The following is a 66916-nucleotide window of genomic DNA, read 5'->3' on the forward strand; positions in this document are numbered from 1 at the left end:
GCCGGGCCGCCGTCGAGACCGACGGGGAGGCCCGCGGCCCCGAGCGGGTGGCCCAGCTGGATGACATCGTGGACGCGGCCAAGGAGATCAGCCCGAGGTGAGCTTGGGAGCGCCCGCCCCCTCCCCGGGCGGCCCGCCGTCCGGGTTTCGGCCGCCCCGGCCCCGTGTCCCCTCTGGCTGCGGGGCGGGGTCGCTTTCTGGGAAAGCGGCGGCCCCCCCCCCCCGCCCCCGCGCGGGGCCCGGGCCGGGCCGTGACGCTCTCGGTTTCCCGCCCTCAGTGTGGATGAACTGGTGCTGAGCATGTACCCGCCCGTGAACCGGCTGGCCGTGCGGCTCAACGTACGTATCCGCGGCCCGGGACCCGGCGGGCGGGGCCGGCGGGGACACTCCGCCCCGTCCCGGCCGGGCGGGGGGGGCGTCGAAGGGTGCCGCGGGCGACGGGCGGCGCTGGTTGAGGGGTTCTCCTCCAGCCCTCCGGGGCGCGGACCGCCGGGTTCCCCGGGAGACCCGCCGCTGGCTTTCGCCCTCCAGGCTGCCAGAGTCTCGTCCGCGTTGAAGAGAGTTCTCGAGATCACCGGGTGAGTGTGCCGTCGGCCCCCTCCGGCCTCCCCGGCAGCCCTTGAGGGTCAGGTGCCCTCCCTCCGTCCGCCTCCCCGCCCTCGGGGCTCGGGGGGGGAGGCGGGATCGCCGTCAGGGGAAGCCGCTCCGCTTCCGGTCCGGTCGGGGGCTGTTGACTGAGGAGGGGTGGCCCCCCCGAAGCCCCGGCGGGACTCAACTCTCCCCTCCCCTCGCGCTCTCCTCGTAGGGCGGGTCACGTCTGCCCCCGGCCGGAAGCCGACTGGATCCGGTTCCTCTCGAACGCGGTGGATCACAACATGAACAGAATCAAGGACTCCACCCACGGCGCCCTCTGAACCTCCCTCCCCTCGGGCCCGCGGCCCCCTCTCTGCCGTCCGCCGCGACCCGGAGGGGACGGAAGCCCCGGCCTTCCCGCGGCGGGACGGCGGGCTGACGGTCGCTCGCGCGCCGAGGGAGGGGAGGCCCGCTGCTCTCTCTGGGCGCGGAGCGAGGGCGATTCGGCGGCGGGCGGCTCGGGGAGACTCTCGGGGAGACCGCCTTCCGTCCCCCCGCGTTCGAAATAAAGCGCCCTCTCGCCCCGTGAAGACGTCGGGCTTCGGGAAGCGGCCGCGCGTTCCGGGTGCCGAGCCCCGGCCCGTCTCCTCGGCAGCCGGCGGAGGAGGAGCAGGAGGAGCCTCTGGCTTTCGTTACGGGGGGGACGGCGCGAGGCCGCTGAGGGAATGGCCCTGCCGGTGGTCTCCCGGGGCGGTGGCCGTCTTCCTCCCGAGACGGCCGCCCCGCGCCGGGACGCATCTCACCGTCCCGCGATGTCCGGTCCCGACGGCCGGTCGCGACCCCTCCCGCGGCCCTCGCGCCCCCCTCTCCGGTCCCGGCCTCCGGACCGTAGCGTTCCGCTTCACGCGTCTCTCCCCGTCCCCCGGCGTTCTCCTCCCGGCAGCCCGTCTGCTCGGACCGGCGCCGAGTGGGGGAGGGGGCTCGTCTTTCCCGGCCGCGGTTCCGAAGGAGCTTGGTAGGGAAGGGGCTGGGGCGGCGGGGAGGCCTCCGAACCCCGAGAGTCCTCCGCTTCCCCGCTCACCGGAATCGAGCGGGCCGACCGCCGGAGAGGGAGGAACGAGATGCGCCGATCCCCTTCCCCGTCCTCCCCGACGACGGGAGGTGAGAGGAAGTGACCGCCGACAGGACGGGAGAGCGGAGGAGGGCCGGGGCCCCTTCCTCGGGGCTTGGGGTGACTTTCTGCTCCCTAACGATCTCGATGCCGCGGCCCCCCGCCCCCCCCCCCCCCCCCGAAGAGAGACTCCGACTCGGGGCGGTTTCGGTCGACTTGAATTTTAATATCCCGGGCATCTCCCGGCGCCGGGCCCGCGCGGGGGCGGCCGCGGCCCCGGCGGCGCTAAGCCGGGGGTTCGGCCTTCGCCACGTTGACGCTCCGGAAGGCCACCAGGTTCCGGAACTGGCCGCAGCTGACCCTGGCCGTGAGCCTGAGGACCCCCGGGTGGGTCGGCGTGAGCCGGATCTGCTTCCGCAGGAGCCCCCGTGGCTGGACGGACCCCAGCCTGAAACAGAGAGGGCCGCCGGTGAGGCCGCGGCTCCTCGCCGCCCCGCTTCCCGGCCCGGCCCTCCTCGCCTCCCCGCCCGGCCCCCGGCGGGAAGGGCCCGACGGCGAGGCGGTCGAAAGGGGCCGCGGGACGGGCCCGGGACCCCGTCCTCGGGGCGGAGCCGGTGGCCGGAAGGAGGGGGACCCGACGGGCGGGACGGCGGAGCCGGCGGCCTGGGACCCGATTCCCCGCCGGCCCCCCCGGGGCGGTCGGGGGCGGCCGGCCGAGAGCGCCGGAGGCTCCGCTTCGTCCGACCCTCCCCGCTGCTTCGCGATCGCTACGGCGTCCGCCGAACGTCGCGGTGACGCCGAGGTCGTCGGGTCAGGCGCGGTCCCCGGGCCGGGCTCACGGTCTCGGGGGCAGAGCGTCTCTCCTCCGGGAAGCCGAAGCCCGGAGAGGTCGAACGGCTCGCCCGGGGTCGCGCGGCAGGCGGGTGGCCGCGTCGCTACACCCGGCGCCCCCCGCGCGGGTGGGACTCGACCGCCGCCGCTCGGGGATTCCGGGCCGGCCGGGTGGGGGATCGGACCCGAGGCCCGGGCCCGACCGCCGGCCGTCGACCACCGCGATACCCGTTCCGAGCGCCGGGGCGGATGCAAGCGAATCGGGACGGGCCCCGGCTTCGCTGAGGAGACCCTCCCCGCGCCTGTCGAAACCGCCCAGCGGCGAGGACTCCCCCGGGGGCCGTCACCGGGGGCAGGTGGGGAACCGGGGGGGGGGGGTGGTCCGTGGGCCGGGGAGCGTCCCGGACCGGCTACGGTTTGGAGCGCGCCGGCGTCCCGGACCCCCGTAGCCCCACCGGCCGAGGCCGGCGGCTCCATTGCCCGCCTGCTGGGTCGGGGCCGGGCGGACGGCCGGCGGGACCTCGGCCGCCCGGAGGGGCGCCCCGCGATCGGGGGGCCGCGGGAGCCTCTCCGGACGCCGGCGACCCCGGCCCCGCGCCTCGCCCGGCGGCCCGGTTCCCGGCGGCCGCCCCCCCCCCCCCCCGACCGGGCGCGGACGAGCCGCCCGGCCCCGGCTCCCTCCCGTCCTCGCTCCGCGCCGGGGACCGGGGCCTCCCGATGGGCGGCTCGAGGGTCCGAGACGGCTCCGGCCGGGTCCGCGGGGGGCCCGGCTCTCTCGGGCTCCTCCCCCGCCTTTACCTGTAGATCCTCTCTCTGTGCACGAGGCCTCTGCCGGCGATTGCCACCTCACAGTTATCCAGGGAGCTCGCCAGGTCGTTGTGGATGCCGATGACCGCCGTGATGGGTTGGAACTGTACCGCCGTGCGCGGGATCTGCGGGGAGGGACGAGCCCCGGCCCGTGACGGGCGGGGAGGCGGCCGAGGGGTGGCCCGGAGATCGGGCCGGGGAGAAGGGGAGGGAGGAGAGGCCGGAGGCGGCAGGTCCTCGGGCCCGGCGGGGGGGTTCGAGACCGACCTCCAGCGTGGCCCGGGCCTTATAGGCGGTGACGTCTTCCCGGGCGAAGCAGCAGGTCCCGGCGGAGCGATCCACCCCCACCGCCGTCAGTCTCAGCGAGGAGCTGTTCTCCAGGGCTCTCCCGGATTCGCGGAACTCCACGCCGGTGGTGAAGGTCCGGTCTGCAACGCGGGGTGCCCCGGAGGAGGGGGCGGGGTGGCTACGCGCCCGCCCGCCTGCCTGCCGAGTCCCGACCGCCGCCCCCCCGGCCTCCGCCCGAGCCCCCGGGAGGCCTGAGCGAGGCACCGCGGCTCGAGGGAGAAGCGGCGCGGCCCCGCGGGAAGGAACCGGAGTCGGGGGGCCCGGGTTCTAATCCGGCTGACGTCCGCCGGGCGACGTCAGGGGGTTCCCGACCTCCCCGTCTCCGGGAGACGGGGGTCGAGGACCACGTGGAACGGGCCGTCTCCACCCCGGCGCTTAGCGCGGCGGCCGGGACGTAGCGGGTGCTTAATAAACACCGTTCGAAACCAAGGCCCAAGAAGTAGTCAGTCAGTCGAAGGCGATCACTGAGCCCCGACCGGCGTGCGGCGTTTCAACCGAGCCGGGCCCGGACGGTACGGTTCGTGGACGCGGTCCGAGGGCCAGAGCACGGGCCCGGGAGTCGGAAGGGCCCGGGTTCTGATCTCGCCCCCGCCGCTTGTCCGCCGGGCGGCCTCGGCTAGGTCCCTTCCCTTTCCTCCGCCTCAGTTCCCTCATCTGCAAACCGGGGATTCGGACCGAGCCCCGCGCGGGACGGGGACCGGGTCCAACCCCGTCGCCTCGCATCTGCCCCGGCGCGTCGGAAGCGCCTACCGGTCGCCACGGGCGTTAGGGTCCAGCTGGGGAGACGGACGCTAAAATTAATCGCGGGGAAGGGCGACGAGCGAGGCGTAACACCCCCTCTCTCATCCGACCGACGTGGTCCGTCCGTCACCTCCGCGACGTGGCGAAGACCCGCCCTCTCCCCTCCGCCCGAACCGCTAGGCGCCGTGATACGATCGCCGGTCCCCTCCCGCCGGGATTGCCGCGTCGGCCTCCGCGCCGACCTCTCGACCTCCTGTCTCTCCCCACCCCGGTCCGCACTAGACCCTTGCCGCCCGGATCGTCTTCCCACGGGAACGTTGGGGACGCGTCGCCGCCCCCCACCTCGGAGATCTCCCGCGGTAGCCCGTCCGCCTCACCCCCCCCATCGACGTCCAAGCCCTCCTCCCTCACCTCGCTTCTCTCCGGGGACCCGGCCCGCCCATTTAGCTCCTCTTCCTCTGCGCTGACTTTCTCACGATCCCATCTTTCTCGCCGGCCCCCGGCCCGCCTCTGGGCCGCAACGCCCTCCCTCCTCGGATCCCTCGAGGCCTTACTGACGGCCCGTCTCCGTCGCGAGGCCTTCCCACGCCGAACCCCGCTTTTCCTCCCCTCCCGCTCCCTTCGGCGTCGCCCCGGCTTAGGAGGTGCGACTCGGCTGGGGCCCGCCTTGGATAAATGCGACCGAATGACTGGAGAGTGGGCGGAGGGCGCGGCTCTGGTGGGTGTTTAGGGGAGCGAGGGAGGGGAGAGCCGTACCTCGGTTCCCCTCGAGGGTCAGGTGCCTCTCCTCTCTCCAGAGCCGGGCCCCGAGGCGCCCGGTGGAGTAGAGCACCTGGGCCCCGAGCGTCAGCCGCACGGCCCTCTCCTCGTCGCTCCTGTTGGACACGGTCACCTTCAGCTGGGCCCCCCCGTCCAGAGGGAAGGAGCTTGGCGCGTGCAGGGAGACGAAGAGGTCGGCGCGGGGCTCGCTCCGGTCCCGCTCTTTCCAGACTCCGTCTAGGACCTCCGCTTCCCGAGGGGAGCCTGGAGCGTGAGAGACCGCCGTCCGGATCGGCCCTCCCCGCCGCTCCCGGGGCTCGGGAGCGGCGCGGCCTGGTGGCTAGAGCCCCGGCTAGGGAGGCCGCGGCTCCCGAGCCCGGCTCGGCCGCCTGCCGGCCGGGAGGCTCCGGGGCGCGTGGCTTCGCTGCTCCGGGCCTCGGCTCCCTGGGCGGGAGGACGGGGACGAAGACCGTGGGCCCCGCCCGGGACGATGACAGCGATGATGTCGGTATCCGTTCAGCGCCTACTACGTGCAGAGCGCCGTTCCAAGCGCCGGGGGAGAGACGGGGGCCTCGGGTCGTTCCCGCGGGAGGCCCGCCCGCGGTCTCCGTCCCCATTTCCCCGACGAAGGAGCCGAGGCCCGGAGAAGCGGAGCGACTCGCCCGAGGTCACCCGGCCGACGGGTGGCGGAGCCGGGATTCGAACCCACGACCCCCGACTCCCCAGCCCGGGCTCTTCCCGCCGAGCCCCGCTGCTCCTCGGTCCCTCCGATGGGGAGTGAGACCGGGAGCCCCGCGCGGGGCGGGGACGGTCCCCGACCCGATCGACCACCTCCCCCAGCGCTCAGAGCGGGGTCCGGCGCGTAGCGGGCGCGGCGCGGCGGGCTTCGGAGTCGGAGGGCACGGGTTCGAATACCCGGCTCTGCCACTCGCCGGCTGCGTGACCGCGGGCGAGTCACTCCTCCGGGCCTCAGTCACCTCGTCTGTGAAACGGGGATCGACCGCGAGCCTCACGCGGGACGACCCGATCCCCCTGCACCTCCCCCAGCTTCTGCGCGTAGTAGCAAGCGCCTAACAAATACCAACGTTGTCGTTACTGTCGTTATCGAACACCGCCAGAAAAACAAACCGAGCCCCTCCCGCCGCCCTCCGGGCCACCGTCCCGTTGGCCGCTGCCCGGCGGCTCCGGCCGGAGCCCGACTCCGCGTCTGCCGGTGGGCGGGCCCGGAGGGGCCGAGCCGGCTCCCGACGGGTCCCACGTCGCGATGATGATCGCGTCGAGCGCTCGCCGCGTGCCAGGCGCCGGACCGGGCGGCGGCGTGGACGCGGGTCAGCGGGGTTGGACCCGGGCCCTGCCCCACCCGGGGCTCGCCGTCTCGATCCCCGTTTCACGGCCGCCCCAGGCCCCGGGGAAGCGACGCCACCCGCCCGGCGTCGCGCCGCGGACGAGGGGCGGGGGTGGGATTAGAAGCCGGGACCTCCCGACTCCCGGGCCCCGGCCGTCCCAGGATGGGGTCGGCCCCGAGGACCCGCGGAGGAGCCCGCACGCCGCGGGCGTTCCTTCCTTCCCGTCTCCGGGGTCCCGAGCCCAACTCCTCGCCTTAACCGGGCGTCCCGGCCCCCGAGCCCGCTGTCCCCGGGATTCATCCCCTTGGCCTCGGCCTCCTCCCCGCCGCCCGCCCGCGCCCGGCCCGCCGTCGCCGCCGAGCACCTTCGGGGTACTTGTACGTCCGCGTGACGTCCTCGCAGCGATCCCCGTCCACGCCCTTGGTGCTGATGTAATTGCCCAGGTACTCGGCGCCGGCGCTCGCCCGGCTCGGTGGCCCGGCCCCGGAACGCACCCAGACGGCGCAGGCGGAGTTGAGCGAGGCGAAGAGGCGGGAGACCCCGGGGGCTACGGCGACGGCCCCCTCCTTGACGGCCCGGACGGGGGTCAGGTCGCAGCAGGCCAGAGCTGGGAGAGAGACCCCGGTGGGACGGTCGCGCCCCCGTCGCCCGGCATCTCCCGCCTCCGTCGGCCCGTTGGTTCGTCCGCTGCCGCCTCGGTCGGGCGCTCGCGGGGCTACGAGCTCGCTTCCCCGGGGACTCCCCCCCCCCCCTTCCTTCTCCCAGAGGAAACGTCGACCCAGGTCGCCACCGAACGGCAATGATTTCGGCTGCCCCCCCGGCCCGCCCCTTCCCCATCCGTCCTTCACGCCGCTGCCTCGGTGGCTCTCTAAAGCGTCGGTCGGCACGCGTCCCCTTCCTCGGAAATCTCCCGAGGTCGTCCGGCCGTCTCCCCGTCGGCCGCGCTCCTCCCCGTTGGCTCTCAGCCGGCCCCCCTCACCCGCCTCCCGCTAAAACCCGCCGTTTCTCGAACGCAGGGTGCAGCACGCGACGCTCTGCCGCCCTTTTCCGTCATCGATCTCGACGTTGCGTCGGTCGATGACAAATCGGGGGATCTAAGTGCCTGCTACACGCCGGGGACCGTTCCGAGGGGCGGATGTAAGATGCTAAGGTAGGGAAGCGGCGCGGCTCCGGGGAAGGGAGTCGGAGGTCACGGGTTCTGATCCCGGCCCCGCCGCTTGTCTTCTTCGCTCCCCCGGGCCTCAGCGGCCTCACCGGGAGAACGGGGATTAAGGCCGTGAGCCCCAACTGGGGTCGACCTCACTGCCTCGCATCCCCCTCCCGCCGCGGCGCTCAGCGCTCAACGGAGGCCGTCGCGATTATTACGATGGGGTCGGGCGCCGTCCCCGTCCCCCACGGGGCCCTCGGTCTAGGGGAAGAGAAGGACCGGCGCCGGATCCGCATTTTTCGGATGAGAGAATCGAGGGGCCGGGAAGCCACGGTCTCGGGGAGGGCGGGGGGACCGAGCCGGGATTAGAACGCGAGCCCCCCGACCCGCGGGCCTACGCCCTCTCCGTTGGGCTATTCCGCTTCCTGCGTCTCGCCCGTACCGCGCTCGCCCGGGCGCCCGGTACAGTGCTGTGCGCAGAGTGAGCGCTCGGCGGATGCCGCGGCCCGACCGGGCGGCGGCTTCCCACCGGCCCCGTCGCTCAGCCCCGCTCCCAGCCCCGGTTCTCCGCCGTCTCCGTCCCCGCGGTCGCCCCCCGGCCCGCCTCCGCCCCAGTTTTACCATCTTGCCACGACCGCTCTCCTCCTCCTTCGGTCGCGAGTGGGTCCAGCACCTGCCAGCCTCCGTACCCCGAGGACAGATCCGGGCGAGCCATCCAGCACTCCGTCCAGACCCTGGACGCCCTGCGGGGCCGGAAACCGGCGTGAGACGGTGCCGGCCGAGAGGAGGTGGGCGACGGCGAGGGGGGGGGGAAGGACCGGGGTCCGGGAGCCGCCCCGCTCCCCGAGAGCCCTCGGGGTCTCTCTTTCTTTCTTCGTTTTTCGGATATTTGAGGGCTCCCGACACCGTACCGACCCCCCCCCGGATGATAAAGTCCTTATCCCACCCGGGGCTCGCGGCCCTGATTCCCCCTTTGGCCGACGGGGTGACCGCGGCCCAGAGAAGTGAAGCGACTTGCCCGGGGTCTCACGGCAGATCGGCGGCAGACGCTGGCCCGCGTAGGCCGCGCTGCTTCTCCGCCCCCCGCCCGGCCCTCCCCCCAACACCCCATCCCAGCCCGCTCCGGGCCCCCCCCCCCCCCCGGCTCACCAGATGCGACTCTCGGGAGCCCCTGCGGCCTCCAGCCCCTCGTCGTCGTAGAACTCCTCCACGGTCCAGCCGCCGTCCGTGTCCCGGGCGCAGCCGAAGGCCGTGACCACCCGCGCGGGGATGCCCACGGCCCTCAGCGCTGTAGAGGCGGGGAGGGGAGGGTCGTTTCGGGGCCGGGAGCCGGCGGCGGGGGAGCCGGGCGGAGGAGACGAGCCGGGGGCGCCGTACCTGAGCAGGTGCAGGCCGCGAGCACCCAGTCTGGGCTGCGGTGAGCGGGGCCCGGGGGACGGGCCACCCACTCCCGCAGGGTGGGGACGCTGCCCGGCTCCCGGACCGCCGACGCCTCTTCCCTCCGGGCCTCCGTCCCGGACCCGGCCGGGATCCCCCGCTCTCGGATGAGGTTCAGCTGGGTGGAGGAGAGAGTGGGGGAGACGCTGCCGGACGGTCGCGCGTTCATCCGGGGGGCCCCCGGGACGTCCGGAGGTCACCGGCCCAGGGGCGTGGACGACACGGAAGGGAGACCCCCCTCGGAGAAAGTACTACTGAACGATGACGGTGTTCAAGCGCCCGCTACGCGCCGAGCGCGGTCCCGAGCGCCGGGGTGGATGCGGGGCGATGAGGTGGTCCCACGTGGGGCTCGCGGGCTTCGCCCCCACTTTCCAGATGAGGGAACCGAGGGCCCCGAGCGGTGAAGCGACCGGCCCGAAGCGGCACGGCTGACGGGCGGCGGAGCGGGGATTCGAACCCACCACCTCCGAGTCGCGGGTGTTTAGAGAGCGGCCGGGGAGTCCCGGGCTAGAGGATGCGGGAAAGGGACCGGTTGCGCTGGATGAGCGCTCAGCACGGCGGCCCGCACGCAGTGGGCGCTCGGTAAATGCGACCCGAGTGAATCAGTGAGGAGAGGAAGGGCGGGGCGGGCCGATCGGGGGCTTTTAAGGCGACGGCGGGGCGGTTCGGTTCGAGGCGGAGGTGGGTGGGCGGCCCCCGGAGGTCCTCGGGGACGGGGGAGGTACGGACCGAGCCCTTTTGGTGGTGAAATGATCTAGGCGGCAGAATGAAGTGATGATGATGATAAGGTTGGTATCCGTTAGGCGCTTACGACGGGCAGAGCGCCGTCCTAAGCGCCGGGGGAGACACGGGGTCGTGGGGTCGTCCCGCGGGAGGCTCACGGTCTTCATCCCCGTTTCCCAGACGAGGGAACCGAGGCACCGAGGAGCCGAGTGACTGGCCCAAGGTCACGCCCAGCCGACGGGCGGCGGAGCCGGCGTTCGAGCCCGTGACCTCTGACCCCTAAGCCGCCGAGCCCCGCGTTCATCTAATCCCCATCTTCCGGCGGAGGAAACCGAGGCCCAGAGAGGCCGCGACTCTCCCCCGGTCACCCAGAAGGCAGGGGTGGGATTAGAATCCAGGACCTCCGGCTCCCGGGCCCTCACCCCTTTCTCGCTGGCCCACGACGCTCCTCGGCACATGGCGGCGGACGAACGAGGACGGGTGCGGCCCGGGAAACCGGAACCGGGATGAGTTCCAGGCCGGGAACCGGCCAGAGGGGAGGCAGGGAACGTGTGTCCGTTTACGGCTGTATCGTACTCGCCCAAGCGCTTAGGACAGTGCTCTGCACACGGTTAGCGCTCAAGAAATACGATTGAATGAATGGATGTTGAGCCGAGACTGGGGCTAAGCTGGGCTGGGGCTGGGCTGTACCGCCCAAGCGCTTAGAACAGTGCTCCGCACAAAGTAAGCGCTCGATAAATCCGATGGAATGAATGAATGGCAAGGGCACGGGTTTGGGAGTCACGGGATCTGAGTTCTAATCCCGGGGGGGGGGGCCGGAGAGGAGAGAGGCGCGGGCTGGGAGGGCTCCCCGATGCGTCCGTTTCATCTGTCGTACCCTCCCAACCGCTTAGAGCAGTGCTCCGCACACCGTAAGCGCTCGATGAATCCGACGGAATGAATGAATGGCAAGGGCACGGGTTTGGGAGTCGCAGGGTGTGAGTTCGAATCCCGGGGGAGGCCGGAGAGGAGAGAGGAGCGGGATGGGAGGGCTCCCCGACGGGTCCGTTTCGTCCGTAGCATTGTACTCTCCCAAGCGCTGACTGCCACCTACCCTACGTAACCTCTCCTTTTCCGTGCCGGCTCCCTCTGCCGTAACCCGGGGATTAGACACCGGGGACTCCCTGCGATCCGACCGCGTCGCGGGTAGCCCAGTGCTCGGCCCGGCCCGCGGTCGTCGCGCCAGCTCCCGGCAGTAGGAAGAGCCCGCCCCGGCCCGCCCGACCCCGGGTTCGTCCGCCCCGTCCCCCGGCCCGGGCCGGCGGGCGGAGCCACTCACCACGGCGCCCAACAGGCGGCTCACGTGGACCGGGTCTCCCCGGCTCCGGCCCTCCTCGTCGACGTCCAGCAGGAGCAGACAGAAGTCCACCAGGTCGCTCTCCATCCAGAACGGCAGCCTTGAGGACGGGCGGGAGGCCCTCCGCCCCCGGCCCCGTGCCCCGGATCCCCGCCGAACCCCCCCGCGGGCTCCCGTAGCCGCCCGGGCCGAGAGCGAGGGGGCCGCCGGCCGGAATATCCGTCGCCGCGCTGAGATCCCGGATCTGCCCCGCGGGGGGCCCCCCCCGGCCCCGGCCTCCCCCCCGGGCCCCGACCCCGCTACCTGGCCGAAATCCCAAGGCCGGGGCCAGCCGCCGCCCTGCGTGCCCAGGAAGATGAGGCCGTGCGGGTTGAGCAGGTACTCCTCGCGCTGGGCCTCGCCCTCCAGAAACACCGCGTCCCCTGACGGAGCGGATGGGGGGGGAGGGGGGCGAGAGCGGGTCAGGGACCCCGGCGACCCCTTCCCCGGCCCGCCCCGTTTCCGAGGGAGCGGCGTCGGCGGGCCGGGGCCGCGGCGTCTGTCGACCCGGTGCTGGAATGAGCGGGCCGGGCCCGGGCCTTTCCGAGGAGGGGGCGGGGCAACGGCCAGACGGGGGGCGGACGACCCAGGGTCCCCCCCCCCCGTCCCCGTCCCCTCCTGCTCTCTTCCACCCCTCTGCCCTTCTCCCCCACCTTCCCCTCCCAATTCTACCCCCCCGGGCCCCTCTCCCGCCTCCCCTCCCCTCCTCCGTCCCGCTCCCCGCGTCCTTCCCCGCGCTCTCTCCCCACTCCGCTCGGCCATCCGTCCTCCCCTCCCCTGCCTCCCCACCGTCCCCGCGGCCGGAGAGTCCGGCCCGGGTCGTCCGGCCCCGGGGACTCCCGACTTGCCTCTGGCCCAGGGGTTAAAGAGCAGCGCGAATCGGCCCAGGAGACGGCGAGTCTTTCCCGAGCCCTGGAGCAGGAGCGAATAGCGGCCCACGCCGGCGTCGGCCGGGGAGGTCACCGACAGCACCCAGCGCCGGGGATCGCGCTCCTTCACGGCCGCGCTCCACCGCGTCCCGTCTGCGTGGCCGGACACCGGGAACACCGCCTCCGCGCCGCCGGCCTGGGCCCCTAGGACCGCGCCCGGAGGTCAGCCTGGACTCGGGGCCCGAGGCCGACCACGGGCGGGCGAGATCGGGTCGGCCGACGCGGTGCGGGTGGGGGATCCCCGGCCCTCCCCGAGCGGCCCCGCCGCGGCCGGAGGGCGTCGGGGCCGGGGGAGAGAGCTGGGAGCCCGCCCCGGCCCGCCCCCCGGACGCCGCTCCGGCTCCCCGCGGGAAGGGGACCCCCCCCCCCCCCGCGCCGGCCACCCCTTACCCGTCCGGGCCACGAGGGTGAAGGTCGGGATCCTGGGGGAGCACGGGGGTTGGGTGGCCGACAGGGTCAGGGTGACTTGGAAGGGCCGGCCTCTCCGGACCACGAGCCCGCGGGCGCCGATCCCGTCGGTGCGGTGCTCCGGGTTGTTGGTCGAGGCGTGGAGGTCACAGCGCACCACGGGCAGGGCTGTGGGAGGGCGGGAGAGGGGCTGTCAGCCTTCCGCTCGCTGGGCCCGGCACAGCTCCGGGCGGGGTCTTGGGAGCCCGCCGTCTCCCGAGGCCGAGCGGCGGGAGCCGGGCCGGGCGGGGAGGTGGCGACTCTGAGCCCGGCGACGGGTCTCAGCCCTCGCCGGGCTCGAGGGGGCGCGGGGCGGCCCAGCGACCCGCCGCGCGCGCCCGAGGCCGTAAGCAGAGCGCGGTAGATCCTCGGGAACGGTTGGCAATCAGAAATCAGAAGAAAGGGCGGATCTTTGGCGGCGACGGGAGGGTGGAACTGACAGGATTCGGCGACAGAGCGAATGGGTGGGTCGAACGAGAGAGGTGAGATGAGGATTATGACCGCGGGCTTGGCGGTCAGTCGGTCGTATTTATCGCGCGCTTACTACGCGCGGAGCGCCGTGCCGGGTGCTTGGGAGAGGACAGGTCGAACAATAAACAGGCGCGCTCCCTGCCCACAACGAGCTTAAAGTCTAGAGGGGGAGACGGACGTTCCTTCCCGGCAGCCGGTCGATGGATCACGTTTACCGAGCGCTGGCCGCGTGCAGAGCACCGTACCAAGAGGTCGGGAGCGTACTGACGGTGACGCGCTCCCTGCCCGCAACCATCTGAGGGTCTAGCGGGGGAGACCGACGTTCTTCCCAAACGTTCCCTCCCTCTCCCCTCTTCCCGCCGCCCGCCACGTCCCGAAGGATGCGAGGCGGGGGAGGACGATGATGCCTACGGCGACAGAAGAGCGGGGAGGTGCTGGCGGGACGCCCGAGGAGCGAGGTCCTGCAGGCGGGAGGAAATGCGAGACGGCAGGGAAGAGGCAGAGAGGTCGGGGCTGGAGAGGGAGATTTGGGAATCATCTGCGTAGCCGTAGCAGTCGGAACGATGGGAGCACGTGAGTTCCGCCGGGGAAAATCGAAGGGGACCGAAACCGGGCCTTGAGGGACCCCTTCAGTCAGAGGGCGAGAGGTAGAGAGGAAGAATATTCTATTTAGTTCCGTTTATTCTACTGGTTCTATTTATTCTCTTCTATTTATTTTATTCTCTTTACTTAGGCCTATTTATATCGTTGCTACTGATGCCCGTTGACTCGCTCTGATGTCCGTCACCCCGCTTCCAGACCGTGAGCTCGTCGTGGGCGGGGATCGTCTCTCTCTGTTGCCCGGTTGAACTTTCCGCGCGCTGAGTACGGTGCTCTGCGCACAGTAGGCGCTCAGTAAATACGATCGAATGAACGAGAAGGGACGGCGAAGGAGTAATCGGAGAGACGGGAGAAGCAAAAGAGGGCCGTGGCAGCGAGTCCCGGGTTGGGTAGAGTTTCCGGGAGAAGCGGGTGGCGGTCCGAAGTATCGGAGGCGACGGAGAGGTCTGGGCGGGTTAGGACGGAGGAAAGGCCGTCAGATTTGGCTAGAAGAAGGTCTCTGGTTATCTTAGAAAAGGCTGTTTCTGTGGAGGGAAGGGAGCCAGATCGGAGCGGATCCGGAGGACAGGAAAGTGGAATCAGCGGGGGTAAACGACTCCCTCGAGGGCTCAGGAGAGAATCGGCAGGAGGAAGCCGGGGAGATGAGCGGAGGGAGCCGCGGGGGTCAAGGAAGGGTTCGAAAGCAGCGGGGAAGGAGCCGTCGGAAAGCCAGCGGTCGAAGGTGGCAGGCAAGGAGGGGAGGAGGGAGCGGGCGAGCTTTGAAAAAGGTACGAAGGGATGGGGTCAGAAGCGCAGGTGGAAGGGGTGGACTTCCAGAGGCGGCGAAAGATTCCATCCTGAGTTACCGCGGGGACCGGAGGGAGAGCCGGAGAGGGTGGGGGGCGTTCAGAGGAGGTCGGAGAAGGGAGTCCACCGTCTGGAACGGCTGGCGGGAGCGGAGGGCAGGGGGGTCGGTCGGGAAGGAGAACACTCGTTGTCGGGCAGCAGAAAGGGCCCAGCTGAAACCGGTGAGGATGGATCTAAGGCGGGCGAGGTCTCCCGAAGCGCTCCCCGCCTCAGGCGCGGGAGCGGAGGGAGTTTACTGCGGAAGCGCTCCAGGGCCGCGGGGTCGGTGGTACGAGACCCGCAGAGGACGGGAGAGCGAGGGAGTTCAGGTCGGCGGACAGGGTGACGTTGAGGGTCATCAAACAGAAAGTCCTTACCGTTGATTTCAAAGCCATCGGCTCGCCCCGTCCTACCTCACCTCTCTAAATCTCCTACTTCAGCCTGGCCCACACGCTCTGCTCCCCTGGCACCCGCTTCCTCTCCCATCTATCTCGACAGTGAACCCTTTCCCACGTCCTCCCCCTCCGTGTACGCCCGACCGTCACCCTCTCTCCACTTTCACCACGCGGTTCAGATCGCATCTTCTCTAGGAAGCCTTCCCTGATTAAACTATCTTTTCCCCCGCTCCCTGGCCCTTCCGTACCCTCGGATCTGTGACCTTCGGGCATTTGCTAATTGCCCCCCCCATAGTACTCAGGGACGTATCTTTCAATTACTTATTATAAATGACTTATTTGTTCATATTCGGGTCCGTCTCTCCCCCTAGACCGTAAGCTCGCTAGGGGCAGGGACCGCGTCCAGGAGGAGGGGGTGTCGGACAGAGTCGGAGGCAGCTGAGGGCTTGAGGAAAACGAGGACGGAGTAGAGGCTTCGGGATTTGGCTAGGAGGAGATCACTGGTGACCTTCGTGAGGGCGGTTTCTGTGGAGCGAAGGGTCTTTTAGGATAGGGGAGACACGGGCGTGTTGGAAAACGGCGGGGGGAAAGAGCCGCTGGAGAGCCAACGGTTGAAGACGGCAGTCAGGGAGGGAAGAAGGGAGGCGGCGAGTCCTTTGACAGAGTGTGGAGGGAGAGGGACGGAGCCTCAGGTGGAGGAGGTGGATTTTGAGGGATATCCTCTTGAGCTATTGTTGGAAAAGATGGGAGAGATGAAGAAGGGTCAGGAAGAGGGAGGGTTAGGAGAGGAGCGGGGCAGATTTGAGGGAGCTCACGCCTGACGGTTTCAATTTTCTCAATACAGTATGTGGCCGGATCAAACTCCGATATACTGTACTCTCCCAGGTGCTTAGCGCGGTGTTCCGCCCACAGCAAGCACTCAGTAAATGTGATCGGTCAGTGGCGAGAAATGGGAGAGGTCGGGGGGACGGGGAGTTTGAGGAGCCTGAACTAACCGGCGAGGGCATGGGAGGCAATAAGGACGAAGAGATCATGTTGCCGGAAACAGGAGGAAGCAGAATCAGAGCGGGCAAGAGGTGGGCGAGATCTTCCGACGTCTGGATTTCCTCCCGCGGCGGTCTGCGGCTTGTGCGGAGGAGCGAAGGAAGAGGACCCCGGAGGTGACCCGGGGCCGCGGGTTAGTCGTACGAGGTCGCCGAAGGGAGCGGGGAGCGAGCGAGTTCAGTTCGGAAGAGCATCGATTCGGCCGGCAAGCGAAGGTCGTGTGGGTAGGGAGGCTAAATGGGGCACGGTGACTCGAGAGAGTTGTACGGAATCAAAAGGCAGTTGGGGAACGGGGGGGGCGTGGGGGGGAGAGGAGGCGGGCGGCGGGCGGACAGAGGGATCCCGGAGTTGGCGACCGTCACCATCCACGCCATCATCACCGTCGCCGTTCACACCGCCGTCACGCCCCGACATCCCCGGCACCGTCATCTTTCGGGCCATCACCGTCCGCGCCATTTTCACCGGCGGCATCGGACTCATCCGGACTGATAACGGCCTCATCCCCGGCGGCGCCGTCTTTGAAAATGCAGCGGTCTCCCCCAGAGGTGAGCAGGACAGACCCGCGCGACCTAAACGGGGCTTGCGGGGAGCGGGAGAAGGCCGGACGGCATCCCCGCTCTCTTCCTGGCGGCCCGAGACCACCCCACTGCCCCCGGGGATTGGATCCGGTCGGGACTAAGCCATCTCTATTTGTCAGTCGAAAGCATCCCCTTTTAGTAGTCGTTGGGTCGTATTTATTGAGCACTGACTGTGTGCAGAGCACTGTACCGAGTGCTTGGGCAGTAAAATTCAGCAAGAAATAGAGGCAAGCCCCGCCCGCATCGGGCTCGCAGTCTAGAAGGGGGGAGACAGCCATGGAAACAAGTGAACGGGCGTCGGTAGCGTCCCTGTAAATAAGGATAATGATAGGTGTGTACACATCATTAATAAAATGAATAGGATAATAAATACGTACATACGTACACAAGTGCTGTGGGGCGGGGACGGGGGTAGAGGAGAAGGGGGGCTTAGTCTGGGAAGACCTCCTGGAGGAGGCGAGCTTTCAGTAGGGCTCCGAAGGGGGGGAAGAGAGCTAGTTCCGCGGACGTGAGGAGGGAAGGCGTTCCGGGCCGGAGGTCGCCGGCGGGACAGGTGAGAACGAGGCCCGGTGAGGAGGCGAGCGGCAGGGGAGCGGAGCGGGCAGGCGGGGGTGTAGGAGGGGAGGAGGGAGGGGAGGTAAGAAGGGGCAAGGTGATGGAGGGTTTTAGACTCTCCCTCTGAGTCCAACGAAGAGGGGGGAGACCGGTAGAGAGTCGGTTCTCGGCAAGTCCCGGCGCCGTCTCCTGCGGGGGGGGGGGTCGGCCCGGCCCCGGCGAGAGACCCTCATTGTGAGGACGCCTCGCTCAGCTCCCAGCGACTGGGTTCTTCACCGACTTCTTAAAGGGAGTCCAAGCCAACCAAGCCTGAGCTCCGGTCTATGGGGCAGCCGGGTCTGGAGCCCCTCTCCCGCCCCGGCGAAGGGGGACGACCGCTCTGCCCCTCTCCCAAGATGGCCGGCACTCTCCCGCAAGGTTGCCGTCTATCTCTCCTACGGTCTCGGACCCCGAGCCCTTCTCTCTCCGCCTAATTCTCCCCCCCGCTCCAGGACGGTCCCTGCCCCAGCAGCCCCGGGCCCCTCCTCCCCACCCCCGGCCGCCGCCCCCCACGGCCCCCAGCGTGGGCTCCGGGTCAGCGGTAGGGAGGCGCTCGTTCAGTTCTAGACTTCGGGTCCACCTTGCTCACTTCCTCTTGTCAGCTGCGTGACTGTGGGCAAGTCACTTCACTTCTCTGTGCCTCAGTTACCTCATCTGTAAAATGGGGATTAACCGTGAGCCTCACGTGGGACGACCTGATTACCCTGCACCCACCCCAGCGCTTAGAACAGCGCTCTGCACATAGTAAGCGCTTAACAGATGCCAACGTTATTATTCTTTCCAGCCCAACCGGCTCCAGGCCTCGCTCCGGTGGACCGCAGCTCCTGCGCCCTCCCCTCGGGCTGCTTCCCTCCTGACCTTGAGTGATCGGCCTAGATAGGACCGCTGCTTCCCGGACCCCTCGTCCAGGCCCGGTTCCCCGCCCCCCAACCCCCTCTCGCTTTCCCGGGGCAGGGACGGCCCCCGGGGAGATGGTTCAGGGGAATCCTTGTTCCCTCTGGCGGAGTTTCTAGTTCTCAACCTCCTAAGGAAATCTCGGGGCTCACCCGAGTCAGAGAGCCACGCCGGGGGCTGCCCAGCTTGGGGAGATTCCTAGGGGTCCTAGGCTGCGGTTTCCCTCCTCTGAGCTCCGCTGGGGGAGCGAACCTCCCAGTACGGCCCCGTCCTTTCCCCGGTCCCTCCCGTCTCCCCTCCGTCGGCCTGGTGAGCGAGGACCTGGGCCCGGTTTTTGGGAGCGGGATGTTCGGGCTGAGGGCCGTGGGCCCTGCCTCGGGGGAGCGGCCGACCCCCGGCAGGGAGGCCTCCAGCGGGGGGCGTCCCCAACACCCGCACCGCGTCCGCGGGCCCCAGACCGGCCGAGCGGGCCGACGGCGGAGACTGCCCCGCCTCGGCGGTTCTACGATCCCGACCGAAGCCACCCGCCGTGGCCGTCCACGAGCGGGGAAGCTCTCCGGGGAAGGGAAGAGGCTCAGGGTCCAGTGGGAGGCCGGGGGCTCGCACCCCCGGGGTTCCGCTTGGACTCACCTTGCCCCATCGCCGTGGCGGCCCCCGGGGGGGACAGGCCCTTCCTCGGTCCCGGCTCCCGGGTGGCTTAGCCGAGCTGAGAGCACCAGAGCGTTCTGCCCGTTTCGGTTCTTAAACCGGCCTCGCCTCCTTGCGGGGGCTCATGGGGAGGTTGCCCCCGCCAAGCCCAACTGCCCCACCCTTTCCTATCTTGCAGCGACAGATGCTGCCGTCGCTCCTGCTGCTTATCTCTCGCCTCGACGGGGTCGGGGGGGCTGGGTAGGGAGTAGCCAGGCGGGGCACAGGTCCCCGGTCAGCAGCAGGAAGCCCACAAGGTCCCGGGCTCCCCCGAGGGTGCCCGGGGACGGTCTGCGGAGAAGAAGTAGGGAGGACCCCCGAGTCCGGCCCAGATCCCCTTTTCCGCCCCTAAGCTGACGATTCCCAAATCGGTCCGGACCCGACGTGTCTCCTCCCCGGTCCAGCGTCTCCTCCTGCCTTGAGGACATCTCCACCCGGATGGCCCGCCTCGAACTTAACCCGTCCAAAACGCAGCTCCCCACGCTGTCCCCGCCCCGCCGACTTTCCCACCGCTGTAGACGACGCCACCGTCAGTCCTGTCTCACGAGGCTTCGATGTTGGCAATCGCCTTTTTTTTTTTTTTAACGGTATCCGTCCAGTGCGTATCACGTTCCGGGAACTGCGCCCAGCAACGGGGTAGATACCAGATAACCAGGTTGGACACAGTCCCTGTCCCACGTGGGGCTCACGGTCTTAATCTCCCTTTTACGGGGGAGGGAACCGAGGCGCAGAGAAGTTAAGTGACTCGCTCAGTGCCGCAGAGCAGACTAGTGTGAAGTCAGAATTAGAACCCAGGTCCTTTGGACTCACAGGCCTGATCTCTATCCACTGTGCTGCTTCTCATACTTGACTCATCTCTCTTTCAATCTGTATATTCGCTCACCATCCCGTTGCTGTTGGTTCTTATGGCATTGGTGAAACGCTCACTACGTGCCCGGCACCGCACCGGGTGCCGGGGGGCACGAGCTCATCGGGTTGGACGCGGTCCGTGGCCCACGTGGGACTCACAGTCTTAATCCCCGTTTTCCCGACATGAGGCACAGAAAAGCTAAGCGACCTGTCCAAGGCCGCGCGGAGCGGACAAGCGGCGGAGCGGAGATTCGAACCCAGATCCTCCCGACTCCCAGGCCTGTGCTCTATCCCCCGGGCCACGTCGGTTCTACTCCGCGACGTAGCAATTCATAGTGACTGTGGCATCCGTTTAGCGCTTGCTGTGGGTCAGGCTTAATTCTAAGCAGGGGAGCAGAGACGAGCTTATCGGATTGGTCACCGCCTAGAGGGGAGGGACGACGGACGTTTTATCCCCGTTTGGCGGATGAGGGGAACGAAGCGCGGAGAAGGTAAGCCATTTGCCCGAGATCACCCAGCGGGCCAGTGGCGGAGGCAGGATTCGGCCCCGGGTCTCCGGACTCCCACTAGGCCACCCCGATCCTCTAGAATCCATCCCTCCTTCTCCGGCCGAACCGCGATCGTGCCATTCCAAGCACTGCTTCGGCCTCCTCGGTGGCCTCCCTGCCTCCGGTCCCCTCTCCAGTCCCTACCTCACTCTACTGCCCGAAGGATTTTTCTAAAAAAATCACCCCGCACACCTCGCCCTACACCTCGGAAAGCTCCCCCGGTTGCCCATCCGTCTCCCGGCCGAGCAGCAGCTCCTCGCCAACGGTTTTAACGCATTCAATCCGCCTTCCCCCTCCCACCTCGCCTTGCCGCGACGCAGTTCACCCCTCTCACACCAGCTCACCGTGCCTCACCGCGAGCCGGCCGGGGGCCGGGCGGCGGCGGGAATACCGGGAAAAGGGAGGGAGCCAGACCGGATCGGGGTTCAGGCAGATGTCAGCGGGGCGGCCGGAGACCCGTTGGGCCCGGCTCGTTTGAAGCCGGGGGCGTGGAGGGGAGAACGGGGCTCGGTTATTTCCGTTTCTCCGCCACCCCGGGGCTCTCTCTGCCCCATTTCCGTCCCCACGCACGCTGGATTCGCAGTAGCAGCCGAGTTGGGTGGGAAGCTGGGCCTCGGGGGGCGGGGGCTAGGGTTTAGAGGGTCGGGAACGGAGTCTGGGGGGAAGAGGAAGGAGTTTGGGGTTGAGGGTGCGGTTCGGGATTTGGGGCCGGGAGCCGGGGCCCGGAGATCGGGGCTGAAACGGGGTCCCGAGGGGAGGCTCCGTGGGTGGCGTCTGGGCTCCGAGGTGGGGGCCGTGGCCGAGGCCCGGGTGCCGAGTTAAGAGCAGGAGCTGCGGCCCGGAGTCCCGGGTCGGGGCCGGACCGGGTCCCCCGGGCTGAGCTCGGAGCCGAGCCGGGGTCCGGGTCCTCGCCCGAGGCTGAACCGGGTTCCGGATGCCGAGGCCGGGGCCGAACCGGGGTCTGGGTACCGAGGTAGGGGCTGAGCCGACGAGGTCCGGGTCCCCACTTCGGAGCGGGAGCTGGGGTCCGGCGATGGGGTCGGGGCTGTGGATGGGGACCGGACGCCGTGGGTAGGACCGGGCTGGGGTCCGGATGCGGAGGGGCGGTGGCCGGGGGCTGGACGCTGAGAGAGGGGCCGGCCCGATTTTTGGATGTCGTCATTAGGTTTGGGCTGGAGTCTGAGCTCCGGGGTTGAGGTTGGGGCGGGGGGGTCTGGGTTCCGAGATCGGGGCCGGGCCGGGACCTGGGTCCCGGGGTCTGGGTGCCGAATTTAGTGCCGGGCCTCTGGGGGGTCTGGCGGGGAGGTTGGGGTCGGGCTGGGGACGGGGCGCTGAGGCCGGGACTGGGGCTCGGGGCCGAAGCTGGGTCGGGGGCTGGGCCCCGAGGTTAGGTTGGGGCTGTGACCGAGGGGCGGGTCCTGACTTTGGAGACGGGGCTGGGGTCCGGCGGTGCGGCCGGTGGTGTGGCCGGGCACTGAAGGTGGGGCCGGGCTGGGGTGCTGGGCGGTGAGGTCGGGGCTGAGGCCGGGGCGTGAGGACTCTCTCCCGACCCAGGAGCTCGCTCCGACCGCCGGGGCGGAGACGCGCAAATGGAACTGGACACGGCCCCCGTCCCGCGTGGGGCTCGCCGCTCCCCGTCGCACGGGTGAGGTCACTGAGGCACGGGGAAGCGGAGCCACTTGCCCGAGGTCACCCGGCGGAGAAGCGGTGGAGCCGGGGGATTAGAACCCACGACCTTCGGAAGGGCACGGCAGACGCAGGGGACCGGGCGGGCCGGGAAGGCCGGCGGGGTGGGGAGGGCGGGTGAGCGGGGATAAAGACCGGGCCGGGCGCGCTGGGCAGGGCGGGCCGTGTGTCGGGGGTGGACGGGGTGGGCCTGGCTGGAAACGGGGGGACGAGGGGCAACCTAGAATAATTTTATTGGTCCGCGCAGACCCCGTTACGCTCCTCCTCCCTGAATGGGGCTGGGGGAGAGCCAGGAAGGCTGGGCCCAACCCCTTCTCTCCCGCCTGGCCGGGACCGACTCGGCCAGGCCGGCCCGGACCCTCCCCTCCGGCTCGGCGGCGTCTCACCCCCCGACGGGCCGGACGCCGGGACGCCCCGAGGCTTAGGATCCGGGCGCCACTTCCAGGCTCTTGTAGCCCTTGACGTCCTTAAACGCGTCGCTCCTCAGGTTGGCCTGAATCTGCCTCCGGCCGCTCTTGAAGGGGACGAGCTGTATCTTGACGCTAGCCCCCCGCAGCGGGCCCAGGGTCCCGATCCTGTGGCGGAGGAGACGGCTGGCAGTCCCGCCCGTCTCCGGCCCAGCAGGTACGGTGGGATGGGAGGTCAGGGGCGGCGGCGGATGGGTAGGTGGGTGTGTGTCGGAGGGGGGGTCATGCCAAGGTGCCAGACTCCCAGCCCCGACCCTGGGCTGTCGCCCCAAACGTAGAAATTAACCAGGCCTAGGCGGGGGCGTCAATTTGACTGGGTCGCGCAGGAGGGGCTGAAAATGGGGAGGGGATAGAGGTTCCGCTGGCTGTTCAGCGTTTACTCTGTGCCGTGCCCCGCGCCAAGTGCCGGACGGGGCTCGGGCGGGCACGTTAATAAAGCGGGGATCCCGACAGACGGAGGGTCTCGGGCACGTGGCCCCTCGGCGGGGCGCCCCCGTAAAGCGGAGGGCTGAGGGGGGTCCCCAGAGCCCCACAAATCTCCGTGGAGGCCGGGGCCAGCGCGCCCTGGAGGGGGAGAGCGGTGACTCCCCTCAGACCCGAGGCCGCCCCCGCCCTGTGCCCCGGGGACCCCGGTATTCAGGGACGGGGGCCCGAGGTCGGGGGGTGGGGGCCGAGAGCACTTACGTGACCCCGACCTGCCTTCTGAACAAGCCGCCGCCCTCCAGGGTCAGCACGCAGTCCCCCGCCGGCTCCTCCAGAGGGTTGGCAAACCTCACCTCGACCGAGACCGGCCGGCCGACCACCGTGGGCCCCAGCACCTGGGCACGAGGGCGGAGGGAGGCGGAGAGCGGGGAGATTCAGCGGGGCCCCGGGGGGGGGGGGATCCGCCCCCGTCTACCCCGCCTGCCCCCCCCTCCCCCCGGCCATCCCGGCTTCTGCCGCGCTGGGCCGCTTCTCCCCTCGGCCCCGTCCTATCACCTGGCCCCCGGCCGGGCCAGGAGGGCCCGGATGTGGCTTCCGCGACCGTCGGTGCCCCCGGCTTCCCCCGGCGGCCACCTGGGAGGCCGGGGTGGGGATTTCCACGTTAAACGCTCACGGGGGTGAGGGCCCGCGCCCTTTCGGGCCCTCCGGCCCGGTCCACCCGTGACCTCTCGAAAGCCACGGAGCGCCCGAGGCGGAAGGGCGACCCCGACCAGCGGCCTCGGGTCCTGCCCCCTCTCGGCCACGGACCCGGGTGGTCGGAGCCGGCCTCCGGGCCCGGCCCGGGGGAGGGACGCAGGGTGGCGCGGCCTCGGCGGGGGGAAGCCTCGGCGGGGCGGAAGGACGGGGCCAGATGGGCGCCGTGGTGGCGGACGGGCAGACGGGCAGGAGAGCGGGGCCGGGGGCTCGGGCCGCACGGGCAGGTGGGCGGCGATCAGAGGGCCGTCCACGCAGCGCCCCCCGACTTCTCACCCCTCGCCCCCCTCCCCAGGCCTACGTCGATCGTGATGCCCGGCAGCGCCAGGGTGATGATCTTGTTGACCAGCAGCTTCTTGGAGCCGTTCCTCTCCTCCCCCAGGGCACTGAGGCGGATGAGCTTGTCGGGGGACAGGTGTCCTCGGTACCGGAGGTAAGGGATGGTGCAGGGCAGCACCGTGCCTGCGGGGAGACGGCACGCGAGGCCCCGATGCTGGGAGGCTCAGGGTTTGGCGGGGGGGGGGGGGGGGAGGCCCGAAGCTGGGAGCCCGGGGGTGGGGTCGGGGGTGACCCCGGAGCTCGGAACCCCGGGGGTGGGGTTGAGGAGGGTCTCAAAATCGGAGCCTTTCAGTGGGGCTGGGGGGGAGGGGGGGACCCTGACCCCGGGAGCCTTGGGGTGGGTGGAGGGACTGGCGAGGAGTCTCTCTGGCTGGCCGACCTCCCCCGGGGTGTCCGCTGTCCCCCCCCCGCCATCGGGCGGCCGCCCCCCCGGGTCCTACTTTGCTTGGGGGCCAGGCTGAGGAAGGCTGTGTCCTGCCAGAAGGTTGGCAGGGGGCTGCCGTCGTGCAGCAGGGACTGGGCGCTGAGGTGGATCCGGAGGTCCCCGGGCCGCGGGGCCAAACTCCGAACCAGCAGGACCAGGCTGACGTCCAGGCCCAGGTTGGGGGGCTCCACCAGCTTGAATCTGATGGCGACTTGGAGCCGCTCGCTCGGCGGAGGCGGGGCGGGGGCGGGATCCCGGTCCCCGGACCACCCGAGGGCCCGGGACGGGGACCGAGGCGGCTGCCCGTCCCGGGCCGGGGGTCCCGCGGCTGCCATCTTCCGCGCGGCCTTTCCGAACACTTGCCTCTCCAGGAGGGAGCCTGCGGGGAGGGCGGACACCGGCTAGGGGGTGTCTCCTAGCCCCGACTCCGGCGGGGCGGGAGTGAACCGGGCCCACGAAGGCTGGGGCTGAGGGGCGGGGAGCCGGGCCGGGCCCTCCCTCCGGGGGCACGGCAGAGACCCAGCGAGGCCCAGTGCCGTCCAGCAGCGACCCAGACCCTGCCGGGGTCCCCAGCCGAGACCCCGGGGAGTTAGACCCCGGGCGAGTCACCTGACTTCTCCGGGCCTCAGTGACCTCATCTTCAAAATGGGGATTGAGACCGTGAGCCCCACGAGGGCCAACCTGATTACCCTGTGTCCCCCGCCGGGTGCTCAGGACAGCTCTCGGCGCGTAGCGAACGCTTAACGGATATCATCGTTATTATTATCAGACGGCAGGGAGCGGGGAAAGGAGAGTCGGGGCCGGTCCCCAGGAGAAGGAACCCGAGGCGGCCCGGTCCTCTGGTGTGGCTAGAGAACACAAGGGAGCACAAGAGGGGAGAGCGGAAGGGAGCGGAAGCCAGGGGAGTAGAGCAGAGGAGAGTGGAGAGGAGCACAGAAGAGGAAATGGAACAGAGCGGGGAGTGAGGGGGAGCAGGGGCGGGCCGGGGGAAGCGGAGGGGAACGGGGGGCGAGAGGGTGACAGGGCCCGGCGGGCCAGCCGGTGCGCGGTACCTTCTCCGTACTTGTAGCTCTCGGTGACGTCCTCCCTCTCGTCGCTGCGGGCGCCCTTGGTGCTGAGGAAGTTGCCCACCGAGTGGGCGTCCTGATGAAGCTTTCTCTCCCGGCCCCGGTGCACCAGCCAGGCCGTGCGGTCGGCGTTCACCATGGAGAAGGCGAAGGGGGTGTCGTAGGGCAGGTCGACCTCCCCCTCCTTGATGGCCGCGACCGAGGCTGGGCCGCAGCAGTACAGGCCTAGGGTGGGGGCGACCGAACGTCAGGCCCCCGGCCGGCCCCCTGCCCCCCCCCCCGCCTCCCGGCCCGTCACCGGCCCTCCCGCGGGCCCCCCGGGCCGTCACCGTCGCTGGTTTCCTGAGGCGTGGCGTCCAGGAGCTGCCAGCCCCCGTGGCCGGGGGGGAGGTCCCAGCGGGCCATCCAGCACTCGTTCCAGACGTGGAAGTTCCTGTGGGGGACGCAGGAGTTACCCACCCCCTAGAAGGCCAGCTCAGGGCGTCTCCCACAAGGCCGGCAGAGGACGAAGGGGGGCTTCCCCGGCTGGCCGACGGGAGGAGGGTTTCTCGCAGGAGTGAAGCCGCCGGGGCGTAGTCAGCGGACCCGCGGGTCGGGCTGAGGGGAGAGGGAAGCCTCGCCGAGGCCAGGGTGAATTCGGGGCTACGGGCCAGCCGTCGTCCACCCGAGACGCGCGGGTCCGGCACCTCCCTCGTTCGCCGGCGCTGCTCCCGGCAGCGCTCGCCCGGGGCCGTGGAGGCCCAGCCTCCCTGCGGCTGGAGCCCCAGATGGTCGCCGTGGGGTCGCCACCGGGGTCCAGCGTCTCCCCCCTCTCCAAGGTCCCCGGAGCCGGGCCGGGGGCGGGCGGGACCCGGGCCGGAGCCGCCGGAGCCGGGGTTCGCCTCAGGAGCCGGCGGGAGGGACGGAGGGACGGCGGGGGAGAGGGATTGGGCGGCGGGCTCACTCGGCAAACCGTCGTCCGAAGCCTCTCTCTGAATTTCCATCCCCCGACTTGAGAAGGGGAAGGCGGTGGTGGGACGGAGGAAGGAAGAGCTAACGTTCCGGGCCGCGATGCGGCCGGGAAGAGGGGCACCGGGCCGCTCCGGGCCTCTATTGGAGGGGAGAGCTTCCCACCCACCCGGGAGCCGGGCCTCTGGATTGACCGGACATTAGACTTAACGATAAGCTCGCTGTGGGCCGGGAATGTTTCTGTTAGATTGCCATATTGTACTCTCCCGGGGGCTTAGTACGGTATTCTGCCCGCGGTAAGCACTCCGTTAATATGATTGATTGATTGCTGAGTCCTTGAGCGAGGGTGGAAGAGAAAGGGGGAGGGACGGGGGAGGAGGGGAGGAAGAGGAGGAGGAAGGGAAGGGATGGGAGGAGCAGGAGGAGGTTGGGGAAGAGAGGGAGGGGGAAGAAAGAGAGAGAAGGTCATCGGGGGAGGAGGATGGCCCGAAGGCGGCTAAAGCCGGCAGGCCAGCGTTCCCTGCGGGTAGCGCCCGGTGCCCGCGGGGACCGGAGAGGGGTCTGGCCCGCTGCCCGGGGGCGTCCACCTTGGTGCCAGGACTCGGGGCGGGGGCTGGGTGGGCGAGGGGGAGATCGGAGCAGGGATCGGGGAGAACGGCCGCTTACCAGACGCTGTCCTTCTTCTTGTCCTCCAGGATTCGGCCCATGGGGTCGTAGTATTCATCGATGATCAGGTTTCTGTCCGTGTCGTGGCCCGAGTCGAAGTTGGTGACGACGCGGGTGGGGATGCCCAAGCACCGCATCACTACGGGGACACCGGGTCGGTGGGGAACGGCGAGGACGAGGGCGGGGGAGGCGGGGAGCGCCGGGAGCGACGGCAGGAGGCAGAGGAGAGCGGGGACGACCGAGGGCGCCGGGGGCGATGGCAGGGTGCGGTAGAGAGCGGTGTGGGCGAGGACGGGGGTGGCGAGGAGTCGTGTGAGGGGAGAACAGCGGGCGTGAACGGGGGATGTGGAAGTGGGGGGCAGAGTGGGGAGAAAGCTGGAGATCTGGGAAAGGGGGCTTTATCAGGGGTCTGCGACACCATTTATCCTCCCAGCTAGGTGACCCTGTCACCCTAAATGTTCCCGGGCCCAGAATTGCACCGACGCTGTGCCGGGAACAGGATGACGGCCCGAGGGCGGTCAGCGTGGGAGAAAAAGGTCGCCTGGGATGGACGGTCCGGGAGGGACAGTGGTCTGGGGTAGGGGGGGGGCCGCCGCGGTTAACACCGCCATCGGCGGTGGCCCCGATCTCCTCAGGTAAGGTGGAGGCCGGGATTGGGAGCGGGAAAGGTGGGAGGACCCGCCTCCGTTCTGTCTTGGCCTTCGGGAATCTGGTCCGTTTGTGCGTGTGCGTCTGTGCACTTCAGAAATAACTTCCCAGGGGCCCAGATCTGTCAGGAGCCGCCTGCTTCGGACACCCAAGACTCCAGCAAGGCGAGGACGGTTCCCGCCGAATCCCTCGAGCCTCCTGGGGCCCGTGGTATAGCCGGCGGCCGGTCGTCCCCGGTCCTCAGGATGGTGGGAGGACAGCTGTGCTCCCTGCCGAGCCTCCCCAAGGAACCCCAAAGCCCGGGAAATTCTGGGGACCGAGAACGGCCAGTTCGCCGCCCCCCGCCCTCGAGGTCGGGAGGAAGAAGAGGGGCGCGGCGGGGGAGGGAAGGGGGAGCCGGAAGGGAAGGAGGAGGAGAGAAGCCAGCTCGTCGCCCCGGCCTGACCCTCCGTCGCCCCTTCAGCCAGTCAGGCCGCGGCGGGGTGGCCCAGCCGCTCCCACCTGTGCACATAACGGCGGCGAAGACCCAGCACTGGCCGTATCTGACGGGCTGGCCGCCGGCCGCGTGCCACTGCCTCAGGATGGCCACGCTCCCGTTCCACTCGGAGGGGCTGACGCCGTCCCGGTAGTCCTCGCCCCAGTTCCCCTGCAGCACCCCGCCGTCGTCGTTGCCGTTGATCTGCGAGGGAGGCGGTTCAAGAGGGGGGACGTCGACGGAGGCCCGGGAGCGGCCCGCCGGGTCGGAGGTGATGAGAGGCTGCGAACGGACCTCCGCCTCAACTCGTCCGGGGGTGACCGGTCCCGAGGGCCGCGGGTGGCCGCAAGGGCCGCGGGCCGGAGCCCGGAGGGATTCTCCGGTGGGACAGTTCAGCGGTGCCTCCCCGCTGGATTGTAAGCCACTCGAGAGAGGGATCGTATCTACCGTCAGGGCCTTTCCCGGGATTCGTACGGTGCTCCGCACGTCGGTAAAAACCACCGATGGATCGACCGTTCTGAGCCAAGGAACGGGTTCGATCCGAGCTGCGGCCCCCGGCCTCGGCCTCCCGAGGCCTAGCTCTTCCCGCTCGGGCCCTCTCCTGCTCCAGCCCGTCCCTCTCCGGAGCCCAGCTCGGGGGAATAGCCTTGGAATAGCAACACGTCGCTTCTCACCATGGCACACACCACTCTGCTCACGTACACCGAGTTTCCCCGCAGGGCAAAATCCCGGACCGGGTCGGCCTGGAAGTTCAGACTCTTATCCAGCAGCGTCAGGCAGATGTCCAGTATCTCCTCATCGAACTGCCAAGGAGGTTGGAGAAGAGACAAACCGGTCGGTTTGGGGACTGCGGGGAAGAGCGCGGGCATCAGCTCGTCTCGGGGCCGCTCCTTGCAACACGAATAACGATGCGGAGAGCGCCCAAGCGCTCGCTGTGTGCCAGGCCCTCCTCTAAGCGCGGGGGTAAGATACGGGTTGATCGGATCGGACCCGGTCCCCGTCCCACGTGGGCCTCACGCTCTCGATCGCCGTTTTCCGGATGAGGTGACCGAGGCCCAGAGACGTCAAGTGACTCGCCCGGGCGTGAGGCGGGGCCGCGATTAGAACCCGGGTCCTTCTGACCCCAGGGCCGTGCCCCGTCCACCGAGTCGGGCCGCTTCCGGCAAGCGAGGCCGTTCTCGGTGGTGGGAGATGCTGCTCCGGCTGTGGGGATAGCAGCGGGGACGGGAACAGAGCGGCACGACGTCGCTGAGCGCTTGCCGCGTGTCGAGCGCCGTTCTAAGCCCCGCGGTTAGATACGGAGTAAGTGGGGCCTAATACGGTCTCTGGCCCAGATGAGGTTCAAAGTCTAAACAGGAGGGAGAACAGGCATGACGGTTGAGGAAACCGAGGCTTAGAGAAGTGAAACGACCCGTCCGAGGTCACCCTTGCCGAGATCGGGTGAGGGTAACAGCTACGGTGTTTCGGGAGTACTTACTCTGCGAGACGTGCTGGGGTAGACGCAAAATAATCCGGGCAGACACGGTCCCTGTCCCATGGGGGGGGGGGGGAGAACAGGGATCGAATCCCCATTTTTCAGATGAGAAAACTGAGGCACGGAGACCTCAAGCGCCTTGCCTCAGGTCGCACAAAGCACTCCAGGGGATCAGAACCCCGGTCCCCGGAGGCTCAGCCCTCTGGTCTTTTCACTAGGCCGGGAAGCAGCGGGGCTCAGTGGCGAGAGCCCGGGCTTCGGAGTCAGAGGTCGTGGGTTCGAATCCCGGCTCCGCCACTTGTCCGCCGCGTGACTTTGGGCAAGTCATTTCGCTTCTCGGCGGCTCAGTTACCTCATCTGTAAAACGGGGATGAGGACCGGGAGCCTCCCGTGGGACAACCTGATTACCCCGCGTCTACCCCAGCGCTTAGAACAGCGCTCGGCACATAGTGAGCGCCTAACAAATATCAACATTATTATTATTATTATTAGGCCAAGCCGCTTCTCTGGACACAATGGGTACGGGAAGGTTTCAAGCTTCACTTCACTCTTTTGCCCAGTGAATGATCATACGCATCTCTGGGCATTTTCCTTCCCTGCTGAGGAGGTTAAGAGCTCCAGAGCTGTGGGATTTGGGGATTCATATCCCGGAACAATGACCCCTGCTTTCCTGGTTTACCCCAGCTCGGGCTACCCCTGAAACAGTCGCCCTTTCAACTAAGCCGTGTTCGCACGGGGCAGGCGTAGTTGTTGAAGGGATTTTCCTGAAGGAAAATTCACTTTCCCCCAGGACTTGCATCCGGGCGTGAGCGGAGCCCACCCGTAGAGATGAAGGTGATTTTTCTGGAGCCATATTCCGCTAGTCCTGCCTCAAACGCTTCCTGAACCGCCACACAGCATGTCAGGCTGATTGATAGGGCCTGAATCTGGCACTTTGGCTCTCCCCCGGCCCTACTCCCTTATCCCCGGGGCCGCCTGGCTCTCTCAGGGCGAGGGTCTCGGGAATCCGGGTATTTGGGTGGGGTAAACAAAGTCACCACGATGAGAAGACCCCCTAGGCGAGGGTTCTGAATGGAAGGGAACTTGAGAAATTCCAGGAAAGATTGAGACATCACTCTAGGGCGGGCTTCCAACTTCTCCTGCCTCTGGAGCTGAAATCATCCGTCAGCAGCTGGTTTTAGAGCTCCAGCTGTCATCTACTCTCCCGCGTTCTCGTCCATTGCCACCCTTTGTCTCATCACCCCCAGTCAAACTGTGATCCTTAACGATCCTTCCCCCTCTTACTAGGGATGAAAATGTATCCACTGCACCAGCTGAAAGAACTGCTCCAGGATTAGCCATAGGATGGGGATTGAAAAATCACACCGAAGGCTGAGCCCCCCCACCGTCCAAAAGTCACGCGTGGGCCAATGAAAGCGAGTCTTACGGCTGCCTCTCAGGAAGGACAGAGTGGAGATGGAGAAGAGACGGAGGGGGTCAACGAGGAGGAGCAAGGTGGATGGGGAAACTTCTGTACGAGGACAGGCTGAAAAGATTCAAACTCTTCAGTCTGGAAAGATGCCCGCTGAGAGATCAGGGTCGTTCCAGTTTTGATTTTTTTCCCAGCCTTGGCTTTATCGACATGGTGGTCCCCTAGTTTTCCTACCTCTCTAACCTCTCCTCCCTCCTTTGCTGTCCCTTTGTCCTCCCCGCACCCTTGAGCTGTCGGGGGGGGGGGGTCTCGCGCGCTCTCTCGGGGACCTCACCCATTCACAGGGTTTCACCTACTACCTTTCCGCGGGTGACTCAAAAATCTACATCTCCTGTCCTAACCTCTCCCAGCAATCTCTCGGCTCCTCTGGCCTCCGGGATGCCTCCCCGTGGAGGTCGCGTGGATGCCTTCAACTCGCAGTGGCGAGGACTGAACTCGTCGTCCCTCCTGAACTCTTCCACCACCGTCCACGGAGTCACCGTCCTCCCACAGCCCAGAAGGCTGCGGCCTAGTTGTCGTCTTCGGCAGCTCACTCGGTCCGTCACTGAATCTGGAGAATCTTTCCTCCGCGGTATTTACCGGATCCGCCCAAAGGGGCACCGCTGTGATTCGAGGTCCCTGCCATTTCCCAGCTGGATTACCGCATCGGTCTCGCCCCACTGGTCTCCCCGTCTCCTCCCCCTCCGTCTACAAAATGGGCATTTGGAAGGGACCCCTCAACTCCCGTTCAGTCTGCGATGCCTCAGTCTCCTGACCTCGTCGTTTGAGCCCAAGCCTAGTGGCTCCCTCGCTCTGGACCGCCCGCTTCTCCCGCGACTCCGCAGTTGGCGCCGGCCACGGGCCCCGTCTAGGTAGGCGACTTTCCCGCTCTGCCGTATTCCAGCTCCGAACCCAACGCGAAACACGGCGGCGTCCTTCTCGCCGGGGTGGTGGTTTTTCCTCAGGCAGAAGGATACTTACTCCTCCCTCCTAAGCTTGAGGAAGGCCCGGCAGCTCAAGACAGAAGCGGGAAACGACACTGTTCAACTTCCTTCCCTAGCTGGGGCCTAGTTGGGGGCCCAGCCCTGACTCCAGCCCTTCCTGCCCTGGCTTGAGGCAAAGCTAACCAACCGAGGTGACCCTGGGCCCGGGGGAGGACAGGGGAAGACGCCGAGGCAGCCAGATCTCGCGGGAGGGTTGTCCGGGAGAGCAGACTCACCTGCCCGTAGTTCCACGGAACCGGACAGATCCAGTTCTTGTTGCCTTGGTAGATGAAGCCGTAGTCATTCATGATGTACTCCTGTCTCTGCGGCTCACTGCTCAGGTAGACGTCGTCCTCTGTCGGAGAGAAGAGGAGCAGGGGCCGCGCTGGCCCAGGCTCTCCCCGGGGCCTAGTACGCCCTCACTACGTGCCAAGCACCGCGCTGAACAGTGGGGTGGAAACAAAAATGGACGCAGACCCTGTCCCACGTCTCCATCCTCATTTCCCGGATGAGGTGACCGGGGCGCGGAGAAGGGAAGCGACTGGCCCGCGGTCACACGGCGGACGAACGGCGGAGCCGGGATTCTGACTCCCGGGAGGAAGCGGGCGCCACCCGAAGAGCCCATTTTGACTTCATCGCAAGTAAGGTAGCTGTGTGTTTATCCTCCCTGTTGTCTTCGGAGAACGGGGCCTCCTCCCCACCTTCCAGTCTCTCTGGCCCCTTTCCTCTCCCCATCCTCTTTACACCTTTTCCCCCACCACTCCCCATCCAATAATAATAGATGTGGCATCTGTTAAGCCCTTAATGCGTGTCAAGCGCCGTACCAAGCACCGGGGTAGATACACGACAGTGAGGCCCCGCATGGGACTCGCAGTCTAAGTAGGAGCGAGTACGGGTGTTGAATCCCTATTTTGCCGATAAGGGAGTTGAGGCGCGGAGAAGCGCAGTGACTTGCCCAAGATCACACGGCGGACGAGTGGCGGAGCTGGGATTAGAGTCCAGCTCCCTCTGGCTCCCAGGCCTGCTCTCTATCCACTAGGCCGTAGGAGAAATGAGCAGCTCTTGGAGGAGATAATAATAACGATGTTGGTATTTGTTAAGCGCTTACCACGTGCGGCGCCCTGTTCTGAGCGCTGGGGTAGATACAGGGTCATCGAGTTGTCCCCCGTGAGGCTCACCGTCCTCATCCCCGTTTTCCAGATGGGGTCACCGAGGCCCAGAGAAGTGAAGCGACTCGCCCACGGTCCCCCAGCGGCCAAGCGGCGGAGCCGGGATTCGAACCCGTGACCTCCGACTCCCAAGCCCGCGGGCCCTTCCCACCGAGCCAGGGGGGCTTTTTAAGGCGGAGAATGAGCTGGTCTCTCGGCTGTGGAGCGGGTGGGTTCCGGGCCAGAGGCGGGAAGGGGTCGTCGGCGGGGTAGATGACATCAAGGGGCAAGTGAGCGTATTGGCGTTAGAGGAGCGTGCAGATCGGGTTGTAGTCAGGAGGGAGAAAGCCGACGGGACGCCTTAAAGCTGCCGGGAAAGAGTTCCCGTCTGACGCGGAGGTGGACGGGAAAGCTTCGGCGGCGTTCGGTATAGACCGAACGGCTTTTCGTAGTAATGATGGTAACTGTCAAGTGCTTACTATGCGCCAAGCGCTGTTGAGAGCACTGGGGTCTTATGCCGTCGAGTCGCCTCCAACCCATCGCGACGCCGTGGACGCATCTCTCCCAGGACACCCCGCCTGCGTCTTGCGACGGTCCCGGGAGTGGATCCCGAGTTGTCTCGGCAAAAATACGGAAGTGGCTGGCCACGGCCTCCTTCCAGCGGCGTGGGTCAGCGGAAAAGAGCCCGGGCTTCGGAGTCAGAGGTCATGAGTTCGACTCCCGGCTCTGCCACTCGTCGGCTGTGTGACTGTGGGCGAGTCGCTTCACTTCTCTGTGCCTCAGTCACCTCATCTGTAAAATGGGGATTGACTGCGAGCCTCACGTGGGACCACCTGATTGCCCTGTATATACCCCAGCGCTCAGAACGGTGCTCTGCACAGAGTAAGCGCTTTACAGATACCAACATTATTATCATTGTTGTTATTATTAAACCGAGTCTCCGCCCTCGACTCTCTCCCGTGCCGCTGTTGCCCAGCACAGGTGGATTTTGACTTGCGGCAGGTGGCCGGCCCCTCGCTAGCCACCGCCCCGACTAGGAATGGAACGGGCAGGCCTCCGCTTGACTCTCCCTCCCGTAGCCGAGACCGGTAGAGGCGCCATCCCGAGCGGGGAAGCGCCGGGGTAGACACAAGGCGATCGGGTCGGACGCGGTCCCCGTCCCGCCTAGGGCTCACGGTGTGAACCCCCATTTCACAGATGAGGGAAGTGAGGCACAGAGAAGCGAAGCGACTTACCCGAGGTCACACAGCCAACGAGTGGCAGAGGCGGGATTAGAACCCATGTCCTCCGACCCTCGGGCCCGTGCTCTTGCCGTTAGGCTGTGCCGCTTCTCACAGAAACGATCCTGATCCTCAGGCCTAAGGCTCTCTCCCGAGCCGCGTTCACTCTGCCCTATCGAAAGTGTTGACGTGTGCCGAACGCCGCCGAATAAAGACGGTCGGGGAAGGAGAGCGCGGGACAGACCCAAGAGGAGAGAGCTTAAAGGCGGGGAGGTCGGCGAGGGGGCCGATGGAGAAATCGAGGCGGGAGACGACAACCTCGAACGGGGGGGGGGGGGGGGGGGCGCGACCGGGGAGGTGGAGCGGAGAGGGTGGATCCGGCGGGAAAAGCCGGCGGGATTTAGCCAGAGACGGGACGTGGGAAGGGAATGGGCGGGAGGAGTTGTGGTGTCGCTGAGGTTGGGAGTTTGCGAGCCAGGGAGGCTGGTGGTGGTGTTGATCTGGAGGGAAATTTCTCCATTGCAACAGGTAAATACGGATGCTCTGTGATGCTCTACTCTAAAGCGGGGATGGTCACCGCCCCCGTCGTCTACCCGACAGGTGACTTTGGTCTTTCCGAGTTCTTGGGCGATCATTTCTTCCCATTGCCGGTGACCAGTCCTCCTGAAGAATGGCGGCCGGAACTGGCGGAAAGAGGCTGGGCTTGGGAGGCAGGGGACCCGGGTTCTAACCCGGGCTCCACTTCTTCCCTGCTGCGTGACACTGGGCAAGGCGCTCAACCTCTCTGGGCCTCGATTTCCCGTCTGATAAATGGGGATTCAACGCCTGTTCTCTTTCCCTGCAACGGGACACGGCGACCTCTCCGTCGATACCGTCCTGCCTTGGCCCGGGAGGGGCAGAGCCGGGGTGGACGGGGCGGGCGCAGGGCAGACCGGGAGGACCTCGCTGGGTTCCCGTGCCGCTTCGGAGGCGGCGGGTGCAGACCAGGCGCTTCCTGGAGGCTCCGGCTCGGAAGCCCCACTCTAACTGGGAACAAGGCCGAGGATCTGGGTTTCCTGCGTCCCGCCGCTCGTAGGTGGGAAAAACTCTGGCCTGGTCCGCTTGGCCCGGGGCCAGGAGAGCCTTCAAGCCCACCTGCCTGCCAGGAGCCATCGGGCTGCGCCAGCACAGAAAAATAGCATTTAGTACGACGCTCGGCACGTAGGAAGAGCTTCAGAAATTCCGCTGTTGTTATGATCGTCATGATTATTATTAATGATCGTGCTAACCATCAGAATAATCAACTGTCAGCTCCCCCCCCCCCCCCCCCCGCTTAAAAGGAAACAGTGTCACTGCCTCTCTATCCTTCCCTCGCCCTCCGCCTCCGGTCTCGTGCGTTCCTACGGTTTTCCGGCTCTAACGTATACGTTTGGGGAGGAAGAGTTCCGAGCTGAGGCCGCCTAATCGCCGTTCTAAATCCCCTCTCCACCACTAGCCTACTGCGCGGCCTTGGATAAGTCACCCGACCCCTCCGGGTCCCAGTTTCTTCGTCTGTAAAACGGGGACGAGAAACCTCGTCCCCGTTCCTCTTAGACCGCGAACGCTGGGCGGGACGGGGCCGATGGAGTCACCTCGCGCCTTCCCCAGCGGTTAGCGCGGGGCGCGGGGCATCACAAGCCCTTAGCAAAGACCGTCGTCAGTGCCGTTATCGCGGCAGCCACGGAGACCAGAAGTTCTCCGGTCGTCAGGGAGGGAAATGGGCGGCCCGCGTGGGCCCGGGGAGAGCCAGAACATCAGCCTTCTTCCTCTTCCTGGTTCCCTGGATCGGTTCCCTCCTCCCCTCCCCTACCCGCCTTCCTCCACTACCTCGTCCTCGTTCTCCCACCCGCCCCGACCTTCCCTCCTGCCCGGCATCGGCTCCTCGCGGGGGCCGCAGGGAAGGGGGGCGGCCGGCCGACCCGGATTTCGGGTTGGGATCGGCCGGGGTCAGCCCCCTCTTGCCAAGCTGCCCAAACTCCGCTTGGCGGGTGGGCGCTCCTACTCCCTCCACTGAGGTCGGTCGACGGCGCGGCCCACCGGTACCTGGACACCACGGGTTGAAGAGCAGGATGAAGGTCCCCAGGCGGTAGGCCCCGACCGGGCCGCCCGTGGTCTCGATGTGGATCTTCAGGCAGAACCGACCCACCGCTGCCGTGGCCGGCGGACACAGGCTGATCTCCAGGGCCCGGGAGTTGCCGGCCTCTACCGCTGCCGTCCAGGCCCCCGGGGAGCCCGGCTCCCCCAGGCCGAAGACGGCTCGTGTCCCCGGGAGGCTCTCGGGCTTCAGGCCTAGGAGAAACGGGGTCTCGGGGAGCCCGTGGCCCGGTCCGGGGGCCGGCGGGCGGCCGTGGGGGCGGAGGAGGACCCACCCTCCCACCCGGCCGTGGGCGCTGGGGCTCACCCGTGTCGGCGATGAAGACGAGGCGGTCGGCGTCCGGTCGGAAGCCCCGGTTCCCGAAGTGCAGCGTGATGGAGAAAGGCTGGCCCCGGCGAACCACCAGCCGGCCCGGGCCCATCTCCTCCGTGTGGTGCTCCGCGCTGTTCCGGGAGTGCTGGAAGTCGGTGAGGATCACCTCCAGCCCTGTTCGGGGCCAGACGACAGAGTCCCATCCCAGGCCGGCCCACGACCCGGGCCGCCGCCCGGCTCCCTCCCTCGGTTGGCGGCCCGGCTTCAACGGCCGCCGTGGTTCCCCGCTCGCTCCCGTTCCTGCTCCTCTTGTATTAAAATGGTATCTACTAGGCGCTTACTATGTGCCTGGCACCGTACTAAGCGCCGGGGTAGATGAGAGCTAATCGAGTGGGACCCGATCCATGCCTCACGTGGGGCTCACGGTCTTAATCCCCATTTTTGAGGGAACTGAGGTCCAGAGAAGTTAAGTGACTCGCCCCAGGTCACCCAGCAGACAAATGGCGGAGCTGGGATTAGAACCCAGGTCCTCTGACGCTCGGGTCTTTCCCCTGGGTCACGCTGCTATTCCTCGAGTTCCTCCTCCCCCCGCCCCCCTCCCCGCCCCCGCTTTTCTCCCCCACTCACTCTTTCCTCAGTGGAAAGAGCCCGGGCTTGGGAGTCGGAGGTCATGGGTTCTAATCCCGACTCCGCCGCTTGCCAGCTGTGTGACGTCGGGCGAGTCACTTCACTTCTCTGGGCCTCAGCTACCTCATCTGTAAAATGGGGATTAAAACCGCGAGCCCCACGTGGGACGACCCGATCACCTCGTATCCCCCCAGCGCTTAGAACAGTGCTTGGCGCAGCGTAAGCGCTTAACAAATACCACCGTCAGTATCATTATCATTCCTCTCCTCGTCCTCTCCGTCCTCCTTCTTCTCCCTCCCCATTTCCCACTTCTTCTCATCCTTCTCCTTTTCCTCCCCTCCCTCTTCCTCGTGCTCCTCTCCTTCTTCCTCCTCCTCTTTTTCCTCTCTCTTCCTCCTCCTCCTTTTCCTCTTTCTCCTCCTCCCCGCCTTTCTCCTTATCTGTATTCGTCAAGGCACTTCACGCGTGCAGGACGTGTCCTTCACCCAGAGCCAGACGGCGCTTCCGGGTACCGGGGAAACGACCTTAAAGGGGTAAAGGGGCGTAAAAAGTCAGCGGGCCTCACCCCCTTCTCTCTAATTCAAACAACCCCCGAAGTGTTTCGCTTAAGGGGACCCGTGGTCTCAGAACCAGCCGGAGAGTTGTGCAGTATGACACTCGACAAGCACCGCAGATACCCGCCTAAATGAAGCGCGCCGCCCCAAGGACACAGTCGTCTCTTTTAAGGCCCTCCGTCGGCTCTCTCCCTCCTACTCCCCACTCTCTTCTCTCATCACACCCCAGCTCGCACCCTTCCTTCCTCTCAAACTCACCCACCTCGTTCCGGTCCCCCTCTCTGCTCCCTCCCTCCCTCCTGCCGGGAACCCCGTCCTCCTCCAACCCCCCCGGACCCACGTTCAGAGCCCTTTGGGGATTGCGCCTCCTCCGGGCGGCCTCCCAGGATCCATTTTTCCTCTCCCCAGATCCTTACCTTCCAATTGCCGCCTCCGATGCCGACTGCGAGCTAACGCCCTCAGACCCACCCGGTGGGTTTACATCGCGACTTCCCCTGCCGTTTCGGCACGTACCCGTCTCATCTATCTCTAAGTTGTTTCGCCTCCATCGTCGGAGACCGTGTCTCGAACTCTACTGGAGTGAGAAACCGTGTGGCCTCCTGGAAAGAGCGTAGGCCCAGAGGACCCGGCTTCTAAAGCCAGCTCCGCTCATCGCCTGCCGCGTCACCTGGGGCAGGTCATTTAATTTCTCAGTTCCCTCATCTGCGAAATGGGGATTCGATGTCTATTCTCCCTCCCTGCTTACGGTCTGAGCCCGGGTGGGATAGCGACTGCGTCCGTCGTGCTCATCTTGTATCTACCCCGGCACTTAGTATAATGGTTGACCTATTACCTATTACCTATTACTGTAATAAGCATAATAATTATATAAGTATTATTATCATTACTGCTTCACTTCTCTGTGCCTCAGTTTCCTCAACCGGAATATGGGGATCAAATACCTCTTCTCCCTCCCGCTTAGACTGCTAGCGCCGTGGGGGACGGGGGCTGTTTCTAACCGACTGACATGAACCTACCCCAGCGCTCGACACGGAGTAAGCGCTCGCCCGATCCCGCACTGATAACGCGAATAGTGTCCTTCTCCAATCACTGAGAACGGCGCCCCGGGCGTAGAAGCTCCTCGGTGAACGCTAACCCGGATCTCTGGCCGAGACTCTTCCCTGCCCTCGACCGGGACAGACGCCCCCCGCCCAAGGAGCTTCCTGGGACCCCTCCTCTTCAAGTCCCCTCTAGACCATAAGCCCCTCGAGGGCAGAATCACGTCTACTTACTCTATTGGCCCCCCCCCCCCCCAAGTTCTTAGTCCGGTGCTCTGCCCAAGGGTAAACGTTCAATAAACACGACTGATTGATTAGGCAGTCGGATCCGTGACCGGGGGCCCTGCCCACCCTCGCCTCCCCTCCTGCCTAACAGCCCCCTGGCCCCCTGGGCTGGTTAGTCGCCGGCCCGCCGGGCAGTGGCCGCCGGAGCGGGAGGAGCAGGGGCCAGGAGCTGGTCTAGGGAGCCGCCGTCCTCCCCTCCTGCCGCCGAGAGGCCCTGTCTCCTACATCCCCTCTCCCCTTTCCCTCCCTCTCCCTCTGCCCCCTCCCTTCCACGGCCCCCTGCCCCCTTGGGCGGTTTCCGCTCGAGTCCTCCTCCTCCCTACCTTCTGCCATGGCTGCACTGGGCCCGGGCCTGGCTCAGCAGGAGGCCGGGCTGGGACCGGGCTTCCCGACCGCCTGCACCCTCCACCTTCACCCGGAGTCTGCGCCCGGTGGGCGGGATGGGCGGGTGGCCCCGGCCGCTCCCGCCGATCCGGCGGTTCCCGACTGGTTTTCTGCCTCCCCTTGGGGCGTTCTGGGCTCCCCAGGAGGCGTGGAGCTGCGGGGCCCCGGCCCGGAACGCCGTGGGCCCCGCCGGGCCTGGAACCAGTTCCTGGAAAGGTGTCTCCCTGCAGACCGGTCGGGCCCTGCCCCTCGCTCGCTCCCCCGCCCCGTCTGGGCAGCTGATCTGAAGGGGAGCGAGGCCCCGGCTGGAAGTCGGGGGGCCTTGCCTGTCGCGGGCAGCCACGGAAAGGAGCCGGGCGTGGCTTCGGGGCTCATCCGGAAGGGAGGGAAATTTGGGTGGGGGACGGACGGAGGACTCAGGGAGACTCGGATTGGGAGAAGGCCGAAGGGATGGAATGGACAGTCGCAAGATGGTCTCTGAGCGGAGAAGCCGGGGCGAAGGCAGAAAGGAGACGGCCAGGAGCCCTGGAGCAGTAAGTCAGCCCCGACCCTCAACGTCAACAGAGCTCCTCGGCGACACCGTCTACCGGGAAGCCGTTCAGGCAGTAGGCTTGGCCAGGCGGAGTTACCGAGATCGACTCCAAGCGGTGATAGAGCCACGAAAAGCCCGTGGCCGAACGATCCCCGCACGGCCAACGACCTGCGGAGCCACGTGACTCAGACGGGAGAGTGGCACGGGGGGGGGGGGGGGGGGGACCCTGCTCAAACCCGCACTCGAGCTCTTCCTCAACAGCTGGAGCTCTGAGGAGGTGTTGCAAGATCTCAAGGATCCCAGAGTTGTCACGGCTGTCAAGGTGAAAGATCAGACCGTAGCCAAGATAGAGGCGATTCGTCGCCCTCCGCTGCTGGCGGGATCCTTAGCCGTGGTCCTCTGGGACTGTTTCCTCAAGAAACGTTTTTGACTGCACGCTCCCAGAATCGCAACGTGGCTACGCGATTTTAAAAAAATAGCAGGAGCAGGAGGAGGAGGAGGAGGATTATTTGTTGAGTGCCCATTTAAAGCAGCGCACTTTATAGACACTTGGGAAGTACAGAATAAAGAAATGACGTGTTCCCCCGTCCACATGGAGCCCAGACCCCGAGCGGGGCGGGGGGAGCGTGGGAACCGATGTAAAAAATATTTACAGAGGCAGCAAGAAGAAATCATTGAAAACACAGAGGAGTAGGCAGGTATAGAAGAGAGTCGAGGATGAGTTTGATGAGCTCGTAAGAGTTGGATTTAAAGAGCAGAGCGTGCTGGGAAGTTAACTGGAGAAGGCTTGTTTTGGAGGTGGGATTCTAGGAGGGATTTGAATGCGCGGAGAGCGGAGGTCTGTTGAATTTGGGAAGAGAGGGAGTTCTGAGGCCGGGCCACAGCACGCGCGAGGGGACGGAGGGAGTGTCGAGAGCGAGGTACGGCAGGAAGGTTGGCTCTGGGGGTTGGCGGCCACATCCAGCTATTGCCCCATCTCCCGCCTACAGCTTCTTTCCAAACTCCTCGAACAGGTTGTTGATGTCCATTCGCTCCACTTACTCCCTTCTCAACTCATTCCTTGCCCTTCTGCAATCTAGTTTCCACCCCCTCCCCTGCGCTGAAATTTCTTCCTCCGACGTCACCGATCACCTCCTTCTCGCCGAATCTAAAATGTCCTGCACTTCCTTGCCCTCTCGGCTGTCTTCGTCACCGTGGTCTACCCTAGAAACACCGTCTAGCCTCGGATTTTCCGCCACGGTCCTCTCTGGGTTCTCCTCCTACCTCTCTGGCTGTTCTTTCTCAGTCTCTTTCACCGGCTCTTCCTCTGCCTCCCAGCCTCTGGCTGGGAGGGTCCCTCCGGGGTCAATTCTGGGTCCCCTCTACCTCAATCTATCTCCCTCCGTTGGAGAGCTTTGTCCATTCCCTCAGCTTCAACTATCACCCTTGGACAGATGGCTCCCAGATCTAACACGCTAGTCCCGGCCTCGCTCCTCGGCCATCTCGCATTTCCCCCGCCTCTGGGACATTTCTACTTGGGCATCCTGCCGACCCCTCGAGCTCCACGTGTCCGCAACTGAACTCTCTAACTTCCCTCCTAAATCCTCTCTTCCTCCTAAGTTTCCCATGCCTCTTGACAACGCCGCCATCTTCCCGGTCTCGCGGGGCCTACGGCCTCGACGTTCTCTCTGCCTCCGTTATCCTGGAATTCGAGTTCAACCCCCACGTTCAATCTGTCACCGGATCCGAGCGGTTCTCCCCTCACAACTTCTCCCAGATCTACATATCCCGACTCAACCTCCCCATCAGCTTCCTCTCTGCCTCCAACCTCTCCCCTCTCCAGTCCGGGGGTCCGTTAACTAGTAGCCACCTTGATAAGAACCACCCGGGATGAGAAGCTTTAGGAGCCCTCTGCAAGCCAGGCCTTCAGAAGGGATAAAAAGAGGTGTGGAATCCGGCCAGAACATGAAAGGGGAACCCTTGTCTATATGGAAGAATGAGAAAACTCTGATTATCTCTACTCACACGTAATATCTAATTGGAGAATCAGCGGACGGGAAAGCAAGAGAGTAAATTCCGATCGAGATTTAAAACCACCGACTCCGATTTACACGGGAAAAGACTTCAAAAATCGATCCCCTCCTCTCGAGGCAACTTCTCCCGAGCCTCATTCTCCTCTCTCTCGCCACTGACCCCTTGCTCGCACCCTCCCTCTGCCCGGAACTCCCTCCCCGTTTACATCTGGCAGAGCAGTGCTCTCCCCATCTTCAAGGCCCTTCTGAAACCGCATCTCCTCCGGACGGCCTTTCTGGATTCATGTCTTCCCTGCCCACCCGATTTCCCTCACGTAATCAGTGGTATCTACTGAGTGCTTACTGTGTGCTAAACCCTTGGGTGCTCACCGCCCCCTCTCCCGAAGCTCTTACCTACAAATCTACGTATGTTTTGCTTCCCCTACCCGTCATTTACGGTAGTTTCTCTCTCCCCCGCTAGATCGTAAGCTCCGTGAGAGCATCCCTGCTCTCGTATCTACTACCGTCTCTCTTCCACTCTCCCACGTACAGTGCTTGTCACCGAGTGAATGCTTAATAAATACCGCTGACGGATAGGGAGGAGCGAAGAGAGCAAGTTGGGGAGCAGCGGGTGGAGAGGGCAGATAGGTAAGGTGGGGTTAGTGGGCGGAGTCTCGCGAGCCGACCGCGAGGGGGTTTTGTCCGACGCCGCGGGGAGTCGGGGGAGGGTTCCGAGGAGAGGCGGCACGTGGGCCGAAAGGGACTTCGGGAAGGCGAGCAGCGGCGAGGCCAAGTGGAAAGAGCTCAGGCCTGGGAGTCAGAGGACGTGGGTCCCATTCCCAGCTCTTGCTTGCTGGGCGGAATCCTCCGTGCTTCCCTCAACTCTTAAATGGAAACTCGATACTTCTCCTCCCTCCTGTTTAGACCGTGAGCCCTAAGTGGGACAGGGACCGTGTGCAATCTCCGGGGTGAGGAGGTTGACGCAATAGCCTGGCGGCGATCGGCCCAGGACCCGTACCAGGGCGACAGCGGTTTCGGCGGAGAGGAAGAGGCGGGTCCGGGAGTCGTCGCGTCAGAGGAACCGGCGGCCTTTGGCGGTAGATTGCAGGTGAGAGTCGAAAACCGGCGAGGAGTCGCCTCTGGGACCGAGGACAGGGAGGACGGTGGCGTTCCCGGCCGGGATCGGAAAGGCCCGCCTGGATTTGGGAGGGGAGACGAAGAGTTTCTTTTAGAGGTGATGGGTCGGAGGCGTCGGCAAGGGGCGTCCGAGCGGGAGCCAAGGAGGGGAAGAACTGCCCATCAGCCGAGAGGTTGGGGGTAGTCGGTTGTGTTCACTGAGCGCGTACTCCGTGCGGGACACTGTACTGAGAAGCGGCGAGGCTTAGTGGAGAGAGCACAGGCCTGGGAGTTAGAAGGCCCTAATCATAATAATAATAATTACGGGATCTGTTGAGGGCTTTGTGTCTGACACTGTTCTAAGCGCTGAGGTACAATCAAATTGGCTCGAACACGGCCCCTGTCCCACGTGGGCCTCGCGGTCTTGATCTCCATTTTATCTATGAGGGAGTACGGGCCCCGAGGAGTTAAGTGACTCTCCCGAGGTCACACGGCCGACAAGGGGCGGAGTCGGGACTAGAACCCCTGACCTTCTGACTCCCGGGCCCGGGCTCCATCCACGAGGCCGCGCCGCTCCTTGGGTTCCCGGCTCCACCCACGCAACCGCTGTGTGACCTTGGACGAGTCACTGCACTTGCCTGGGCCTCCGCCACCTCATCCGGAAAATGGGGATAGAGACTGTGAGCCCCACGGGGGACTGGGTCCGGCCCGATTCGCTTGCATCCACCCCAGCGTTTAGAACGGTGTTTGCTACGTAGTAAGCTTTTAATAGGTACTGTTATTATTGTTATTATTATTATTATCAACGCAACACATTCCCTGCCCGCAGCCAGCTTGGATCTGGAAGAACTGGTAGCTGAAGCCACAGAGCCGACGAGCGCCCTGACAGCGGGAGCGCGGAGTGAGAAGAGAAGCCAGAAAGGATCCGGGGGGAGATCCCCGCCGGGAGAGGCGAGTCCCCTGGGGTGCCACTGACAGGGAGGGAACCGGGAGAGAAGCACGTGTCCCAGTGGACGGACCTGGGTTCTAATCCCGGCTCTGTGGCTTATAATAATAATAATAACGCTGGTATTCGGTAAGCGCTTCCTCTGTGCCGAGCACTCTTCTAAGCGCTGGGCTAGAGGCAGGGTCATCAGGTTGTCCCAGGTGGGGCTCACGGTCCTCATCCCCATTTTCCAGATGAGGTCACTGAGGCCCGGAGAAGTGAAGTGACTCGCCCAGGGTCACCCGGCTGATGAGCGGAGCCGGAATTAGAACCCACGACCTCTGACCCCGCAAGCCCGGGCCCTTGCCACCGAGCCGGGCCGCTTCCGCTGTGTGACCTTGGGCGAGTCACTCGACTTCGCTGTGCCCCAGTCACTGCCTCTGAAAAACGGGGATTAAGACTTCGAGTCCCGTGTCGGCTGGTTACCTGTAATAATAATAATAATAATGATAATAGTAATGTTGGTATTTGTTAAGCGCTTACTGTGTGTAGAGCACTGTTCTAAGCACTGGGGTAGATACAGGGTCATCGGGTTGTCCCACGCGAGGCTCACGATAATAATTTTGGTATTTGTTGAGCACTTACTGGGTGTCGGGCGCTGGGCTAAGCGCCGGGGTGGATACAAGCAGATCGGGTTGGACGCAGTCTCCTGTCCCGAGCGGGGCTCCCGGGCTCGTTCCCCATTTGACAGGCGAGGCGACTGCCGCTCAGAGAGGTTAAGTGACTTCCCCGAGGTCACCCAGCAGACAAGTAGCAGAGCCGAGGCGAAGAGCGGAGCGGAGTAGGAGCGGCGTGGCTCGGCGGAAAGACCCTGGGCTTGGGAGTCAGAAGGCGTGGGTTCTAATCCCGGCCCCCGCCCCCTGGTCGGCTGTGTGGCTCTGGGCAAGTCACTCGGCTTCTCGGTGCCCTCCGTTACCTCATCTGGAAAATGGGGATTAAGAACGGGCGCCCCACGGGGGACGGTGGCCGGCACATAGTAAGCGCTTCACCAATACCATGGAATCGCAAGGAAACGGAACCCCGCGGAACGCCGACGACCACTTCCGGCGCTTAGTAGCCCGCCTGGAACATAGTAAACGCCCGACAAACACCATAAAAAAGGAGAGGGAGGGGAGGGGAGGGCCCCGGGGACTGCTCCATGTAACAGGGGGAGGCGGAGGGGGAGGCGGCTGGATGTAGGAGAGGCAATCGGCGCTTCCGCCCCGAGGTCGTCAGACTCCATACGGTGCAGGGATGACATCGACCGTCATCCAAATGGCGACTCTGTCGCGGCCTTCCGGGCCCCCGCTGGTTCACGGGGAGGTTCCCGCCCTTTAGACGGAGCCCATTCCCCGAATGCGGGATCTGCCACGCCGGGGCTGAGGTGACTCGTTTTGCTCCCGTCAGTGTGTCCGTTGGGTTGCGTGCAGGCTTGCCCCTCTCTTTTATTATTCTTCTTATTATACCGTTAGCGCCCGGTGCGTGCCGGACACTGAAGTAAGTCGGGGGTAGGTACAAGATAAGCAGGTGGGATACGGTCCATATCCTACACGGGACTCCCAGATAAAAATAATAGTACTAAGAAGAAGGAAAAGGGTATTGGTTAAGCGCTTATTATGTGTCAAGCACCGTTCTAAGCGCTGGGGTAGGTAGGCGCTCATCAGGTTGGACACAGTCTCCGTCCCGCGTGGGGCTCAAGCTCTCGCCCCCCATTTTACGGGTGAGGTAAACGAGGCCCAGAAAAATGGCTTGCCCGACCGGATCCCAACCCGGGTCCTCCGACTCCCGGGCCCGTGCGCCTTCCGCTCGGCCACACCGTTCCTCCCGGTGGGGGCGTCGGGTGGGCGTGTACGCACCCCGCTGTGTCCCAGTGTGTGTATCTCGTGCGTGTGGTGGTGGTGGTGGGGGGGGTGTCTCAGTGAGTTTATCCCGGTGCGCACTTGCGTCCGTGTGTTCGGTGCGTGGCCTGGAAGCGGCGTGGCTCAGCGGAGAGAGCCCGGGCTTCGGAGTCGGAGGTCTTGGGTTCGACTCCCGGCTCTGCCGCTTGTCAGCTGTGCGACTGTGGGCGAGTCGCTTCGCTTCTCTGTGCCTCACTTACCTCATCTGTAAAATGGGGATTAACCGTGAGCCTCACGTGGGACGGCCTGATTACCCCGTATCTACCCCAGCGCTTAGACCAGTGCTCTGCACGTAGTAACGCTCGATAAACGCCAACATTATCATTATTACGTGCTGGAATGCCCCGTCTCCGTGCACGAATCCTCAGAGACGGTAAGAATTTTTATTATTACTGTCCTGTTCTTTACGTGTCCGTGTCCCGGGGCGTCGTCTCTACCCCGTTGGGCGCGTGAGAGAGATTGCCCCCAGAGAGCCCTGGGCTTCGGCAGCCTCGGCGTCCACCCCGACTCTGGGGGCCAGAGGGAGCCCGGCTCCATTCTGGGTCTGAGACCCCCGTAAGCTGGAGCGGGCTCCCCCGCCCCTATGAAGCCCCCCCAGCTACTCCCGGGGCCCAGGAGACTTCCTACCTCCCTTGCCCTGAGCCCAGCAGCATCAGCGAGGGCCAGGGCGGCCCCCAACCCGGACTTACGGGTGGACGCTGCGCCGCGGCTCGGACGCGGTGCTAGAACCCGCTGGGACCCGGTGGGGGAGGGTGATGGGGCCCGCGCAACTCGGCTGGTCCCCCGAGAAACGCTTTAGGGTGGCGTGGAAGCGGCATACTTCTGCACGCCGGGCCAGCTGGGCCCGCTGACCCCCCAGGGCGATGCCGGTGACGTCTCCGGCGCCCCCGCCCGGGGTCCGTGCGGGCCTCGGGGGCCGCTCTAGGGAGGGCGGCGTTCCGGGGAGACCCCGGGGTAGGCGGCGAGCGTGGGCCTGGCCCCCGGAGATAGCACAGGCGGGGCCCGGGAAGGGTATCCAGCGTGTGCCCCGGGGACACAGGTCGGACTGGTCGGAGCAGAGGGAGCAGGAAGCCCTCTGGCCAGGGCTGGACGCGTCGGCGGAGGGAGCTTCCTGGGCACGTCCCTTACTCCGCCCTCTCCCCTCTTCAAAGTAGGGCGGAGGAGCTCGCAGTCGGTCGCAGATACGGGAGGCCCCGGAGGAGGGAGGGCCGTCTAGGGCGGAAGATGGGGTCCCAGGGGAGCTGGTGCCCCCGGGGCCGGGGGGGGGAGGGTTTCCGTCCTCCCGCCTCCTGGCAAGTGTAGGCCGCTGCTTGAGCCCTGCTCCTTCCCCCGCTGCAGCCCCCACCCTCTTCGTGCCCGGCACTCAACCCCTCTACTGCTCCACACTCCTGAAGGCCACGGGGGGGGGGGGGGGGGCAGGCCGGGGGGCAGGCGCGGGGAAGCCACTGAACCAGATTTCCAGCTGACCCGGAGGGGAGCACGAAGACCCTGGAGCGCGCGGGGGGCTCCCCGGAAACACGGACTACCATCCTGCAAAGTTGCCGTGGCCCCCCAGAGCGACGGCCAGGAGGCCATGATGTCACGCCGCGTAAACTGCGGCGACTCCGCGGCGGGAAAAGAGAAGCGGAGCAGGAAGGAGGGGACTGGGCAGCTGCTGGCCACAGCTGGGCAGCGAGAGGACTTTATCTCTGTAATAAAACAGATCGCCAGGCGAGGAAAGGCTCCGAAATCTCGCCGGCTTCAATCTCGCCGCCCGCTCGGCCAACGGGGCGGCCGCTCTCAGGTAAACCGCGGGCGAAGGGACCGCACGCCAAGATCGTGGCTGGCGACAAGTCCTCTTTACTAAAGTATCCCACTGACCTCTCGGGCTAGGGTGCGCCATCCCAAGCCTGATCCAGTAGCCCGAAGACCCCGGCCACAAAATCACGTGCCTTTTGTAGCCAAAGAAATCCAAAGCCCCAAGAGCTTCCCCAACTCTTCCCCTCGGCTCCCAGTCCGAATCCCGCGAGACGAGCAAGTTCCTGCTTCCTCTAGATGATCTAGACGAGAATGGGCTGGACCCCGTTCTCCAAGGAATTCGTCTGCCGGCGTAAATAGCGTCGATTCCTCCGCCTTCTGACGAGAGTTTGCGTGACCCCCCGCTCGTACGCTGACGTGTGAACCTTCCAGAGGTTCCAGAGGCGACCGGATTGTCTGTCCCGGACTGATGACGCAGACTCGGTTCAGGTGCCGCGGGCTTCTCTTCCTGCAGCGGGCACGGGCCGTGGGCCCAGAGGCCCCCGGATCACCGGTGACAGAAGCCACCATCCCCGAGGAGCCGGAGGGGCTTGGTCCCATCGCTGGAGGACGGCAGTTACGAAGAAACGGACGTTTTGGAAAGTTCGACGTCTCTGCTCGTTCTCCGGCCGCCCGGCTGGGCTGCGGGGGCTTTGGGTTTGGGGGGGGGGGGTCTCTCACAGCGACCCCGGAACGTTGTCGACGGAGGGAGGTTTTGACGAGAGCGGCCCGCGATGTCACGTGCGACATCGGGCCTGGCTACTCCAGGCAAGGTCGGTGCTCGGGAAACGGGAAGCGGATCCCGAGCTGGAGCGCCTAGGGCAGGACTCCCGGGGGTCGGCGGCCGACGGGGCCGGAGCCGGGGCCGGGACGAGGCGCCGGAGAGGGGCAGGCCGCGGATCCCGGCCCGGTCCCCGGGGCTGGGTTGCGCCGCGGGCTGTCCGGCGCGCTCCCCGCGGGGAGGGGGCGGCCGGGTCGGCCGTCGTCCCGAAGCCCAACGGGGAAAACGAGGCGGGGCTCCCGGCCTCCAGCGGGATTAGAGTCGGCGCGGCAGAAGGCGCGAACGAGGCTGGGGAAGGGTTGGACGCTCATGGGAAGTTGTGCCGTCCACAGCTGCTGGGGGGGCGTCTGGGGGCTGCGAGGGGACTGGCTCCTTGAGGCCGGGGAGGCTCGGGATGGGGGAAGAGGGAAGGCAGGAGCACGGGGAAGATGGCGGGGAAGCGGGTGGCCCCTCCGCCCCTCCTTGATCCGCGAAAACACGCAAGTCTGATTCCAGGGCCACTGGGGAGGAGGGGGCGGGAGTGGGGCAGCGAGGAGGGGGACCGGGCCGAGGAGGGGCTCAGAGGGAGGACGGCGGGTCTCCGCCGGTCGGATCCGGAGCCACGGAGACGCCCTCAAAGCCTTTGATCTCCTTGATCTCGTTGCTGGTTATGAGCGCCTGCAGCTGCCGGGGCCCGGCTTTCAGCGGGACGATTGCCAGCTCAACCACGGTGCTGCTGCCGGGCTCCAGCGTGCCCAGTCTGGGGTCGGGAGGGGAGGAGATGAGTCGTTAGGCCCGAGAGGTCGCGGAGTCCATCTTTCAGCTGTGGAGATCGCGGCAGCCGGGCCGGCGCGGCTCCGTCGGTTTCTGGGGGCTCCCCTTCCTCCCTCCTCCGTCCGCTCCTCCTCTCTGTCCCTGCCTCCCGCCGCCTCCTCACCCCTCCCTCTGCTTTCCCCACCTGCTCCCCTTGATAACGCCAATAATGATCACGGTACTTGTTGAGCTCTTACGATGTTCCGGGCACTGTTCTAAGTGCTGGGCGGATCCGGACAAATCGGGATGGACCCCGGGTGGGGCTCGCGGTCTCAGTCCCCATTTTACGTGAGGTAACCGAGGCCCGGAGAAGCGACCCGGCTTGCCCGGGGTCGCACGGCAAAGCGGCGGAGCCGGGATTAGAACCCTCGACCCTCTGATTCCCGGGCCCGGGCTCTAGCCACTATGCCATGCCTTCCCTCCTTCTCCTCCCCCTTCCCTCCTTCTCTTCTCCCTCTCCCCCCCTCCCCTTCCACCCCTCTCCTGTGCCCCAAGCCCCCTCCTCGGCCGGTCCCAGCCTCCGGAGGCGCAGGGCGGAGTTAGGGGTGCCAGGCCCCAGCCCACGCCATCCGGGGACACTCACGCAGCGGACACCAGCCCCTCCACCAGGCCGCTGCCCTCCAGCGCCAGCGAGCAGCCGGTCAGCGCTTCGGGCTGAGTGTTGGTAAAGTGGATGGAGACATCCAGGCGTTGGCCCACCACGGCCGGGCCGCCCACCTGCACGGGGAGGAGGCGAGGTGAGGACGGTCCTCGGGGCCCACCACTCCTTCCCGACCCCATCGCCCGCCCCGCCCCACGGGGTCCCCTACGGAGGCTGTCTCCGACCCCAGTGGAAATGGCCCCGGACCCTCCCCGCCCCACTGCTGCTGCCCTTCCCCCGTTGGGCTGAGATCATCGCGGCCTGTGCCGGGACCCCGCCCAGCCCTCTTAAGGCCGGGGGAGGGAAACCGATTCCAGACTCCCCCAGCTGCGCTCCCTGCTGGCTCCGCACTTTGCCCCAACTTCCTCTAGAGGAGTAGCCCCCCGCAACCTCCCGCCAGCGAGGTTCTCCCGTTTCTACCTCCTCCCACGCTCCTTCTCCCTTCCCCGGGTGCCGGGTGAAGGTCCAGGTTGGCGAGGGGACGAGGGAACGCCCCTGAGCCGGCCAGGAAATCGCCCACGAGACCCCCCCCCCCCCCGCCCCGACCCGCCGTGAGCGGCATTTGGGCCCAGAAGCTGGTGATCCCGCACCTGCCCATCTGTGCCCGGCCCCACCGTCCCAGCTTTCACCTCCGGGCAGGGCCGAGGACGGGGAGGGCCGGGAAGGGACGGGGAGGGCCCGGACCGCGGCGGAGGTCGTGCGGCCCCCCCGGGGAAGAACCCGCCCACGTGGCCGGGCCGCGGGGCGGATGGGCCAGGGCCTCACCTTTATGGTCAGCTGCGGGATATCCAGGGAGATGACTTTGACCACCAGCAGCTTCCGCCCGGTCAGCTCGACGTGGGCGATGCAGGAGATGCGGACGACCTTCTCTGCCAGCAGGCGTTCCTTGTAGTTATCGTAGGGCAGGATCACGGGCAGGTCTTTCTCTGAACACAGACACGATGAGCGAGACCTCCCTGCCCGCGACGGGGAAACCGCGTCCCGGGCTCTGCCCGCCTCTGCCTGTCCCTCCTAGCCCCCGCACGTCTCGACCTGACTTGGCCCGTCTCCGTTCGCCTCTGCCTGTCTCTGCCCATCTCCGCTCGCCTCCGCCTGTCCCCGATGGGCTCGGCCCGACTTCGCCGGTCTCTGCCTACCTCCCCTTGCCTCTCCGTGTCTCTGCCCGACCCTGCCGGTCTCCGCCGGTCTTCACCCGACTCTGCCGATCTCTAGTGGTCTCTGCCGGTCTCCATTTGTATCTACTCGCCTCTCCCTGCCCGTCGCCCCGTCGCCTCCCCCCGTCCCCGCCTACCATCCTGCATCCGGGACCCACTGCCGGTTCCGCTAGCCTTTTGGATTGTCGCGCCGCCGTACGTCTTCTCTAACGTGAGTGAACGGTCGGGGACCGACCTGGGCTACCCAGGCCCGGGTGATCTGGGGCCCCGGGGCCAGTCTGGGGCCCTGTGCTCGGCCTGGGGCCCTCGGTCAGTCTTAAGACCTCCGGTCAGTCCGGAGCCCCGTGGTCAGTTTTCGGCAGACAGACGGGCACCTGGCGGACGGAGGATAGGAGGTCTCCAGGAGCTAGCGGGTGTAGGCAGGAGACTCGGGACGAGCTGGCCCTGGGGGGTTCGGGACCCGCTAGACGAGGGGGGAGATGGAAACTAGGGGTGGACGAGAGGGCCCGGAGGCGGGGGGCCAGGGAGAGGCCGGCGTCCTCCCAGCCGGATCCGCCTTCCGCCCCCGGGCCGTTCGGGGCAGCCCGGTCAGCTGCCCGCTGGGAGCACGGCCAGCTCTGCGGGTCGGGGCCCGTGGCCAGGGAGATCCCACTCCCGCGGAGGGCGGGATTCGGGGAACCGCTCCGGCGCACGGAGCCATCGGCGCGGCGGGGTCTGGGCAGAACGCAGTCGATTCCCGGGCCGGCGGGGTGGGGCTCTGGGCTCGGGCAGGGATGGACGGGGCCGGGGCCGGGTGGAACCGGCGGCTTAGAGAGACCCGAGTCGGGCCCTTTCCAGGCCTCCGCCAGACCCGAGAGGGGAGGAGGTCGGGAGGGAGGCCCAGGCGGCCGTAAGGGAGAAGTGGACACCCCCCCCCCCCCCTCGCTCCCACACCGGAAACTGGCATGGGCAACTGGGAGCGGTGGGGATTTGCGTGGGGTGGCTGGGATGGAAAGGCGGGGGGGGGGGGGGGTTCCGGAGCCGCCTCCCCGTGCCCCGCTAGGCCAACAGCCCTAGACCGCCCCCCCCAGTCAGTCAGTCCCTACAGCGGTAGCCGCCCCCCAGCCCCGTCCGGCCCCGCCCGGCCCCGGTTGCGGGCTGCCCTCCCTTGGGGCTCCCCGCCCCCGGCCTGCCCGGACTCACCCTCGCCTGGGGCCAGCCTGAGGACCGCCTTGCCCTTCCAGAGTGGGGCCTGGACCCCTCCCACGTGCAGCACGGCCTGAGCGCTGAAGCGCAGCCCCAGGAACAGCAGGCCCGCCTCCGGCAGGGCGGCCCAGGACCTGCTGGCTCTCAGCTGCAGGGCCACGGCCTGGCCCCACTTGGGGGATCCAGCCAGACCCAGCTTCAGGCGGACCGGGGGCTCCGGGCCCGGGGTCGTCTGCAGCAGCCGGTACATGGGGGTGGCGGGCAGGTTTCCGCCCATCAGCAGCCGGGTGGCCTTCAGGTACACGGTCCGCTCCTCCAGGGACCCTGAACGGAGGGGGCGAGGCCACCGGTGGGAACCGGCCGCCTCCCACCGTGGAGGCCTCGCCCCGACGCCCGGTCCCCGGGCCCCCCGCGGAGCCTCCGGCCCCCAAACCTCCCTCCCGAGCCCCTTCCGGCGTCCCCGCCGCTCTTTAAGCTCCCCGGGGGGACCCGGACGCGGCCTAAATGACCCCACCTGCCCGAAACCCCGACCGCTGGGCCATCGGGCCACCCAGATAGCCAGACAACGTGCACCCCGGCTTTCCCCCTCCTTCTTTACCCTCTCTCCACAGAGCACAGCCCCCTCCCCTCGGGGTCCCCAACACCTCGCCTTTGACCCTGGGAGTTGCCCCGGTAGGAGAGGACCGCGTTGCTATGGAGATCCCCTTTCCCGACCCCGGCGTGAGGGCCGGAAGGCGGCCGAGGCAGCCCCCGGCGTGGGCCGATCGGAACGGTCGGCTCCGGCTGAGGCGGCCCACTCCGGCCCAGCCCCACCCCCGCCTGGGGCGTGCGATCCGATGTCAGGCCTGGCTCGGGATTGTGGCTAGGCGGGAACGGAGGCGGGGCTTCGCTTCCGGGGACGCGGATGCCACCGGGCAGTTTCGCGTTGACACGTCGGCTCCCGGGACTGCCGGGAGGTGCGGACTCGGCAGCCCGGCGGTCCCAGGGCGTGCTCGGGGCCGCTCCGTGGACCCCGGTTTCCCTCCGGCCCAAGCCCGTGCCGGCGTGGGACCTGCAGCCGGGGGCGGCCCAGCCCACGCGGGACTCCCGCCCTTACCTTCCGGATACTTGTAGTCGTCGGTGACGTCTTGCCGCTCGGCCGCACCCACCATCTTGGTGCTGATGCTCTTCCCGATGGAGTGGGTTTTGTGGGAGAGGATCTCTTTCACTTCCCCGGCCTCCTGGAGCCAGGTGACTTCGTCCCCACTCACTTCGCAAAACACAAATGGAGTGTCATAGGGCAGCTGGATGTCCCCTTCTTTGACGGCCTTGACGGAGGCCGGACCGCAGCAGAAGACCCCTGGGGGGAGAACGGCCCCAGATCACCTCCGATACCGGCCGGCTCGCCCTCACCGCCGCCGATCGGCACTGCGGTGTTCTCAGTGAGCCGAGAGCCGGACGCCGTGCTGAGCACGAGTTCAAAAGGTCCGACACGGTCCCTGTCCCGCATGGGGCTCGCAGATCAAAGCGGGGAGAGAGAGAAGAGGTATCCCCATTCTACGAGGGGACAACGAGGCACAGAAAACTGGAAGCGACTTTCCCGGGGTCTCCCAGCAGGTAAGCGATAGAGCTGGGATGAGAACCCAGGTACTCCGCCCCTCGGTCTTGCGCTCTTTCCACCAGGCCACGCTGCTTGTGAGTCCCGGAGCGGTTCCTCGGGATGACTCCGTGATGATGATCTGCCCGAGCGGGGAGGGAAGCAGGCAGATGGAGGGGCGGGGAGGCTTTGCTCCGGCCCCAGCTCGGACTAAGGCTCCGAGGGACGAAGGACGCCGTGGGCTGCGGGATGAGAATTTCCGGAATTTCCCCTCTCTGGAAGGGCAGCTCGCGGAGAGGCCCTGCGGGCGGGTCGGGGCTGAGACCCCCAGGCCCGAGGCCTCTGCCCGTATTCACGGGGGACACGGTCCCCCCCCCCTTCCCCAAATCCCAGTCGTCACCTCCGCCACTGTTCCCTCTGGCCCCGACCTGTGGGAAGAAGTTGCCCTGACCCCTTGGGGAGAGGGGCGGGGGGTGAGGTGGCGAGGGAGAAGCGGCGTGGCCTAGAGACTAGAGCACGGGCCCGCAAGCCAGAAGGTCGTGAGTTCCAATCCCAGCTCCGCCACTTGTCCGCCGTGCAAGTCACTTCACTTCTCTGGGCTTCAGTGACTTAAAATGGGGATTGAGGCTTCGAGCCCCAAGTGGAACAGGGACCGTGTCCAATCTGATTTGCCTGTATTTACCCCAGCGCGGTGCCTGGCACAGAGTAAGCGCTTCATAGATACCGCAATTATTATTATTATTATTATCGGGGGGGGGGGGGGGCAATGCGGCTGGCAGAGCGGGTGGTCGGGCACCGGCCCGGATCCTGGAGCAGGTTGGGGGCGGGGGGAGGAGGAGGCTTTACCCGGAGACCTGACAGAGAGGGTCAAGGGGTGGCGCAAATTAGCATGGGGCTTTAGGCGCCAAGCCTAAATCCGAAAAGGGGGCAGAGCAGAGGTGAGGCAGGAATATTCCTAAAGAAATATTCCCTAACATTCCCAGGAAATTCCAGGCCCGCGCCGGCCTGGCCCGGCTCCCTTCTCCTTCACCTCCACTGCCCGTACCCCATCAGGGCTCTGTCCTCGGAGGGGGAGGTGTTGGCTGAGAGGGGTTTGGGAGCTCACGGGCGGGCTGTCGGGGCTGGGCCGGAGCCTGGAGCGGGGAGATGGGATTACTGCGCGCGAGAGACGTAAATGATAGCGGGAATTCACTTCCCACGTCTACAAAGCGAAGGAGGGGCCGGGTCGTACCCCCCGGTCCGGCCGGCTGGGGGGGGGGGGAAGAGCTGCCAGAGGTTAGAGGTCAGAAGACCGAGGATTAAGGTCAGAGGTTGGAAGACAGGACTCAGAGGTCAGAAGACAGAGATCGGAGGACGGTGCTCGGAGGTCGCGGGGGGCATCTGTTCCCCGGTGGGACCAACTGGTCCTCCGGGTGGGAGTTTTGCCTTGCCACCCGATAGGCATCTGGTGGAATCAGTCCACTCGGCGGGGGTCTGGCTAAGCCACGGCGGCCGGCCCGGGACCTCCAGCCCCAGCGGGTCGGGTCGACGGTACCGATCGATAATATTTATCGAGTGCTTACTCTGTGTCTTCTTCCCTCTCGCCTCTCGCTACTGCATCATTCCTCCGGTCGTCCCTATCTGGGAATCGATTAGACTTGCCCACCTCCCTCCCTCGTTAGACTGCAAATTCGTTCGGGGCAGGACCTCCGTCTGTCGCACCCGCCCTCCTCCTCTGATGACGTTCGGCGGCGGCGGGCACGTAGTTCAGGAAGCGTGAGCGGATTGACTACCCCCGGCCTAATTTCTAGTGAGATTCTCGACTAATCTCCCTCTGGAGCTGGGTCCGGGTGCGCGCGTGACAGGTGCGGAGGCCGGGTCCGGCGGGTTCGGCCTCACCTTTGCTGGTTTCCTGGGGCGTGGGGTCCAGCACCTGCCAACCGCCGTAGCCGGGCGGGAGATCCCTCCTGGCCATCCAGCACTCATTCCAGACGTGGAAATTCCTGGGGAAGGAAGCGGAGGGCCCAGGTCTCCCTCAGCCACTGACCCCCCGGCCTCCCGGGCCCCTAGTCTCAGCGGGTTGTGAGGATCAAGTGGCCGAGTCCGCCCGCTCCCTCTCCCAGGAAAGCCGGGGTCTGGACTGTTGCCGCGCAGAGGGGCCCGGCTTCTCCAGGGGGGCCGTTAGAGAACGATTCAATCACGGGAAGTTGGGGAAGGGTCAAGGGCCAGGGAGAAAGGGACCCACAGACTTGGGGTGGTGACGCATCACTGGGAGCCCGGGCTTCATCCTACCCGTAATTTACTATTATTAGTAGCAGTAGTAATAATAATCATCGTGGTATTGGTTAAGCTCTTACTCTGTCCCGGGGTAGATGCAAGTTAATCCGGTTGGACGCGGTCCATGTCCCCATTTTACAGATGAAGTAACTGAGGCACAGAGAAGTTAAGTGACTAGCCCAGGGCCACACAGCAGGTGGAGCCAGGATTAGAATCTCTTGCCCTCATCCCACCTCTGGCCTGGAACGGCCTCCCCGCTCAAATCCCACAGTTATTCTCCCCTACTTCCTGAAGGCTCATCCCCTCGAAGAAGCCTTCCCTGACCGAGCCCACCTTTCCTTTTCTCCCTCTTCCCTCTGCGTCGCCCTGACTTGCTCCCTTTATTCACCCCCCCCCCACCCCGTCCCAGCCCCGCAGCCCTTATGTTCCCGTCTGTAATTTCCTTATTTCTATTAATACCTGACTCCTCTCCTAGACTGTAAACTCGTCGCGGGTAGGCAATGCGTGTTCATCGTTTTATCGTACTCTCCCAAGAGCTCAGTACCGCGTTCCGCCCACGGCAAGCGCTAGGCAGAGGGTGGAGCTGCTTAGCAGATACAGTAATACTGAGAAGCGATAATCACGATGATGATAACAGCAGTGATGATATTAGCAGTAATAATCGGCCTGGCCCCCTTTTCCTGTCCCGCATTGCATAAATACCACTGAATGACCCCAGGTCCTCCTGATGCTCAGGCCCCTGCTCTTTCCACTAGGCCACACTGCTCCTCCTCTATTTTGTGTATCCAAGCGCCTCTCTCTCCCGCTAGATCGCAAGCTCCGTAAGGCCGGAGATAACGTCTACTGACTCTTCCGTGGCCCCTCAAGCTCTTAGCACTCTGCTCCCGGTAAACGCTCAATAAATATGATCGATTCACCGATTATCATCTGGGCATCCCCTCAGCGCTTGAACCCTCCCCAGCGTCTCCTAACCCTTTAGTACGTAACATTATACGTCCTCCAGTATTTCAGGGCCTTTTCCTCTGATCCGTAAACTGTTATTCCCCGTTGGACTGTAAGCTCCCTTCTGCCTTCGCTCAACTGTCCCGAGTGCTCCCTACGGCAGCATCGGTGGTATTTATCGAGGGCTCGCTGTGAGCAGAGCACGCGCGGGAGGGTCCGACGCTTGGGCGTGCTTGTGTTTGGGGGGGGGGGGGGGGGGCTGTTTGATTTAGAGAAGCGGCGTGGCTTAGTGGAAAGAGCCCGGGCTGGGGAGTCGGAGGTCGTGGGGTCTGAGCCCGGCTCCGCCGCTTGTCTGCTGTGTGACCTCGGGCTAGTCTTCTCTGGGCCCCAGCGACCTCATCTGTAAAAATGGGCATTAAAAAAAAGTGAGCCCCCCCCGGGACAATCTGATGACCCTGTATCTCCCCTAGCGCTTGGAACAGTGCCCTGCACATCGTAAGCGCTTAACGGATACCATAATGATTATTATCATACGGGGAAAACCAGCAACTGTGGAAGCCTAGGGTCCTTAGGTCTGGGAAACGTCAACGCAGATCCTCTGGGATTAACTCTTTTCACCCAGGGCCCCCGTGAACCCGGCACCCCCACTTCTCCCGCACCACAGTTTTTCCCAAACCCTTCGTTCTCCCCCATCCCGACTGCACTCCTGCCCTCCAGAGCCCCCCGAACCTCCATCCCTACCAGTTGACCTGTCCCTTGCACGTCCCCCCAAACTACGTCCCCGGGACCCTGCTCGTCTCCAGCTTTCCCCCTACTGCCCCGTCTTCCCATCACGCCCCCCCCATCCCGTGGCCTCCCGCCACATCGGCCGGGCCCCCGCCCTCTACGTCCCCGGGTTGTCCCATCTTCCGCCTTTCCGGCGGTCACTCGTTTCCAGCTCCTCGTCGTCCTGTCACCCCCCGCATAAGCCTGTCCCCCCTCCTATTTAGACCGCGAGCCCCGTGTGGGGTGGGGACCGCGTCCAACTGGATCCACCTCTGCCTACCCCAGTGCTTAGAACAGCGCTCGAAACGCGGTCCTTAACAAATCCGATAGTACTGGTAATGGTGATGATGATAATAATAGCAGTAACGATCGGCCCGGCCCCCTTTTCTGGGCCCCACTTCCCTTCATCCTCCACATTCCCAGGACCCTCGTCCTTTCCAGGATTCTCCCAGCTGCCTCTCCAGCCCTCAGCCTCCCCCTTTGACGCCGACTCCTTGGCCCCCAAATTCCCCCGTCCTCAGTGCCCTCCGGGTCCCCTCTAGTGCCCCCCTCCCTGCATCCCCCGGCCTCGGCTTTCAATCCCCCCGCCCTCCGGGGCCCAGCCCTCACCAGATCCGGTCCCTGCTCTCCCCGGGAAGCATCTCGGCGGCGTCGTTGTAGAACACGTCGATGGTCAGGTTCCTGTCCCCGCTGTGCGCCGAGCAGAAATTGGTGACGACCCGCGTGGGGACACCGAGGCACCGCATCACTGCAGAGGGTGGAGCCGCTCAGACGGCCGGCCGGTCGAAGGGCCGGCCGGCGGGTCGGTGGGCAGACCGGCCGACGGGGAAGCCCTCGGGCTGGGGGTTGCCACTCGCCCGCTGGGTGACCGTGGGCAGGCCGAGCCGTGTCTCCGGGCCTCGGTTTCCTCATCTGTAGAACGGGGATTCAATACCCGCGCTCCCCCCCGCTAAGACCGTGAGCCCCACGGAGGCAAGAAGGGGATCCGATCTGATCCGCACGTAGCAAGCTCTTAACAGATACGGCGCTTATCGTTCTTAGGTCCCCCCCTCCTACCTGTGCACATGACAGCAGCAAAGACCCAGCACTGGCCGTACTTGACGGGCTGGCCTTTGGCCGCGTGCCACTGCCTCAGGATGGCCACGCTCCCGTTCCACTCGGAGGGGCTGACGCCGTCCCGGTAGTCCTCGCCCCAGTTGCCCTGCAGCACCCCGCTGTCGTCGTTGCTGTTGATCTGCAAGGGAGGGAGCCTTCTCCACCCGGACCCCGGGCGCCCCCCGGTACGCGCAGATCGTCACGGCAGAGCCCGGCAGCCGGCGGGTGACGTCAGACCCAACGGGGGGATGCGCTCGGAAGAGGCCGGACCGAGGCCCGAGGACCCAACCGGCCCTGGAGACGGACCCGGTGGCCGAGTGAGTCCCGAGGCTGGAGCGAGCCCCAGAGGGCGGAGGCCCACGGGGCCAGAGCTGGGTGGGGGAAAGGATTCGGCCGGAGGGGACACCGGGGCGGGGGAGGAGAGCGAGGGCGCTCCCCCGCGCCGCGGCCTCTAACCCCACCCAAGAGGCCGCAGCTCAGTCCAGCGTGGGCCGGCCCAGTCTGGGTTGCTTCCGGGGCCCCAGTGCGGGGGGCCGGGGGGGATGGTGGGAATGTGGGCCCCAGCTCGACCGGCCCATCCCGGGCCCGGACCCCAGGGCGGCCACAGCTGTCCCGGCTGGTGTGGTCCAGGAGGAGGGGCGGCTTCGGGAGGGCTCGTAGCCCGGGCCCAGCCCACCGAGCCAGCTCCGGGACCGCTGCCGGCTGCCGCCCGGCCCCCTCTCGTAGCTGGGGGGGGGAGGGGGGTTCTCGCCCAGGGGGCAGGCACAGGCAGACACACACGCATCTGGGTGCACCGGATCCCACAGATGCCACGTGCAGTCCTCCCGCTGCTGCTGCCAAGATATGAAAAGGGAGGAAGAGGCGGGGTGCCCTTCTCCTCTCCTCACCCTCCTTCTCCTGCTTTTCCTCTCCCTCCTTCTCCTTGTCTTCCTCCTCCTCCTCCTCCTCTTCCTCGTCTTTCTCCACCTCCTCCTCTTCTTCCTCAGTCCCCTCCCACCACCTTGGCCATGGGCCCGGGCAACCCCCTCCCACCACCGTGGCCCAAGGCAGGACCGCATTTTTCCAGGCCTCTACCTCCGACCCCGACCTCTCTCCTTCTCCGCGGTCCAGTATCTCCTTCCACCTCTACTTGGGTGCCCCACCGCCTCCTCAAGCAGGTCCAAACCGGCAGTCTTCGTCTTCCCACCCAAACCCCGTCCTCCCCGTCACTTTCCCATCGCTGTGAGACAATACCACTATCCTGCCCATCCCCCAAGCCTCGACGTTGTCCTCGCCTCATCTCTCTCATTCAACCCACCTATTCGATCTGTCACCAGATCCTGTCGCTTCTACCTTAGCAACACCTCTAAAATCCACCCTTTCCTCCCCGTCCAAACTGCCGCTGTGCTGATCCGACCGCTTATCCTAGCCCACTTGACTTCTTCTGCCTCTTCGCTGACCTCCCTGCCTCCTGCCAGTCCGTACTCCGCCCCGCTGCCCCGCTCCCTCTTCCGTAAAAGCGCTCGGTTCCAGTCTCCCCGCTCCTCAAGAACCTCCAGCCCACCCACCTCCACGTCAAACGGAAATTCCTTATGGGCTTGGGGGTCGGAGGTCGCGGGCCCTAATCCCGGCCCCGCCGCTTGGCAGCAGCGCGACTCCGGGCGAGGCTTCTGTGTGCCTCAGTTACCCCATCTGTAAAATGGGGATTCAAACTGGGAGCCCCACGCGGGACCACCTGCTAGCCTTCTATCTACCCGGCGCTTAGAACGGCGCTTGGCCCATAGTAAGCGCTTAACAAATACCATCCTTTTTTTTTAAAAGTATTCAATCAGCCCACCCCCTCCTTTCACACCTCACTGATTTCCTACTACAACCCAGCCCTCGCGCTTCGCTCTTCCAACGCCAACCTACTCACCGTGTCTCAGCCTCGTCTATCTTGCCGTCGACCCCTCGCCCGCGTCCTGCCTCTGATCTGAAACTACCCCCCGCTTCCCGTCGGACAGACCGCCGCTCTTCCCGCCCTCACGGCCTTATTAAAATCCCACCTCCTCCGAGAGGCCTTCCCTGACTAAGCCCTCATCTCCCCCACTCCCTCGCCCTTCCGTTTCGCCTGTTTGCTTGGATCCGCCCCCCTCTGAGCTCTCGATAGTTATCCCGTCTTCGGGCCCGCCGCCCCTACGTACGGATCTGTGATTTATTTTAGTGTCTGTCTACCCCTCTCGCCCGTAAGCTCCTGGAGGATGTCTATCCGCTCTCTCGCATTCTCCCGAGGACCTGGTACAGTGCTCTGCGCAAGGTGAACGCCCAGTAAGAACCACTGATTGATTGATCGAAACAACAGGATAGAATGCCCAAGCTGGGACTGCTTGCGGCAAGTGGTTTGGGGCTGATTGAGACATGGAGAAAAATGCAGGAAAGAAAGAGTCTCTCTCTCTCTCTCTCTGTCTCACTGACCCACACACATCTCCCTCCACGCACTTTCACGCGTCTCCAACACACAGCCCACATTTATACCAGGGCCACCAGACACCACACACACGCACACCTCACGTGTCACACAAACACACGGCGCAGACCTACCCACCCCAGACACACAGCGAACACACACTCCCACCAACCCCCCCCCCCCCCAACACGCCCACGCTTCTCACACCCGCCAAACCCTGACACCGAACACACACACACCATTTTTCCCTCAAGCCGGGCCGGGCCGTCAGCCGGCCCGGCCCCTGGCTCCCGCTCCGGACATCAGAACCCTGCGGTTCTCAGCGAGACCGCCTGCCGGTCGGTCCTGTGCCCCGAATGCCGGACCCTGAAAGCTGGACCGCCCCCCCCCCTCCCCGGAGACGGGCCCCTGAATCCCAGACCCCCGAAGTTGGCCCCTCCGAGACAGGACCCTGGGGGCTGGACCTTGAATCCCAGATTCCAGAGGCTGGATTCCGAACCCCAGTCTGGACCCTGAATCCTGGACCCCAGAAGCTGGACACTGGAGGCCAGGCCCCAGACGGAGGCTGGACCCTAGGGACTGGACATTGAATCCTGGATCCCAGAGGCCGGATCCCGGAGCCTGGACTGCAAAGCCTGGAAACCGGAGGCTGGATCCCGGAGGCCGATCCCCAGAGGTTGGTTCCGAGAGGGTGGTTCCAAAAGGCCGGACCCCGGGGGTTTCGCCCCGACCCCACACGGCAGAGCGGGAGGAGCAGCGGGAATAGTGCCGGGGCCAGCAGAGATGGGGAGAGGAAGCTGCGTTCCCCTCCTCCTGCTTCTTGGCCCGCAGCCGTACCTCCGGCCGCTACCCCTCGTTTGGTGTGGAGTTGTCCCTGTGTGTTGCCGAATCGTAGTTTCCTAGGGCTCGGTACCGTGCTCTGCACACGGTGAGCGCTCAGTAAATACGACTGACGGCGTAAATGAGGTTGGTCTGTCCCCGCCCCGGAGGGGAGGGGGGGAAAAGAGGGAGAGGCGGGGGCCGGCGAAGGGGGCTGTGACGTCTTTCTCACCATGGCACTCACCACCCTGCAGACGTAGACCACGCTGCCCCTCCGGGAACAGTCCAGCTCTGGTTCCAGTAGGAAGCTCAGGTTCCGGTCCAGGATCTCCAGGCAGATGTCTACAATGTCCCCCTCAAACTTACCGGCGGTTTGGGGGACAAGAAGGGGAAAGAAGGTCTCGGCACTGGCAGCGGGGGGGCAGGGGGACAGTGGGGACAACAGGGGCGATGGAGGCTTACCCCTCTTCCAACCGTTCTGTCTTCCCGCCTCCCCGTCCAGCCTACGCCGAGCCCCGGGCCCTCCCCGGGCCCTCCCCGGCCCTCCGTTGTCCCCCTGAGGCAGGGATTCCCTTGCGGGTCCGTCTGCCGGCCCGGCCTGGTCAGCTTCTGAAAGCCCTAGCCGGGGGTCGCCCTGGTGGGCTTCGGGGGCCAGTCCCACCCTCCCTGTGGCGGGTGGGAGCTCGGAGCTGAGCCGGCCTCTTTCCTCAGCTCCGGCGGAAGGCCCAGTCTTCTTCCGGTCCCGCTCCCGCCCCAGCTTCCGCTTCTGCTCCCACTCCCGCTCTGCAGAGGTCCCCGCTCCCACTTTTTTTTTTTTTTTTTTTAAATATCTGTAAGTGCTCATTATGTGTCAGTCACCGTACTAAGCGCCGGCCGATCGGGTCGGGCGGTCCCTGTACCGCAGAGGGCTCGTAGTCTTAATCCCCACCGTGCAGATGAGATAACCGAGGCACAGGTAAATTAAGGGACTTGCCTAAGGTCACAGAGCAGACAAGTTGCAGATCCGGGATTAGAACTTCCACCAGGCCACAGTGCTTCCCTGCCTCTCACTTCCACTCCTGCTCCCAGTCCCCTCCTGCTCCCCCTCCGCCGAGACCGCGGGGCGGAGATGGGGGTCATCCTGGGCCTGCAGGGAGGGTTGAGTCGAAGGCGTTCTGACTCCCTCTGGCCCCGTCTGAGGCACATCCTGCCTGCCGCGGGCCCTCCCTCCCAGGTCACAGAGCGTCCACACGGGCGAGGACTGTCCTCGGAGGGACATGAGGTGTTGAATCCCCATTTTACAGATGAAACTGAGGCAGAGGGAAGGGAAGCGACTTGCCCAGGGTCACCCGGGGGGGCAAGGGGCCGAGCCGGGATTAGAACCCAGGTTCTCCAACTTGCAGGGCCGTCCTCTTTTCACTAGGCCACGCCGCTTCTCTTCGAGTCTCCGGGGACCTAGGGGACGGGTGACGGGATCACGCCGGTCCCCTCCGAGGACGGAGAGGAAGCCCTGTTCTGCCCACGGGTTCAGGGGCCCAGTCTTCTCTGCCCACCCGTTCGGGGGGCTCGTCTTCCGGATCGACCCCGGCAGTTTTCGGCCGGTGTTTTTCACGCCCGCTGTTTTAACTTTTGGCTCCCAGACTCCCGCCACCCCGGCCCCCGCTGCCAAGCCCCACGATTCGGAGCGGCGCTTGTGCTCCCCAGGAGCCAGGAGGGGAATGCCGAGTTCCTCCGGGAGGGGAACACAGAGTCTCCGAGAACCCGGGGGGGGCCAGTCGGGGGCCCCCTGGGGAAACCCCCTTCGTCCCGGGGACTTCCAGAAACCGCTCCGGGCGTGAGCGGGCACGAACGCGGAAGGCGGGAATGTTGCTTCCAAGGTGGCCGACGGGGCCCGCGTCCCCGAGAGCGGTCACTGGCCTCCAGACCCCGGATCCAGCTGGGCCTCAGCGGGGGATGAGGGACGTGAGGGGGAAGCTGCCGTCTTAGGAGATCCACCGGAGTCTGCTTGACCACCGCCCATCGGTGGCCACTCGTCCTCTTTCCTGACCCCGTGGGCCCTGGGGGCTACGAGGCGGGGCAGAGCGTCCGCGCGAGCTAGCGTCACCCGCCCGCCTTCCCTCCCGACCCCGAGGACCCCAGCAGCCCCGGGAAGGGCCGGACGTTCTCGCAGGATGGCAGGGGCCACTCGTCCTCCTCCCCGATCCCGTGTGCCCCGGGGGCAGCGCGGCTGGGCAGGGGAAGGACGGGGCATCCGACCAGGTCGGTAGCGGCTCCACCCATCCTCCTCCCCGATCCCCGGTGCCCCGGGGGCAGCCTGGCTGGGTAGTGGAAGGGCAGGGCATCCACTCAGGCTGGAGGTCCCCGGAACTAACTGAACCCGCCGGCCTTGGGGGAAGCAAGGCTGGGCATCCAGGCCGACCACAACGGGGCTGGGGTCGTTGGGGAGGCCTCCCTGCAGTCGGGGGGGTCGCCACCGGGATTCCGGGATCACAGGGCAGAGCCTCCCTGCTCCGTCCCCGCTCGTCCCCGGCAGCCCGAAGCCCCATCCCGCCCTCCCGCCCGAGCTTGGACGGGCGGTGGGAACCTAAAGCCCCCTCTGGCCATCCCGCCAGAGCTGAGATGGGTAGTGGGACCCGGGAGGCGCCCGAGGGTCTGTCCCGTCCAACAGCAGCCCGGCTGCGATCGCCGCCCCCCCCCCACCGACACCGCTCCTCTGGTCCCTCTGACTTCCCGGGGGTCCTCGATTCGCCCGCGTGACGCAGGGGGTGGAACGCGGGCCCGGGAATCAGAAGGTCGTGGGTTCTGATCCCGGCTCCGCCACTCGTCTACCGGGTGACCTCGGACAAGTCACCTCACTCCCCTGTGCCTCGGTTACCTCGACCGTAAAACGGGGACCGAGACGGGGAGCCCCGTGCGGGACGGGGCCCGTGTCCAACGCGATCCTCTCGTGTCCACCCCGGCGCTTCTGAACAGTGCCTGGCACGCGATAAGCTCTTAACCGATACCCCACTCATTATTATTACGGGGATTTCTTTCCTCACGTGCCCTCCCCTCTCCCGGCCCGGAGACCGCACCCCCCCGCAAGGGCCAGGATCGACTCGGAATCAATCTCTCGGGGCCTCGATGACTGCATCGGCCTCCGTTCCGACCTCCCAACCCCCCGGCTCTCCCCGTTCCCGTCCATCCTTCGCTCTGCGGCCCGGATCGTTCCTCTCCAGAATCGTTCGGTCCGCGCTTCCCCGCTCCTCGAGAACCTCCGGGGGTCGTTCGGCCCCCGCTCCGCGTCAGACGGATCCCGTCGGCTCTAACGCGCTCGGTCACCTTGCCACCCCACCTCTTTGATTTTCTACCGCAACCCACTCGGCTCCTCTGACGCCAACCCACCTACTGTACCTGGATCTTGTCTATCTCCCCGCTTCGGCCTGCGGCCCGGAACCCCCTCCCTCCGCAGAGCGCAGACGGATCACTCTCCCCACATTCGAAGCCCTGGCGGAATGACATCTTTCCAAGAGGCCTTCCCTGACTAAGCCCCCGTTTCCTCGCCTCCCGCTCCCTTCTGCCCCTCTGCCCTTGAATTTGCACCCTCGATCCACCCCGCCCTCGGCACCACGGCGCTTCCGTGCGTCATCTGTGGTTCACTTAGGTTCACGTCCGTCTCCCCCTCTAGATCGCAACCTCGCTGGGGACGGGGAACCCATCTGGCGACTCCGGCAAATTCTACTCTCCTGTGTGCTTCGTACAGGGCTCCGTGCCAGGTGAGCGCGCGAGCGGTGCCGAGCCTGGACTTGGATGGGGCTCAGGACCGAGCGAGCGCTGGTCGGTGCCAACTTCCACGGCAGCGGGGGAGGTAGCGGGCCCCAGGGGAGGGTCCGCGGCCCCGGCCCGCCCTGAGGAGCTGACCCCTGGGGGGGCAGTCACCTGCCCGAAGTTCCAAGGCGAGGGAGTGATCCAGTTCTCGTGCCCCTTGTAAATGAGCCCGTGGTCTCGCAGAAGAAACTCGTGCAGCTGAGGCTCGCTGGGCAGGAAGACCTCATCCTCTAGGAAGACGGACAGTAGGAAGGGGCACGGGCTGTAGGGGACCCCTGGGATCAGGCCCTACCCGCGGGGGCAAGCGGTACCCGTGCCCTCTGCGCCCCGGCCCCCGTCGCTTCTCCCCGACCCCCGCCCGCCCTAGGCCGCTCCCCTCCTGGGTCTGATCACCCCGGGTGGTTCCGCCGGGACGACCGGAGCACCTCTGGGAGCTGGGGGCTCCTCTCCGGTCCCTGCCCCCGGGGGCAGCTAGAGCTCTCCGCAAGTGGGCGCCCCGGCGCCCCCCGGTCCGCCCGCTCCTGTTGCCGAAGGCCCCAGGCCCGGGCGGCGGCTCGAGCCCCCTCCCCGTCGGCCCAGCTAGGCCCCGGCACCCCTCCGTCCCGGCCGAGCCCCCTCGGGCCTGCTCGGCAGCCTTACCGGGACTCCAGGGGTTAAAGAGCAAGATAAATTCCCCGAGCCAGTGGGACCGGACACGTCTGGACCCCGAGATTTCCACCTTCAGCCCGTAGCGGCCGATCGCGGCGTCGGCGGGGGGCGCTAGGGAGACCCCGAGGGACCTCGTGGTCTCCGGGAGCCAGGCGACCCCCCAGGTCCCGCTGCTGTCGGGCGGAGACAGGGAGATCCTCGTCTGGGTGCCCAGCTCCCTCTTGGGCCGGGGC

General features: G+C 66.2%; 3 protein-coding genes across 4 annotated transcripts in view; all 3 read right to left on the bottom strand.

Moving 5' to 3' along the window:
• Positions 1-1889: 1889 nt before the first annotated feature.
• EPB42 (erythrocyte membrane protein band 4.2) lies at positions 1890-18693 on the bottom strand. Its single transcript, XM_039913847.1, has 14 exons — positions 18606-18693; positions 12518-12703; positions 12047-12271; positions 11463-11581; positions 11142-11240; positions 10246-10410; positions 9041-9218; positions 8813-8951; positions 8285-8406; positions 6881-7123; positions 5168-5434; positions 3590-3750; positions 3314-3447; positions 1890-2132 (listed from the first exon to the last, which is right to left on the bottom strand). Exons 1-14 carry the CDS (start codon positions 18613-18615, stop codon positions 1970-1972), a joined length of 2211 nt encoding a protein of 736 aa, XP_039769781.1. The 5' UTR covers positions 18616-18693; the 3' UTR covers positions 1890-1969.
• Positions 18694-22084: 3391 nt separating this feature from the next.
• Positions 22085-39491, bottom strand: LOC100681441 (protein-glutamine gamma-glutamyltransferase 5-like). The gene is made up of 12 exons (XM_029078406.1): positions 39482-39491; positions 36650-36829; positions 36292-36537; positions 32099-32217; positions 28630-28758; positions 27982-28159; positions 26833-26971; positions 25548-25651; positions 25204-25443; positions 23690-23850; positions 22897-23030; positions 22085-22320 (listed from the first exon to the last, which is right to left on the bottom strand). The coding sequence occupies exons 1-12, from the start codon at positions 39489-39491 to the stop codon at positions 22167-22169; spliced, it is 1794 nt and encodes a 597-aa protein (XP_028934239.1). The 3' UTR covers positions 22085-22166.
• Positions 39492-47862: 8371 nt separating this feature from the next.
• Positions 47863-66916, bottom strand: part of TGM7 (transglutaminase 7) — a 20641-nt gene continuing 1587 nt past the window's right edge. The window contains exons 2-12 of one of the 2 annotated variants that reach the window (XM_029078404.2): positions 66675-66916; positions 66147-66265; positions 62494-62610; positions 58967-59144; positions 58520-58658; positions 55826-55929; positions 53468-53710; positions 52369-52695; positions 50798-50958; positions 49976-50109; positions 47863-49339 (exon numbers count right to left, since the gene is read on the bottom strand). The exon at positions 66675-66916 is cut by the window's right edge and continues 1 nt beyond it. In XM_029078404.2, coding sequence (XP_028934237.2) covers positions 49159-49339; positions 49976-50109; positions 50798-50958; positions 52369-52695; positions 53468-53710; positions 55826-55929; positions 58520-58658; positions 58967-59144; positions 62494-62610; positions 66147-66265; positions 66675-66916 — 1945 coding nt within the window. In that variant the 3' untranslated portion in view covers positions 47863-49158. Of the gene's footprint in view, positions 49340-49975; positions 50110-50797; positions 50959-52368; positions 52696-53467; positions 53711-55825; positions 55930-58519; positions 58659-58966; positions 59145-62481; positions 62611-66146; positions 66266-66674 lie in introns of both variants that reach the window. The other variant, XM_029078403.2, reaches the window with a different exon arrangement.

This window comes from Ornithorhynchus anatinus, chromosome 13 (assembly GCF_004115215.2).
Source record: "Ornithorhynchus anatinus isolate Pmale09 chromosome 13, mOrnAna1.pri.v4, whole genome shotgun sequence".
In the NCBI taxonomy this organism is placed as follows: Eukaryota; Metazoa; Chordata; class Mammalia; order Monotremata; family Ornithorhynchidae; genus Ornithorhynchus; species Ornithorhynchus anatinus.

Excerpts from the sequence above, each read along its gene's own strand:
- EPB42 (XM_039913847.1), bottom strand. Across the intron at positions 12,272-12,517 it reads CACCCTCGTGGCCCGGACGG|GGGCCCAGGCCGGCGGCGCG; the intron begins GTAAGGGGTGGC and ends GCGCGGTCCTAG. Across the intron at positions 11,582-12,046 it reads CTTTAACCCCTGGGCCAGAG|GGGACGCGGTGTTTCTGGAG; the intron begins GCAAGTCGGGAG and ends CCGCTCCGTCAG.
- LOC100681441 (XM_029078406.1), bottom strand. Across the intron at positions 28,160-28,629 it reads GCAGAGTGGTGTGTGCCATG|ATCAACGGCAACGACGACGG; the intron begins GTGAGAAGCGAC and ends CCTCCCTCGCAG. Across the intron at positions 25,652-26,832 it reads AAGAAGAAGGACAGCGTCTG|GAACTTCCACGTCTGGAACG; the intron begins GTAAGCGGCCGT and ends CGTCCCCCACAG.